Source organism: Ipomoea nil, unplaced genomic scaffold, assembly GCF_001879475.1.
Source record: "Ipomoea nil cultivar Tokyo-kokei standard unplaced genomic scaffold, Asagao_1.1 scaffold1509, whole genome shotgun sequence".
In the NCBI taxonomy this organism is placed as follows: Eukaryota; Viridiplantae; Streptophyta; class Magnoliopsida; order Solanales; family Convolvulaceae; genus Ipomoea; species Ipomoea nil.
Window position 1 is genome coordinate 433751 of NW_017617937.1, and position 69648 is coordinate 503398.

Consider the following 69648-nt stretch of genomic DNA (forward strand, 5'->3'; position numbering starts at 1 on the left):
AAATAATTTTTTGTTTAAAATTATTTTAAAAATTATTTTTAAAATTCGTAACCTACATGGCAGATAAACATGTCATTTTAGACTTAATTGCATAAATTTGTGTAGTTTAGGGACCTAATTACATCTTTTTTGAGTTTGATAGTCTAATTGTAGTTTGGTGTGCAATTCAATGACCTATTTGACTCTTAATAGTGGACCACAGTTCACGCAATAATGATTGTCGCTCATTGTTGAGTGTTATAAGTAAGGTTAAACCTTAATCTCAAGACTTTTATATTGCATGTCTTATTACTCGTATAACTAACCTTGTAAAGGAGGAAGGTAAGTACCGGAATATGATTGCTAATGTTGGAGACTTATATAAAGGATAAAAGCACTTGTTCTTTCTTACTATTATTACATATATAGTAATTAAATACTTTTTATCCAAATTAAACTTTCTTCTTTATAAATTTCAGATCACGTTAACTTCCAACTTAATGCACTCAAATGAATAATTGGTCGATGTAAATTAATATATATATATATATATATATATATATATATATAAGGCTCGGTCAAACTTATACAAATGAGAACGAGCTAGATTTAGGAGTTGGGTTTGTATAATTAGAATTCATCATTTTATTTTTAAAATTTAATTAAAATGCGATATTTTTATAAGCGTGACAAAATTTTTCTTAAAATGTTAGGTATAATGTCCCCATTACCCATACTCCCATTCTTGGTCGTCGGTCAATGATAATTGGATTCTTCAAAACAAGCTAATACAGGAGGCAACTAAATCCTTTTCGTACTTTATTCTATTTTCTAATGTAGAAATTTTAGCATTTTATCCATTTTCCAATATATATAGAATTGATGAGATTAATGTCTTTTGTTTTATTTATAAAATTCAAATTTAATATGTTATTATAAATGAAGTAGTGGAAGTGTGGAACTCCTATTTCAAGAAAAGTCATTACTTGTTCGGAGGGCTTAGTTTACTTAGTTCATTAGACAATATTTGAAAAAAAATAACAAGGTTCAAATTTCAACAGTGACAATGTGTAAATTATGTCTAAAATGAACATATCACTTGTACACATTGATATTTGGTCCTGATGAGTCATTGAATCAATCAACGTTATTTATATTCTCAAATGCTTTGTGTTTCTTGATACTCCCCACGGAATTGTTTACATGAGAGGGCATTAAGGGTGTTGCTATTTGCATCACCCTTTGACAAAAAATGATTATAAAGTATCTTGAAATTGTAAAAAGGTGAACACTTTTAATAATTACATAGGTGGTGTAAATAGTCAAATAAAAATTTATTTTGCTATTTGCACCACATTAACCAAATCTCATTTATGAGATATAATTAATAATATTTTAATTCAAAACTTAATTAATTAAAATATTAATTTTTTTTAAAAAAAAATAGATGAACCCAGTCACTGTTTTGTTTTTGTTTTTATTTTTTGTTTTTTGTTTTTTTGTTTTTGTTTTTTTTTATTTGTTTTAATGCCTAATTATTTATGCAATATTTTTTTAAGTTTCAATAAATATTTTTTTTAAGTTTCTATTTACACTACATCTTTTTTTTTTTGTTCAATACATATATATATATTTTTTAAGTTACTAATTTTAATACATTTTTTTAAGTTTCTAATTTCAATACATATTTTTTTAAAACAATTAGTCAATATTGATGTTTGTGAGATGAAATTACTGATAATTTGGGCAGCAGAGAATACAAATTGGACTCATATGACTCTATATATATGTGGGGTGTGTGATATGTATATATATCACACAATCTATAAGCCATGGATGATTGGATAGAATATTTTTTTAGTTACAATAATCAGAATCAAAGCCAGTTACTTAGTTACAATGATCAAAATCAAAGTCAAGGACATTATGAGGTATTTTAAGTTATTATTTGAATTTGAATTGTTAATGAATTGTTATTTATTTCTATGGGTGTTGCTATTTGTATTTTAAGTCAGTTTGTTCTTGCTTGCTAGGTAATTAGGATTCATTTAAATTAGATATAATTTCTCAATTGACTAAATAACAATCTCTTTGTTCCATGTCAAGAGAGAAAATTATAGTATTAATCAATTTAGTGAATATAGTTGTAAATTAATTTAATTTGTTGTGAATATAGTTGTAAATTAAGCAATTTATTGTATTTACAGTATAAACAAATAGACAGAATTGAATTGTTAATGAATTGTTATTTATTTCTATGGGTGTTGCTATTTGTATTTTAAGCCACTTTTTTCTTGCTTGCTAGGTAATTAGGATTCATTTAAATTGGATATAATTTCTCAGTTGACTAAATAACAATCTCTTTGATCCATTTCAAGAGAGAAAATTATAGTATAAAGAGCAATGAATTTGGAATTTTATTTATTGAGTGACTGGTGAATCTATCTATATACTGAATTAATTTAATTTGTTGTGAATATAGTTGTAAATTAATCAATTTATTGTATTTACAGTATAAAAAGATAGGTAAAAAATCAATTTATTGAGTAATATTGAGTACATAGAGCAATATATACTACAAAGAGTACACAATTGTAGGAAACTATTCTACAAAGACGGAAGGACAACCATAAATACAAAATTCAAAATAGAAAGAGTATAGGAACGCATGCAGTAGACTTATTTTATGATTAGAAGCCTTGACCTCCACTTATTTTATGATTAGAATTTTAACTACCTCAAAATTGTTAGAACTCTAATCCACATATCTTTATAAATTGTTACAGTATTTACAGTATAAAAAGATAAGTAGAAAATCAATTTATATTTCAAAGTCTCAATAGAATTCTAACCCACATATCTTTATAGAATTTTAACTACATCAAAATTGTTAGAACTATAACCCACATATATCTTTATAAAATTGTTACGGTATTTACAGTATAAAAAGATAGGTAGAAAATTAATTTATATTTATTCATTTCAAATATCACTAGTAATCATTTTATATTTCAATTTATAGTTAAATCAATTTAAAATAATGTATACAAAAAATTTGAGTTATAAAAAATATTAGAATAACAAAATTAATTATTATTTCTCTTTATTTAAAATTAAAACATAAACAAAAATAAGTATTGAAAATATAAACTTAAAAAAAGATGTATTGAACAAAAAAAAGATGTATTGAAAAAAGAAACTTTAAAAAAATATGTATTGAAAATAAAAACTTAAAAAAAATATTGCACAAAATAATTAGGCATTAAAACATAATAATAATAACAACAACAACAACAACAACAACAACAACAACAACAACAACAACAACAACAATAATAATAATAATAATAATAATAATAATAATAATAATAATAATAATAATAATAATAATAATAATAATAATAACGAGATTGATTATTAAATAAAAAAAAATAAAGATTAATGTTTGACTACATTTAATGAGGTGGTGCAAATAGCACTTTTTTATTTACACCACCTATAAAGCTATTACACCTATTAAATAGGGGGTGTACATAGCAAAATGAGTGGTGCAAATAGAATTTCCCGGCATTAATGAGGCAAATGAAGCCTTGGCAAAATAAAGTAGGATAAACTAACTAGAATAATAAAGTGGCGTACATAAATCAATTTATTTAATAAGAATAATAAAGAGGCGTACATACCTTTCATCAACAACATTAAACTCATTGATTTTTTTAATTTACATTTGTTCTTGAGAAAATTTGTTTTGAGAGTTCGTCAATAAAAATTGTTGTCAATAGATTATTATAATAAATAATTCAAAATATATTGTTACAATAGATATTGTTATAATGATATAATAAAATTAAGTTACAAATTTTTTTAGAAGCTTTCATACATTGATAAAATTTTAAGAATGATGTGTGTAAACTTGTACAATTTGAGCTAGTGGGATGTAACATTGTCAATTCTTTGAAAAATTGTCCTATCGTTTTAGAGTCCATGTGTAATTGTATTTCTGATCAACAACTTTGTAATTAGGTCGCATGTGTAATTGTATTTCTGATCAACAATTTTGTAATTAGGTTGCAGGTGTAATTGTATTTCTGATCAACAACTTTGTAATTAGGTTATGCAGGTCTGACAATGATGTAAGAACAATTTTGTCCGATAAAAAAAATAATAGTGTAATATTTGTAAAGTAATGTACAATTGTACCGTTATAAAAAGACATACAAAAAAATATTAATACCATAATGACATAAATCATTCCAATAATACACAAAGCATAATTGAAATATTGAGTTTTGTTCTAAATAATCAAACGAAGATTAATTAAACGGAAAAAAAAAAAAAAAAAAAAAAAACTTAACATAATTTTTTTTTTTTAATGCAAGAAAATTATTTTCAAAGTTCATGATTTATAATCTTAACTTTGAATGTTTTGTACTTAGTCGGGCTAATTATTTGACCAAAGTTTATGTTAAATTTTATATTGTATTTATTTTTTTAATACTCCGTATATTTTAACATATTCGTAGTATATATTTAACAACTACGCCAACTCTGATTGGAATGAGGTTCGAACTTAAGACATTTCTTATAAAAACTAATGAGTAAGTTAAGAATAATAAATAGTTAACGGAATATTCCGTTACTAAAGTTTATACTAAGGGAATCCAGGGTTATTTAAGGGAAGAAAATAATATAATAGAGGGTAAATAAGGAAAATCATTAAAAAAATACTAAAATTAAAATAATATGAACCATTCATTTACAGAAACAATTACACCGACATTTTTTTGTTCCAGTTATGGGCCTAACATTATTGACACTTAGTAGATTTGTATATTTGTATTTGTATGTATGTATTTGTAGTTTTGCAGATGTAGATAATAATTGCCTAATAATTATTATAGTATTAAGGTTCGTTGAATTTATTTTTATAATAATTATAATTAAATTATTTTTCATTTTTTCCATATTTATTTTAGTAATAATATAATTACATAAATCATATTGCATATCGATTTTATTGGACAATTATTTATTCGAATTCAAGCGATGATAACATTATAAAACATAATTCATCCAACACATTTCATCAATTGCACTACATAATATTCGTTGTTATAATTATATAATTGTATATCAGTTCAAATTTTTATAAAATATTATAACAAATCATTTTCTTACAATGCACGGGTGAAAATACTAGTACCAGTTAATTAATAATAACATATTCAATTGATCATACATACATCTGTATGTTACATTCTTTAGACCAGAACAGGGAACATCAGCTGAAAGCTATGAATCATGGAAGGGATCCAAGAACCTGAGAGTAGAAATTCCAGTTGGAGCTAGTTTCATCAATGGCCTTCTGCCCAAATGGATGCTCTTCAACATACCCCCTCACATCCTCAGCATCTGCTAAACATTCTAAATACACTCGAAGATCACCTCCGGGACCCAATGCTTTATCGTTCTTGTTCATCAACTTGAAGGTCTCAGGAAAGATTGAACTATGAACCTAAGCACCAAAAACAATTAAAGTCACATCATATCATATCCATAATGTATTTTTTCAAACGATTTAATTTAATTTGTACTCACAGGATTGAGTAAGGCCTTGTAAGGAGAATCATCCAAAAGCAATGTGTTTGATTCATTGTAGTATCCTTTGACGAACCATTGTAGATTAGGGAATTCATTCTCCCATATTTTCCTTAACTCCTTCAAAACCAAGGGTTTATGCTTGTTCTCAGGAGTTTTGAAGCCTGTCTGGGTACAATTGGACATATTCTGCAGATTTCATCAATAGACAACGTAATAAGAATCAAATCCCATATTGGATTCTTTTTAGGTGACTAATAAACTCGTTGTCAGCACTCGAGAGTAACCGGCAAATAATCATATAGAAGTAAATCAGAAGGCCAATAGACTACTCTGATCAATTGAAAATTAAATTTGAAATTTTATAATTATCAAATCAACTGTCTGACCAATTTGGCCGAGTTGTCTTTATTGGATTCTTTGCGTGCACTGAATGTATAAAAGATTCTGAATCTTACCCAGCAAAACAACAGCTTTTTCTTCTGATCTCCCAGTAGATAATCAACAATTGGGTCAAGATTTTTCCTGCACATATATATGTTAATGTTGTTGTAATGACAGAACCAAGAATTGAAGTTTGAACAAGTATTGAGATTACTTGAGTCTGGAAGACCAGATGCCGACATCAAACTTGTCGAAGCAAAAACGCAGAAAATCGTCGCAGAAGGGCCGCTTAATGACTGCAATTAAATTCGGAGAATTAAGGTATAATAAGATCAGTACAACGTTCAAGAGCGAGAATTAAGGAAATTTAAAAAGCTTGGTCGTTGTCTCACTTGTTCCTCCTGAAAAGCTGGCACCGCCAGGGACGCGGCGCCTGACTACGTCTCCAAGGAGGCCATTGACGTCCAGTATAATGAGTTTCCGCCGCGAAGAACCGCCGTCCACGGCGGCGACATCTGCAACTCCTCCACTGCTACTGCCGGAATCGACAACTGGGCTTATCTCGAGTAACGCCAGAGACGCTCCCACCCGATCAATTTCGCTCTGCACGTCTTTCTCCGGCGTCAGTTCGTCGGAAAATTTGGATCTTGCATCGACGGCAATGTTTGCTGACTCCATGCCGATGACCGAGACTTACTTGCTGAACAGAGGCTAAAGATTAAGTGAATAAATACAAAAACAGAGATGGGGGTACGACGACTATACGAGATTACGAGGTTGTCGTAGAGGGAGAAATTATTACAGTACATTGGTATTTCTGGGGAAGTGGAAGATGGGCAAATTATTGTGTTTTTTTTGGTCGACGGGTAAATTATTGGGTGGATTATAATTTTTTTTTTTTTAAAGTATACTTTAAAGTTCTATTGTGAGTTAATTCTAGGATGTTAAATGACAAAAACGAAACGATAGTCTGAGACTAAATTTGAAAATGTCACAAAAAACAAGTGACCTCTTATGGAATTAACTCTTCTATTGTACTCCCAAATCTTATTTTCTCAAATTTATTCCTGTGGTGGGTTCTGATAGGTCATTTTTTCACGTGAGTTCATGTAAAAGTGTTTACATAAATATTTTAAGTGTGGAAGTAAAAATTGAGAATAAAGAATATGAGTACATGTAATATTTTCTATTTTTAATATACTAAAAGTATATTATTTGTGTATTCAATGTATATTATATAAACAATATATTTTCAATTCTCAAATAATGTATTTTTCTTTAAATATAATATACAATTTTAATATATTAAAAATATATTATTTATGTATAAAATATATATTATTCAATAGTATAATTCACATAGTTATGTGGACCAATAATAATTGTGGAAGAGACGGCTGGGCTGCTGTGGCTGTTATGGGCGGCAGTTAAAGGCGAGAGAAATTAGTATTGGGTTGGGCAAAGGACGGTACAACTTTAGTATGGGCTGGCCAATTAATAAGTAAGTTCCCAATAGTAGTACATACTAATATTAATCAAAGCATCACCAACAATGATTTTGTTTTTTTGGAAAAACCAATAATGATTTTTGGATGATTTTGTTTTTTTGATGGGGAGTGAGAAGCTGATTTGGAGGGGGAAGAAGGGGTCCCGCAAATTATGCCTGGGAAAATGGTGAACACGGGTCCAAACGGTATCGTTTTTACAGAAAAAAATTAGTTAATGTGCTGTTAACGGCGTGTGTTTCTTTTAGATTATGAATTTTCTGTTATGAGATTATGAATGTACTCATAATCTCATAAAAGAAAATTCATAATTTTCTAACTACACATTCATAAATCCATGCCTGCACATTCATAATTTATGAATGTTGAAGAAACTTGTGCGAATAGGAAGTGAAACCGCAAAATGTGAAAATGAAGAAGAAAAGTCGCGCAGTTAATTTAAAAAAAAAAAAAAAGATAATAGTGCACCGTTACCGTTGGGACCGTGTTCACCATCCATGGTGAACACAGTTCCATGGCATAACGATTGAAGGGGTCCACACAGCTGTGTGATCAACCACGGTCTAAAACAACGTCGTTGAATTTTATTAATTAGAATAATGTACATTATATGTTAAAATAATAAAATATATAGGGTAAGATAATGTATATTATGTGTTAAAATAATGAAATTTATAGGGTAAGATAATATACATAATGTGTTAGATTAATGTACATTTATGTGTTAAAATAATATACTTTATGTGTTAGAGTATTGTATATTGCAGCGGATTGCATGAAAAAAAAAAAATTGTGGAAAACGACGTTATTTTTGGAGCATGGTCCATACAACTGTGTGGACCGTAATTATTGAGAAAGAAGGGAAGTTAGAAAAAAAATTGAATTTGCAATAATTTGAGTTTTTTTCTGAATTTCAAGAGGAAAGAGAAAAAATAAAAAAGATAAGAGGCATGATGCACGTGTGGTGCACCAAGTGCGCCCAATAGCGAGCATGTGCATTGCACACGCCTTCTGGTGCATAAAAACTTTTTTTCTTGACAACTTTGTTTTTTTTGTTTTGTTTTTTTTTTTTTTTTTGTCTTTCCATTTTCTCTCTTCTCTTTGCTCTTTGTTTGGCGAAAATTCTTGGCAAAAACCTTGAATTGATGGGTTTGCTCTCATCAATTCATGTAGCAACGTTCTTGTAAGAGCTACTTTCATAAATGAGTTTTACCAAAACTCAATTAAAATAGTCGAATTCAATAGTGTATTGACAAGAACTGAACTCTTGATCATAATTAAACTCATGACTTTCAAGTATAAAAATTATATTTCAGTCACTCAATCATTCCTTTCGGGTCAGTGGTTGGTTGTCTTAAACGGGAAGAAAGGTCAGGTGGAAACCGATAGATGAGTGATAAGGAAACTGAAAATTTAAAAGCCTTCTTGCCTGCCCTGCTTCAATTCAATGGAAATACACAAATGAAAGCACTCATCAACAGCGCTAGTATGCACTTGCAGCCCACTTCCCTCTAGTCAACATGTGACAATGATTACCACTCTTATTTCTCATCAAAAATTTGTGGTCCAGTCCATTTGATCGATGATTTTGTGTTAATTTGTTTATTCAACAATGAACCAAAAGAGTTTGGACCACTTCTCAACATTTGCAAATGGCATGAACCCCAATCATTTTATACGGGAGATTTGATTAGATGGATGGATTAAATTAAATGTGACCAAAATAAATTAAAAGGTTTGGTAAAAACAATACTCCGTATTACACACTAAATGTGGAAATAATTCAATAGTAATATGATCAAATGTGATTTTTTTAAAAATAGGATTAGCACAACACGAGATCTTTTATTTCATGAAACAGGGTTAATACACGGATGCTTAATTTCTTTCATAATGATTGGTTGCTGACACATGTTCATCTTGCATTACTCGATCTACTTTTGATGGACTCTCGACCGGATGGAGTTCATCCCATCTTGACAACAAAGAATAATATTGGAGTAGCTTAACAACGATATTTGTAGTTTTAATTTCTTGGCTTAATTTTTTAAAGTTACAATTACGTACATAAACATGTCGATTTAGTGCATTAAGACCCAACTACTTGTTAGTGACCTGTAATAACAGGTCACTAGATTGTCCAGCGATGTTCTGGTGGTAAAAATCGACGACGACGACCAACACGTCGCCAGGGAAAGGTTGGTCGCCTTCTCCGGCGACGGCAGATGGCGACCAAACTAGTCGCCATCTCCAAGGGACCAGTTTTGGTCGCCTCCTCCGTCATGGAGATGGCGACCAGGTTTGGTCGCCTTCTTCGTCACGGAAATGGCGACCAACCCTTCTCCAGCGACTTGCAAGTCGGCGTCGTCAGTTTTCACCACCAGAATATGGCCAGAAAACCTAGTGACGTAAATCGACATGTTTATGTACCTAATGACAACTTTCAAAAGTTCAGGAACTAAATTGAGTTCTCAGGTAAAAATTGGGGTGTATTTGACCATTTTCCCTTTTTAAAAAAAAATGTGTACACATAAATTTCACATTCGTCCTTGTTATCTTTGATTTATGTGAAAGCCCCCAACGGCTACTCAAAAATGCATGAAGTATGCTTTGTGACCTTAACCAACAAAGGACCACAAGAAAATAAATCAACTAAAGTTGTTTATAGTTAACTGATTCAAACTTAGAAGACTAAATACGAATTTTATTGTTACCAAACCAACTACTAGACCAACTCGGTTAGTTGTCTAGCAACACCCCCCCCCCCCCCCGCCCCCCTTGTTATCTTTTATATATATTTCAAATTTTATTGCACATTATGTACGACTTTCGGTGATTTAATTTCAAAATCATATTAAGTTTTAAAAAAGTAAATAGTTCACATACCTTTATTGGCATGCCAATGTTGGATCCTTATGTTACTTGTTTGCTTTATTTAAGGGGTAATATGGAGGCTAAAGCTACCATATTAATATACTAAAGTTAGAAGATCAAGTGAGAAGTCTTCAAAGGCTGTCAATGACGTATACAATATCTCTTTTTTGTACTAAAATTGCAGAAAAACAATCAATATATGATCATAGGATCGGATGCCGTGCATATGATGATAACATAATGTTGATTAATGATTGTAGTTTCTGTTATTCCACATGCTTGCTAGCTAGCTAGGAAGATGAGGTTAATGCGTTCTCCATTTTTGTAGTATCGTAAAAGATGAGGCCACCAGGTGTCATGATTCAGAAGCTTTGTTAGTGGTGGGAAAATTGCTTTGAGAATCAATTTTGATATGATCTTGTTTTATGTACCATTAGCTATTGGGTTAGGATTGGTTTGATTTGAATAAGGGGACAAAAGAGTTTTGAAGAAATCTTATGTAATCACATATGTTTAGAGTGATGGAGTTCAAGGCAGAGTCTCTAGCTTGCAAGGAGATTCTTTCTTGGCTCAAAGATCACGACGTTTCGTCTGTGGAGCTCCTCACAAATTGTTCTAATCTCCAGCATATTTTATCGTCTCACCATTTTGATCTTTTGTTTTATGTTGGTTTTACTATTGATGATTGCCGGACTATTATGTCGTCGTTTAGTCGTTCTTTTGTTAGTTTAGTTCCTAGAACTGATAATTGAGGTGTTCATATTCTTGCTTCTGCAACTTTTTCGCAGTCTTGTACTATGTATTGGGACTCTATTCCCCTGACTCTATTGCTGGTTTGCTATAATATTTTCTACCGTTGGGTTGGCTTTCAAAAAAATTAAAAAAAAAAAAGTGTTTAGAGAGTGATGGAATTATAGTGCAGGTTAATACCTCTAATTATCTAAAATAAGGGTTTAAATGATTAGAGATTAAAAGATTAATACTTTAAACCAGTTGAATTGATTGACGTGAGTGGTTGTGTACTCTCATCTCTTAAAGAGAGATCAGAAATTCAAACCTCTTCTCGGCAAATTATGTTGTGCATCCATATGCACCATGCATGGTGCATACGGATGCAAAAACGACATCGTTTTAATAAAACGCGCGTCTCCCCTTAAAAAAAAAAATCAGGTTTGATTCTCATCAACAACATATGAACTAAAATTCCATAATCGATGAACTATAATTCCATAATCTAATCTATGAACTAAAAATTCCAGAATGAATGAACTAAAATTCCATAATCTATAAACTAAAATTTCAGAATCGATGAACTACAATTCCATAATCGATGAACTATAATTCCATAATCAATGAACTATAATTCCATAATCTATGAACTAAAATTTCAGAATGAATGAACAATATAATGTTGTTGCTGGGAATCGAACCTGAATTTTTTTTAAAGGGGAAACGCGCGTTTTTTAATAAAACGACGTCGTTTTGGCATCCGTATGCACCATGCATGGTGCATACGGATGCACAGCATAACGATTGCCTCTTCTCGTATGAAAATATCAATTTGACCAACATTTTAATTTGCTCCTTAATTGGGTCAGGCTGAGATAAGGCTGCCTACATAATATCGACCTCTTTCTTGTATCTCGGCCCTCGACCATCCCAAGATTAACATAGGCAAATTATGCTCTGGATCCGTGTCCACATGCCCAAAACGACATCGTTTTTAAAAAAAAACGCGTCATTTAGTTAAAAAAAAAAAAAAATTCGCGCGTGTTTTGCCGTTAACGGCGTTATTTTTTTTTTTGATTATGAATGTACAGTTATGCCGTTATGAATGTACAGTTATGCCGTTATGAATGTACAGTTATGCAATTATGAAATTATGAACACAGAGCTCTAACATTATGAACTTACAATTATGAACATATATAGTGATAAAATTATGACCATGGAGCTTTAAAATTGTGAATATAGAGCTTCGAAGATTATGAATGTACAGTTATAGAGTTATGAATCTACAGTTATGGAGTTATGAATCTACAGTTATGAGATTATGAATCTACAGTTATGAAATTATGAATGTACAGTTATTGATCGAATTATGAACAAAGAGCTCTAACATTATGAACTTACAATTATGAACATATAGTGATAAAATTATGAACATAGAGCTCTAAAATTGTGAACATAGAGCTTCGAAAATTATGAATGTACAATTATGGAGTTATGAATGTACAATTATGACGTTATGAATGTACAGTTATAGAGTTATGAATGTACAGTTATAGAGTTATGAACGTACAGTTATGAAGTTATGAATGTATAGTTATTAACATATAGTAATAAAATTATGAACATATACTTCTATAACAAATTGATCTGAAATTAAAAAAAAAAAAAAAAAAAAAAAAAAAAAAAAAAAAAAAAGAGATAACAGTGCCTAACGGCACTGTTACCCGTGTCCAGCAAGCATGCTGGACACGTGTCCAAGGCATAACGATTGATTAACATACATGCCAATATGTTTTTTTTTTTTTAAAGATAACAAAGTTGACCAAACACCCCATTGTGAATTTATTGAGACAGCTGCACGCAGTTGGGGAAGTGAAACTTGAAATATAGGATGGAAGAGAATTTTGGGAAGCATTTAAGTATGGAAACCCAAAACTACCAGTCTCCAACCTATTTCAGAAATCAGAAAGATGAAATAATAATCAGTCGGTCCTGCATTTCCATCTTCATCTATATATGTGCAACAACGTAACGTTAACCCACCTATTCAATGCTCAATTAAAGCCTACACACCCCGTACATACGTAGAATTTGTCAATGTACCATACCTCCAACTTAACCAGGAAAATGTTACCCAGTATTTAATTGGTCAAGATTGTTACGTTGTACAAGGTTACAAGTTTAATTTCCTATGCAATTGTTTATTGACCTCTTTAATTTGAGCCGGTCAGCTATGGAAAGTTAAGTATAGACCCTTAGATAGTAGCTGTGAATTATTCTCGTTACTTAAAAAATATTATTTAATTTGTACTCTTGAAGATATATACATTCACCGTGTTATTTAATTTGTACTCTTGAAGATATATATATTCACTGTGTTATCATTCCGATTTGGATGTAGGAAAAAATGGCGTAGTTCTTGGTGATGGCGAAGTCGTGCATAAATGACGGTTGTGGCATGGAAAAAATTGGCACGTCGGGTTGTTTGGTGCCGTCGGAGTTTTGGTCGGAGTAGAATGACCATATTGACATTATTATTAAACAAAAGTAAGTCAGTTAACATTTTTCGGTTACATTTAGTCGGGAATTTAGTCGAAATGATTACAATTGATAAATATTGAATAATCAAAGTACTAAATTAACAGTTTTAAAAGTTATGAATTGAAATTAACAATACATCAATAGTCACAGGACTAAAATTCAAATTTTTTTCAAAAAGAATATTTTAAAAATGGTGGGGCCAAGTTGAACGCGTCAAAATGCATATTTACTTTCCCTTCCAACGATTTTCTGCGGATTTCTACACTCACGTCATTCTCGTTCTCAACCCACTTGCCAATTTCTCTCGTTTCATAAGACGTCGGTTTTGAGACTACCATTTTAGCCATGAACAAGATCAGTATATCCGTGGGGCAATTTCGAGTCGAATTATTCATCAATTAACACAATAATCACAAGATATTTAAGTTAACTTAGTGCGTAAATCTTTATTAACTACACTACAAAGCCAAATTCATCTAAAATAGCTTTCAAATAGTAACTGCAAACTTTCTCATAAATGGAAAAAAATTATATTAAGGATACCTCCAGTCAAAATGCTTTAGAATACAAATTTTACCATAAAGTTAGGAGTCCAAATCTCAATCCTCTTGAGCTGATTTACTTTCTTGTAGTTATTTGTCAGGTTAATTATAAACAATCTAAACTGATTTACTTTCTTGTAATCATTTGTCGGGTCAATTATGGACAAAACCAAACATACTTCTTCAGGGTCATTGTGGACGTTGCAGGTTATATAGAAAAAAAAAAAAAAAAAATCCCCTCTCAAAAGAGGTTGTAATATCAAGTTTTAGTTGAGGTGATATGGACTCTTTGTACTTGATTGAGAAAGTAGTTATGAACAGATTTTGTAGTTACTGGTATTCAAAAAAAAACATGAAAATATGTCACATCAAAGAGTATAATTGATATAGTGAAATTTTGGAGTCCCATAGTAGAACTCAGGCTCTGTAAATCATCGCGATTACTGCTGATACTGCTGCTCCCATGGAAATTACATTGGTCCGAGCACGTATAAATACCGTTACATACGCATTGCGGTTGCATGTGAAGGTTGAGCAGATAGAATGGGGCATTGTTTCTCGCGGGGCGAGGCGGCGAAGCGCCGGCCGCTGAAACGAACTGCGAGCCGTCCACCGGCGGCCGGGGGAGGGAGAAACCCGTCGTATAGAAATCGGTCGTTGTCCAGGAAGAGAGACGTCGTGTTTCAGGAACATGAGCTCGCGGCCGCCATTCTCTTCCACCAGAAGTTGCAGAACGGTGACGCCAGCGGCGACGATGCCGGCTCCGATCGTGCCGCATTGGCTCTGTCTCATCGGCTTTCGAAATCGAAGAGGAGTCATCAGACGTTTCCTCGGAGTTCGAGCTCAACGGCTCGCTCCCTTGATCCTCTGCTTCCGCCTCATCAGCTCAGTAACGAGGTGGTACCATCTCCGTCTTAATTTTGTGTTTCCTGTTTGAATTAAAGTAAATGCTAATTATTTCATAGCCTTAATTGCTAATTTTGAAGATGATCATCCATTTTTACGTTCTCATCTGTTAAAACGAATTGATCAATCGAGTATTCATTTCCAATCTAGTAGAAGAGTTATCTCATATATATCTGTATTCTCCCCTATTCAGCAGGATGTAAATATTGATGATTTGGAGACCAACCATTTTGTTCTCGTTCATGGTGGAGGTTTTGGGGCTTGGTGCTGGTATAAAACCATTTCACTTCTACAAGAAGCTGGGTTTAGAGCTACAGCACTAGACTTAACTGGTTCAGGAATTCATTCTTTTGACACAAATTGCGTAACCAGTATGTCGCAGTATGTCAAGCCACTTACTGATTTTCTCCAACAACTAGCTGATGGAGAGAAGGTTATTTTTTATCACTAATTTATAATCCTCTTCTCAAGTTTTCACAATTCTTCCTTCTCATCTATTCTTTGATGTTGCAAATTTAGTAAGTGGCAGTTGAAGGATTAAGAAACCTTGATGGCATGGTTATATGGCTTTGTTTTGATCTGATTTAGTTGTATATAGTGGAACATTAAAAATCCTTTTCCTTGTGTATAGATTTCATCCTCAGTTCCTCACAATATCATCAATAGCCTGACATATGGACTTTTACCATATTTTGAATGGCCAGTGTTTCAGCATTTAATGGCTGAGGATTTATCAATGATGTTCACTCCCATGTATCATGGGGCCTATAGTGAAGATAAAAGAGATACCCTAAAGCCAAAATCATATATGTTACAGTCTGGTTATACTATTGTGACTCATCCTTTTCTATATGCTTTCTTCTTGAACACAGGTGATTCTGGTTGGACATGATTTTGGTGGTGCTTGTATATCATATGCAATGGAGCTTTTCTCTTCTAAAGTCTCGAGAGCGGTTTTCATTGCTGCTGCTATGTTGAGCAGTGGACAGAGTACCCTTGATATGTTCTCCCAAAATGTATGTTTTTTTTTTGCTTAATTATTATAGGAAGCATGTTCTTTTCTGAAATCTGAGTAAATGCATGCTGTCATCTGGAAGTGCAGTCAGTTCATTTCTTCTTTCGTTGCTTCATTGAGTTGTGTGTATATTTGTCTGATGTCTTTGCCTTGGAAGGGATCTTTGTTATAATCTGAGCCACTTTTATATTCACCATTGCAGACAAATTCTAATGATCTAATAAGGCAGGCTCAAATATTCATTTATGCTAATTGCAATAATAATTCACCAACTGCCATCAACTTGGACAAATCACTCTTGAAGGACTTGCTATTTAACCAAAGTCCTGCTAAGGTATGTTCTCTTGTTTTAGCTGCTTTTTGTACGTCTTCTTGATGCCTTAGCCACTTTCAGAAGCATGATATGGACATATGGTTGCAGTGTTGGACTTAATTCCCAATCCCAAAAAGAAAAACAAAAAATCTATTATGCTTATAAGTTTGCGAGTATGCAAAGGGTAAACCCCACCCAGGTTGCCCATAGCAAACCAAGAAGGCAATCATGCCACTCTCGCTAGGAGTTGAACTTGAAGTCAATAGTCTAACCAATTTGGTTGGGGGTAAAAAGGGTTCTGGCATCCTATAGTGTTGGAATTTTGGCAGAAAATGGTATTACCTTTTATGTGTAATTTGGCATGTTTAGATCTTGTTCTACAAGAATGTGAAGGTGTTGTTGATGGGAATTGTAAGAGATTCAGGCAATTGATTGTTCATACAAATTCCTTCACCAGCTACATCTACCTGATATTAAATGTTCATTTCTTGAGTTGGTAATTCCTCCTTGCTTCCCTGTGCCTGCAGGATATTGCTTTGGCATCTGTGTCAATGCGACCAATTCCCTTTTCCCCAATACTGGAGAAGCTTACCCTATCAGATGACAAGTACGGCTTAATCAAACGCTTCTATGTTGAAACTCCAGAGGATAATGCTATCCCCATTGCTTTACAGCAAAGCATGATTGACCAAAATCCTCCACAAAAAGTTTATCATCTCAAAGGTGCAGACCACTCGCCATTCTTCTCCAAGCCTCAATCCCTCCACAAAATATTGGTAGAAATCTCAAGAATCCCTTCAAAAACATCATGACAGAGGAAAAGGTACATTTGATTTTCCATTTCCACCGGCCTAAAGCTCCCAGAAAATACCCTTCAACCGATACCATACAATCAAATTGATATATTGCCAACTTGCTAAAGTGGGAATTTTTATTTTTTTTTTCTAAATTATCTTTTAGTGGGAGTGGCTGGCCAATCGTGCAATACTATGTGGGCCAACAAAAGTTTGCTAATTTCATTTTGAGCATGAGATTAGTAAAGTAGGATAGCAACCATGCTTTATTGGTACAAAGATTGCAATGTTGTAACCCCTCATAATGTGCCTTTTGCAATGATTAAACTCTTTGACACTTAATTGAGAAGTAATTACGGCTTATCAAGTTCATTGTAATGGTTGCTACTTGCTTTTGCTAAAAAATATTTAAAAGTTGATTGCAAATTTGCAACTGATTTTTAAATACTGCATTGATATTTAGATTCAACTCGAGTCACGTTTGCCAGAGGCGGACCCACAGTGGGGGCAGTGGGGTCAGCTGCCCCCACTCACCCCACCCCCACCTCTTATATAACCTTTGTATGTATATGTGTATATATAATAGAAGTTTTAGTATAAGTATTAAAAAATAGAGAAATGATAACAGAATGTGACTTAGCCTAGTTGGCAGAGCGCATGGTTGGCTTAAAGGTAGGCTAGGGTTTGAATCTGTGGCTGGACGTCTGGTTTGTTTTCAATTTTTTTGACATTTTCACCATTAACACTATCTTTTCACATTATTTCACATTTTCAATATTATTAATAGTGCATATTGCTTCAACACAATAATATAATCTTCATTGATATTAATAATGAGATGAGATGTGTAATTTATAATGGATCTTTTATTCAAATTATTTTATCAAATTGATTATATTCATATTTTGTTATGAATATTTTTATAATGTTTTGATGTGTTTTATAATTTTCCTATATCCAACATTATTTATGGTTATACTTTTTAAGTGTTTCATTTTTTTTTTCTAATTATCAATTTTCCTTTAATATTTTGCCCCCGCTGAAAAAAATTCCTGGGTCCGCCACTGACGTTTGAAACTCTTTTTTGATAAAAAATGTAGTTTAGAGACCTTAACACTTGTAATCTTGTATGAGTTGGTTTATGTATTACCCTCTAATTTTTATTTGGGAAAATGACACTTTTTACCCCTGAGTTATATACTTATAGCACTTTTCTCCCCTCAATTATTTAGGTAAGCACATTAGTCCCCTCAATTATTCTAAAAGTGGTGATTTTCCCCCCTGATATATTAAATTGACATTTCTACCCTTAAAGTAAACATTTTATTTATTTTACTTCTCCAACAAATTATTACGTATACGTAGGGATGACCACGGTTCGGTTTGAACTGAACCGGACACTAAAGCAATCGAATTAAAAGTTTCCAGTTATGATTCAGATCTAGAACCCAATATTTAGATTTCAATTTATTAAAATTATGTATCAAAAAAATTAGCACTTGAACCATGAACCGGCGGTTCCGGATCCGGTTCGCGATTTTGAACCGTCTTTATTTTAAAATAATCTAAATTCAACAATAAATGTATTTTATTTTTTCAGTTCGGAACATGAACCGTCCGTTCCGGTTCACGATTTTAATAAACTCTAAATATCGGGTTTCGATTCTAAATTGTAATTGAAATATTTCGGTTTGGTTGCTATAGTGTTTGTTTGGTTTGAACCAAATTATGGTCATAATTTGTTGGAGAAAAAAAATAAATGAAATATTTATTTTAAGGGTAAATATGTCCATTTAACATTTCAGGGGGAAAAACAACCACTTCAATAATTCAGGGAAAAAAAATGCTATAAGTATATAACTCAGGAGGAAAAAGTGTCATTTTCTATTTTTATTTTTAAAAAAATTGTACTACGTAGTATTTATTTAATATTCTTTTTAGAAAAAATGAAAATTTAAATTGGCGTAAATTATAAGCTGATTCTTCTCAAACAGGCTCCAAATGCCGAAGCCTCTTGTGAGCCTCACGTTTACGTATTCCAGCTAGACAAAAAGCAAATCCAAAGATGTCGGCTGCCTTTGCATTGTATATCACAGTAGACTACAGTATTCTTTACTTGCCCCGATACAATATAATAATTCGAAAATTACACATAACAATACATGCCATCCGCTTGGTTCTTCTATGGAAAACATGTACTCCATATAACATTTTTGTTTTCAAAAATATATAAAGACATCTCTCAAGAGTACTATCAATTCTATTACAATGTAATATCTATTAAATATTTTTTTCAATCATGTGATATTTCATCATGAAAAGTCACAAAAGTGTCAATTGAGCAAAAAGTGTGAAAGTGTTAACATCTCACACATACATTAATTTTTTTTTGAATGCACATCCCTACATTAAATTAGTCAAAGAAGAAATTTTGCTCTCACGGACTTAACACACTGGTTCAATAGACAATATGAAAATTTATGCCTAATGTAAACAGATCCCTTGTAGGCGCTGCCTGGATAATAACAAATATTAAGTATATAATAACATTTGAAAATTTAGTGTTGTAATGTGTAATATCCACGCATTGGATGAGTTGGCATCCCTAATGTCACGCGAAAATTGGCCCTAAGGCTGCGTTTGGATATGGAAATGAAAGGGAAGGCGGTAACAGCAAAATATGGCTTCATTACATTACATGTGTTTCGAAACGGTGAAACTGTGATCTCTGCTCCTTTATAACTCCCCTCACTCTCCACTCTCCACCAAAATAATCAGACTTTGGGACTTCTTACCATACCAACGAAAGGTACCCATTCGAAATCTCATGGCGCCGCTATAATCATCTTCAGTTTCAACACTTTCTCTAACTTCTCATCTTAGCGAATTTAATTTTGTTGTTGTTGTTGTTGTTACCTGCTGTTTTCCGTTTCGTTTTTGCGCATTAATGTTAGGTTTTCGTTTGTTATGTTGAGGATCTTGTATAGATTTAGATCAGTGCTGCCATAACTGTTAATCGGCCTGAGCTTTAGTTCAAATTTGAGATTTTAGCTGTTTTCCGCTGCCGATCGTGGAGTGTTTTCGATCCGCTTTATTCTGTAGTAAAAAATTTAGATCTTCTCACTGCGCCGAAACTTAATTAGATCTGGTTTCCATGGGTTGAGACAGGATGGATTGTTTATGGAATTGGAAATGGTGGATGAGTAGTGATGCTACTTGTTTGAAGGGTATTTAAGATATAGGTAGACTGTTCATTGAGTGAGAAATGAAATAATTTTAGTTAATCATTACTGTTTGTTAATCATAAGAGGGCCTGGACCAGATTGATTCTTCACTGTTGTACTTGTTAATCATTTTCATTGGATCATAGTGATCATACACCCAATTGTTTTGAGATGTTTGGTTTTGAGGTTGGTGGCCAAGAGTGCATGGCTTATAGTGAGGGTGTTGTTGAGGTGGGAGGTGCAAGGTTAGGATATGGAAATTACACTTGTGATACATACTTAACTTGCCTGCTTGATTCTTCAGTTTGTTGTTTTGCTTGAATTACCTAGATTTGATGATCGTATTTTTAAATAAATTTGCAGTACTCAGGTTCGTGTTGATAATTCGAGAGTAGAGGATGGGTCGTGGAGTTAGTGCTGGTGGTGGGCAGAGTTCTTTGGGCTACCTGTTTGGAGGTGGAGAGGCACCTAGCAATCCACCAGCTGTTCAGAACCCGGAAAAGGTTCCCAATAATGCACCTGCTCCAAAGCCCGTTGCTGCACCCCCTGCGGATAACACTAAGCAAGCTCCTGCAGGAATCCTCAGCAGCAACGCAAACAACTATGTTCGTGCAGATGGTCAGAACTGTGGCAACTTTCTTACGGTACGAGACTGATGATATAATATGAAAACAACCTATTAGGCTACTACTCTCCCTTAGGATCAAGTTTGATGAATTTTAGTATATTTACAGTTCCATTGTGGGGTTTGACACGTAATCACACTTGTTTTCCTAATGCAATCTAGGGATGTACAAACCAGTCTTAAGTCTGAACTGAACCAATCAATCTGTCTTTTGGGCTAGAAACCAAAAACTGTTTGGGTTTTGGATGAAATTCACTAATCTAATCCAAGTGGAAATGAACTTAATAGAAAACCTAAAGATTGAAACCAAATGGACAGGTATGGCTCTTGGTTTGGATTGTTTCGATCCAACTGTTAGATATCAGCCTAGAAAATGCTTTCATATAAATTGTTCGTATTGAACATCTTTCTTCCGTGCAAGATGTATAATTGATCTTCCCTATGATTTCAGGAAAGGCGCTCGACCAAGGTTCAAGCTGCACCTGGCGGTGGCTCTTCACTAGGTTATCTATTTGGTGGTGGAAGCAATTGATGCCCTCAAGCTGCGCTGCAGCTTTCCAGAATATAAATGTCCTAAATATCTGAACTTAAGAGTAAATTTGATATTGTTCATTTGGAGTTGTATTTGATACATTTTGTCATTGCCTAAAAACTGTGAGAAGATTAGAAATGCTATCCAAAATGTATTTGATACATTGTCATTGATGGAACATGTTCCTTCTTGGCATTCTATGCAAATCTGCTTGGAATCTTTTGCAATTGTCCAATTTTTCTTGTCTAAGTAAAAAGGAGACCTTAAAATTTTCTCAAAGTTTGAATTAACAGTGTATATATATATATATATATATATATACATATATATATATATATATATATATATATATATCAGGATGAAAGAAATGTTATATACAACCAACAAGGGACATCCCCTGGCATGGATAATGTGGATACTTATTTTGGTGTTTTGAGTTGGATCAAGAGAACTACCACACTAGTGCCAGACCAACACAATCAAAAGACAAAATGAGAAAATAATGTTGTCTGATGGCCTGGTGGGGACTACAAAACCAAAATGTGGAGCCTTTTTTTTTTTTATCATTTAGGGTGTGTTTGGTTCGCACATGGAAATCAGAATGGGTATCAAATATTTGGTAATAGTAATGAGTTTTGGTGAAAGTATTTTGTATGTTTGGTAGTAGGGTGGAATGAGAATTATTAGGCTAAGGATGAATAATGGGATGAAATCCTTATAAAATAAGGGAATGAATTTTTTCATTAATGGGGTATTCCAAACCTATAATAGTGTAAAAATCAGTCAATCAAACAATAACAATCACTTTCATACTCATACCTGAGTGCTAAACCTGCCAGCCAAACACAACCTTAGGTCTTTTTTGTAACATAGTTAACTTATTAGTCAAATTTGACTTTATTTAACCACACTATTAGTTGTTTAATTCGATTAAACATTTAATATAAGTGTTTGATTAATTAATTCTTTGTAATAACTTTGTTTCAAAATATTAGAATTCAAAAAATTGTTTAAAAGTAGTTTTTTGATAAGATTTCTAAAAAAGTCATTTTATATGTAATCAGCCAACAATTGATTTATCAAACATCTTTCTACAATCATGCTATCAACTAATCAAACTCACTAATCCAATCAGCTTACAACTATTTACCAAACACATCCTTAATGATTAAGCAACTCTGTAATGGCACTTAGGGCATCCCCAATAGGGGTTCTTTCCCTAATTTTGGAACAATAAAATCTGCATGTTTAATTTTGTAACAAATGGGAAGCAAAGAAACACACCACATTTTTCTCCTGCAAAAAAAAATAAATTTGTCAGACTTTTAAAAAAAAAGAAAAAGAAAATAGAAGGGTGAGACGCGCAGGTGCGTCTCACCCTTCAGCCTGGCTGGCGCGTGTGTTACACGCGCCAGCCAAGGCGTTTCAGAGTGGCCGCCAACTGGCGGCCACTCTAAAATTAATTGATATAAATTGGTTTTTGGATTGGGGCCGTTGCCAATTATTTATTTATTTTTTTTAAAATTTTTATTGTTATGATTTTTATATATTAATTATTATATGATTTTTGCTATAAACATGATTTTTACATATGATTTTTGTAATTAATAATTATGATTTTATTTGCTATAAATAACACATTTTTCACAATTTTTAACACTTTTTATTTGCAATTTTTACGTATGCTAATTTACATATTATTTTTACGTATCATTTATGTTTATCTCTAAAATTATAAATTTATAAATGAAATAAATAAAGAAATAATTAAAATATGGAGATAAAATGGTGGGTCCACAAAAAGTTGTGAAAAACTTATAACTAATGGGAAGAAGAGATTTTGTGATTGAGTGAGATAGTGGATGATGAGTTGGATGTTGGGGCCCACAAAAATTATGAGTAAAATCCCCAACTATTGAGGATGCCCTTATAAACTAATCATATGTGAGGATCCCTGCTACAGTGCTACAACCTTCCTGTTTGTGTCAACAACATTCCATTGTAGATTGTTCAAACCTAAAATGAAATCCACAAATACACTCAAGACTACTTGCTATGCAAACCTTAAAATGGAACCCACAAACATGCTCACAGACCTCACAAACACTCCAAGTTTCAAGACACTTAAAGAGTCCCAAAACAAAGGAAAAGAAACAATTTAGAGAAGACAACCTAGATAGAGTCGATAGTGCTCAAAAAAAAAAAAAAATTACAGGAATTGACTTATTGACCACAAGGTTCCAAATTCAACTCTCTGTAAGAGCTGGTTTGAACTTTTACCCAAAGCACACCTTAAGTAACGGCAAAACTTTTCCGTAAATCAAAGAACAACAATGTACCTGTCATTTTGCTCGAAACAAATGGGGGATGGTCCAAGAATTAAGTCATTTTACCCAAAATCCAAAATCCAAAAAATATAAGGGAGAAAAGAAATGGAACTGGCAAAATCCCTATTGTTGGTGAATGCACACTAATAATTGGAATGTAAACCCCCTTCCAGTCCATACAAAAATGCCAGTACCAAAACACCCTTTCAAGATAACCAAAAATCTCTTGTTCAAGAGCACACCAGTCAAAATACATACCCAGTTCTTTCTGCTAACATGGTTCAAATCATAACAGCCAACTTAACTCTTGCATTATGTTGTTATAGTGTTATCCACCCTGGTCTATGCACACACACAAACTATCTTCTACCACTCATATCCTCAGGAATAGTACAAGTGCCACAATGCTAATTCTAATAAGCCACATCCATTGCTTCTTGGTGTATAACTGCTACTAAAGAACCTCCAAATGACACCTTTACTTCTCACAATACTGATTGCATCAAAAGGCAAAATCCAATGGCAGATGCATACATTGAAATCCAGTAACCCACAAATTAATCATTCCTACCTCACAGCAAAGTGCTGGGAGCATAAATAATAAAACCCCTCACAAAATCACATACTGCAGAATACCACTATCAATCACCCAACACCAACACAATAGCAGACAGAAATTCAGGAAATTGGAATGAAAGGAACAGCCACAAAATTTGCAACAAATTAATGAAACCAAAAATGGATTACTGAATACCAATTAAGAAGCAAACATCATATTGAATCTCAAGTCTTACAGGTTAATAATCACTGTAATGGCAATAGTAATGACTCAAAACTAAAAACCAAGTTCCGAAACTCAACAAAAATGACAGGGAAATGAACAAGCTTTCTAAGGCTTTGGCATCGAGTAAGTGGACAGTATCCTCAAAACCCGAGCTTGGTACGGCGCCAATGGCGACGCTTGGCGTTGTAGCGGATCGTATTGTCGGTGCGCATACGGATCCAGTAGGGGATTGGCCTGTTCTGCCTCTGCTTCTTCGCCAGCTTCTTCTTTATCATGAATGTCTTGTGCGACGGCTGCAAATTTCAAAGCGCCCAATCTAAGTATGCATCACAATCATCGCAACATAAACTAAATTCAAGAATTTAAGAGAGAAAGATTCACAGACCATTTTCGCTTCTGCTTGAAAACTCTGCGATTAGGGCTCTGAGAAGTGGCGGAAACACAAACCCTAGTCGCGATGATTATATATATAGGCGTATGACTTTTTTCTCACAAATGTACGTTATTTTACTATAATACCCTTCTAGTTTTTTTGTTTTTTTTTTTTGAGAAATTGTTCAAATAGACCCTTAAACTTTCTTCAGAAGGGCAATTAAGTCCTTGAACTTTATAAAAATGCAATTACACACTCAAACTTGTCATTTTGAGGCATATAACCTTAATAGCCGGTTATTCACCTAGAATAACCAGTCATTCAAGATTCCGGCAACACTCCAACAAGTACAAAAATTTAAAAAAAAAACCAGATGCTGACCGAAGAAGACAACCAGATCTGGTCGCCTTCTCCAATGGAGAAGACGAGAAGGCGACCATTACTGGTCGACTACTCCATTGGAGTTGGTGACCTCTGGGAGAAGACAACTGGAGAAATAGTCTCCGGGAATTTATTTATTTATTTATTTTGAACGGCGGTGAACGGTAATTAGCGACGGTCAACGTCAATAATTTACCGGTAATCTGTTGGTTACCGATAAATTGGACTTATTTGACTCATTTTCACAAGTTTGAGTGTGTAATTGCACTTTTGTAAAGTTCAAGGGGCTAATTGCCCTTTTGAAGAAAGTCCAAGGGTCTATTTGACCATTTTCTCTCTTTTTTTTCTTCTTCTTTTTTTTTTTTTTTAGATTGTTACTTCACTCTCAAATTCTACTATCAAGTTGCTCCCTCTTTAGGAGAGATTATGGATTCGTGTCTCAGTGGAGGCGATATTGGCTCTTTGTGCTTCATTTGGTTAATAAAGTAATTGTGAGCAGATACTACATTGTAATAGTCATAGTATTAAAAAAAAATTAAAAAATTTATACTATCAACTTTTACTCTCACACTCATACTTTTGATGTAAATACTTATGGTACGACCCACATAATGAAAATGTTTAATCATAACCCACCATGTAAGGGAGTAGAAATTTAGAGAATGTATATTAAAACTTTTTTTTTTCTTTTTTAATGCAAGACTAATCTTAAGTTCCCAAAGAGTTGGTAAATTGTGAATAGTCCAGATAGCCTCTCAGTCAGTTCATGTCGTTTACTCTATTGTTGGAGTGCTGACTTTAGGTCATGTATGTCGACGTCGACCACTTGAGCTAATCTCGCGAGAAAAATGAAAAGCTTGTTTACAAAAGTTATTTTTTCAAATTGAAAACTGGCAAATTGTTCTCTATTTTTCTAGAATTTAGAGAATCCACTTAATTCATTCTCCAAATTTGGAGAAATTGAAAAATACACTAGATCCACTCCTTTCAAGGAAAAAAAAAAAAAACTAGATCTACCCTTCAATCCTTGGCACGCAACAACATTTCTAACCATTTTTTTCATAGAGAATTGAAAAAAACTAGGAATTTTTTTTTTTAAATGCTACTGGCTCTATTACAATGTAGTATCTGTTCATATACTTTCTCAACCTACTGAAACGCAAAGAGGCAATAACGCCTCCACTGAGGTTCAAACTCATAATTTTCCAAATGAAAGTCTAACCCGGGTACCATTAGACCACATAGTCCTAGTAAACTAGAAAAAATTTGGATGAATGAAAAACATATATATGAAGTAAACAACCCGGCTTGGGTGCATTTTCATTATGTTTTTCAACCTTGTGGAGAAACCTCGAAGGCTAATAACTGATCAACTCAAACTGAGAAGGTTAATAGGCCGTTCTGGTTGAGAGTTGAACTTGTAATTTTGTAGTTACCAAATCAAAAGTCTAACCAACTTGGATAGAGTTGCCCCTGAAATATATAAAAGCGCAGCACACAGTGACGTTTAAAGCTAACGTTTGTAACACAAATGATATGTAACGCAGTTCGGGCAATCAACCCTAATCTGCGAGGCACTTCTCAATTTGAGAACTTGCCTAAATCCACTAAAAGCTCAATATTTAAAGTACACTGTTAGGAACCTGAGATTACACAATAGAATGATCTTTCCTACCAAACTATTGAAACCTAAACACATGTACTACTTTCTAGGGGAATTTAGTATCATATTCTCAAATACTCTCGTACCTCACAATTAGATCTTGAAAGCTTGAGTTCTACAAGAAAGGACAACCCCTATTTATAGTAGCTATTCCTAACAGATTCGTGAATAATAAAGTTATTCCTAATCAGACTAGAACTAAAAACTTCAATAACAATTCCCTTTAGAACTAGTACTCTTCAATAACTACTCTTAGGCTTGGTATTCCTTTATAGATCCGGAATTCCTTTTGCACATAACTTTGACAAAACACTTTGAGTCAACAATCTCCCCCTTTGTCAAATTTTTGGCAAAAACCTTGATCTCATAGTGGCTTGATTTCCTATTCTTCTCCCCCTTAATTGATTCCACATATCTCTGAGTGCTGTCTTGAATCTTTGTTTATGACTTCATCATTATTTTCTTGTTTTCTTGACAGCCACAAAAAGAAAACTTCGTTGAACATGATCCGGTCGAAGGTGGCTATTAGAGTCTAGATTGAAGGCCAGGATGGACAAAATACACAGCCTTGAGATTTTGCCAAACGGAGGCCGGATTGGAGTCGAAAAGTGAGCGCAGAGCTGAGATTCTGAGGAAAATCTCATTATTCTCTACGTCGGTGTGGAAGTACAGCACCGCGTACGGTCTGTTCTCGAGGTCCGGGAAAATCTTCTCCCGAAGGAAATTATTCACGATTTCAGCAAGGAGAGGCAATTTCTTGGACATCTTGCAACTGTACTTGAGAGGTAGGGACCAGGTCCATGACGATCTTTGAGGGGTCATCATCCTCAATGCGAGCTGGGTTCGAGAAAACACCTGTGTTGGAGAGCTTTGATGTGGAGCCTCTTCTAGGTAATTTTGATCTTTGCCTGATGACGTGTTTTCACCATTGATGTTTCCTTGTGAAGATCTGTGATCTCTGGGGGACGATGATCATGAAGACTACGAGGACCATTTTTTTTTTTTTTAAATTTTCGATTAATAACATCTTGGGCCATGGCATTGGGCCGGATTTGGGTCTGTTTATGAATGACATTTGGAGATAGGGCCCAAGCTCTACACTTCTTTCACATGTGACACATCCCAATTTCAGACCTTAATATTGCATATTTGTTACTGTCTAGTGCCTTATTAATGTTTTTTGCATTCAAACTTAGATATGTGGCAGTAGACTCCTCTAATCTTTGTTCCTTGATTGAGATCTCCTATGATATTTTCCAAAGGATGATTTTTTTGATTTTTTAAGACAGTAGAATGACTTTTATCCTTTTCTTCATTTGGTTCTGTTTCTGTTCTGCAATTCTGCATATCATTAGTCAGGGGTGTTGGAACAGTTGTTTCAACAACTCTTGGACTTTCGTCATCATCAGTGGTTATTGATGGAGTTACATCATCAATGATCACACTGTTTGATGAATAGCCGCTGGATGCTCCTTGGTCATGAAAATTTATGTGTCCCTTACGTTGGTGCCATAATTGTGTTTGACTGATGGTTGTCTGTAAACAAGATAGATCACTATCCCATGTGTAGCATTTGTTTGTGGACCTTTTTCCCATCATGACACACTCGTGATTCTGATTAAACACATTGCAACTGTCTCTAGAGAATTCTACTTTGAGTTCATCTTCACAAAGCTGACTTATGCTGATTAGATTTGCTTTTAGGCTTTGTACTAAAAGGACTTTTGGCAATTTAGGCAGCCCATGGACATTCAAGGTACCATTTGCAATAATTTGTCCTTTTCCACCGTCTCCAAAAGTGACATGCCCTTCGTTTTTGTACTGAATGTTCTCAAGATTTTCTGAATTTCCAGTCATATGCTTTGAACATCCGCTGTCAAAGTACCATATATCTTGCTCTTTGTTTGTTTTGGAAGTATATGCAACATTTTGGTCTTTTCTTACCCAGATTTTCTTACTATTATTTCTGTTATGTGATGGCCATGCTCTGTTGTTTTGCCTGTAGTAAAAGTCATTTTGTCTTTTGTAGCAGTGAGCTTTGATGTGTCCTAGTTTGTGGCAATAGTAGTACCTTATTCTTCTTCGGTGTCGGAAGTGCTGTTGTGACACTTCCTGTGTCTCGGTTTGATGATTCTCACTAGTGTCTGTGCTTGGAGTCCTGGGTCTTTCGGTAAGCTCCTTGATTTCTTGTTGTAGTTTAGCTTCTTTGTTTTTGAAGTCTAATAGTTCGTTTTGAGCTTCTTTGTATTGTTTCTCTATTCGTTCTTTTTCATTCTTCAAATAGTGATTATCTTCCATGAGTTCCAAATTTTTCTTGATGATTTGTTCCCACTTGGCATTTAGTTGAGTGTATGCCTCTAGTAACTCTTGCATGTCAATGCTATTGTTGCTTTCATGACTAGCGGTGAAGGCTACGAAATTTGTGTTGCTGTCATCTTCTTCACTATCTGAGTCATCGCTTAGGGTTGATATATATGTTTTATTTTTCTTTTTCAAGTATGTGGCACATTCTGATTGGATGTGTCCAAAACCTTTGCATTCATAGCACTGTATTCCTTCTGTATTTGAACTGTCTCTTCTTTTTTAGACAGAATGATTTTGTCCAGTTGAGAAGTCCCCTTGATTGATTGAAGCACTTTTGTTTCTAAATTTGTTGAATTGTTTGAGAACTCTGTTGAAATTCTTTGTTAGGAGAGCGATTGATTGTTCTATGGTTTCAGTATCAATTTTTGGACTTCCTTTCTGCTTTGATTGGAACGCAATTCCTTTGTCATTATTTTTCCCTTTTTGCAGTATCTCAAGCTCATATGTTTGAAGATTTCCCATTAGATCACTCAGTTTGTAGGAGTTTAGATCTTTGTTTTCTTGAATAGCGGTGACTTTCATTTGGAATCTTCCGGGTAGTGAGCGTAGTACCTTTTTGACGATCCTATGTTCGGGTATAGGTTCGCCTAAGTTGAATGCATCTCCGGATATACTTAAAACTCTGGCACTGAATTGGGTGATGCTTTCTTCCTCTTCCATTTTCAGGTTTTCAAATTCAGTTTGTATCATCTGAAGCTTAGATTGTCTTACAGTTGTGTTTCCCTCATGATGATCGCACAATATACTCCACGCAATTTTGGCTATGCGAGTTGATGCAATTAGTTTAAAAGTGTCTTCGCTTACTGCTCCATATATTGCATTCATAGCCTTTGAGTTAAAGTTATATTCAGTTTTCTCTTCTTCGCTCCAATCAATTCTAGGTTTTGCATTTCCTTTGTCATCGACTGGAGTTTTCCATTCGTTTTCTATTGCATTCCAGACGCCTTCTCCTTGTGCTAGAATGTATATCTGCATTCGAGCTTTCCAGTAGGAGAAGTTTGTGCCAATAAGGGCAGGTGGCCTAGTGCTTGACAGGCCTTCTCTGGGAAACTCCATTAGGATCCTGCTAATAACTTAAGCAGTTTGGCTCTGATACCAATTGAAATATATAAAAGCGCAGCACACAGTGACGTTTAAAGCTAACGTTTGTAACACAAATGATATGTAACGCAGTTCGGGCAATCAACCCTAATCTGCGAGGCACTTCTCAATTTGAGAACTTGCCTAAATCCACTAAAAGCTCAATATTTAAAGTACACTGTTAGGAACCTGAGATTACACAATAGAATGATCTTTCCTACCAAACTATTGAAACCTAAACACATGTACTACTTTCTAGGGGAATTTAGTATCCTATTCTCAAATACTCTCGTACCTCACAATTAGATCTTGAAAGCTTGAGTTCTACAAGAAAGGACAACCCCTATTTATAGTAGCTATTCCTAACAGATTCGTGAATAATAAAGTTATTCCTAATCAGACTAGAACTAAAAACTTCAATAACAATTCCCTTTAGAACTAGTACTCTTCAATAACTACTCTTAGGCTTGGTATTCCTTTATAGATCCGGAATTCCTTTTGCACATAACTTTGACAAAACACTTTGAGTCAACAGCCCCTAATAATGTTCCTTCTTAGCTTGCGTTTTTATGAAATGTTCTGTGATCTGCTGAATGATGTTTATCGGAATTCATTTAACTGTCCATGATCTTAATTATAACGCTATGATGGTTCAATAATTCTGAGTAATTTCTCTTGAATGTGAACTTTTCCAGGGTAATGATGCCAACATTGTTAGAATTAACTACTCAAGCTAAGGTAGCAAGATAACTGGAGATGACCTTTGGTTTTAGGATTTTTTGGGGTCTACGGAGGTCCAACACAACCCGTTAGATTGGAAGAGTCACCGGAAAATGAAATAGAGATGACTTTTAAGGAGAAGATGGCTAAAAAAGCAAGTTATTTTGTTTATAATTTCTGAGTCTTTTCTTTGATCTCTCGGCTAAAAACTTGGTCCTTTACATTGGAGGATGGTAACTCTTTATAGGCGACTACCTTCTGCCAATTTAAATACAGTTTTAATATGCAATAAGGGGAAATAAAAGGCTAAGAGCCCTTGGGTCGTCGTTACTGGGCTTTCCCAACAGCTGGATCGACCCCTATTAATGGCGAGCACTGAAGCGGCAACGGTCACCTGCTGAGTCGACTCCTGTTAGTGCCGACTCCTTGGACTCGGTTCCCCACTCGTTCGAGCTCTATACATAGTCTGCTCAAGGCCCACAATGTAGATATTTTTATCCTTTTGGGCCCATTGCAGCAAGTCCATTCTTTGGTCCACTCTTTCTTGGGCCTCTAGCCCATTGGGTCCGTACCCCATCAGGCCATCAATGACAGTCAAGGAAGGCCGGGTTTAATGGTTCAATACTGATGATCAGGTATATATTGTTCTTTAGATATTTTTGTTGCAGTTCTGTTTTCACTTGATAGAGCCAAGACAGGACTGGGCACATGCCACACTTAATTTCTCTTCACTTTCAAACCCCACTTGTGTTATTCTTTAAATTGGTGGTGCTAAAATGCAAACACGCAAGTATACTTATGGACCTAGCAAGCTAAGGGATGGCTTCATGGAATCCAAACCATAATATCAATTGTTAACATAATATACATAAACTCTTAGGATGCATAATACATTGTGCACTCTGGTGCACAATATAATTTGCTTCATAATATAGTGTAAAATATTATGCGGCCCTCACAGGTTTAGCATGGGACAAACTTGGACTATGTATTATGCAGCCCGCGGGTTTCACGACCAGCTCGCAAAAACCTGCCAAAAAAATCCGTTGTGAGACGGACTGGCCCGCATTGACACCTATAGTGAGACTTATCTCACATATGGCCTTTAATTTGCACTATTGGAGTATGGTTGGGGATATTTGAGATGAGTATTTATGATGGACTTAGACGTGAGTGGAAAAAACAAGGTGCACAACTGCAGCACATGCAGATTTTTCTTCAATATAATTTCGATCTCTTTCACAGCCTTGTCTGCTTCCTTCAATGTTTGTTCATCAGTTCCATCAAAATGGGCCATCACACCTTCAATAATTCTCCCACAAATTGCAAATTTAATACAAGTATCTACCCAACTTAGTCTTTTTAATTGGATAATACCAGGCACCATCCTTCTTTCTTTCCTTTTTTTTATAACCCAGATTTTTCGACTTTGCCTAACTATATTCTGAACCCCAATGCTCCTTAAGTACAAATTTAAAGCTAAGGCGGGGATTTCAAGTTCCCACACTGCATGTGCACAAGATCGAGGTCTGGTCTCTATTCGGCTCGAGTTTTAGGTGAAATTTTCACTATAATTAATTGATCAAAGTTTCTCAATAACTCTTATAATTTTAGTAAAATTTGAACCCTTATCTAGTCAATAAATATAAGACCACCACTTGAGCTCGGCCCGGAGACCACCCTTCCTTCATTTCTTGAAAGGAGCCTGGGAACTAAAAGTAGAAGAAGACAAAGTCAGCCAGCTGTAAACCTTTAATATACTCTGTATAATATGAGTACTATCCCAGGTTCCTGTCTGATCATTCATTCCAGAAGACGATGACTGGAAGTCAGAGAAGCTGCTCCTTCATGCCTTCTCTTCTACTGTTTCTGATATCGCTGCTTCTTCTACACGGCGGCGCAGCTTCTTCCGTCGAGGCCACAACGGCGGCGTCCTCGTGCAGCAACGGCACGAAGGCCGGAGATTGCGTGTCGGTGGCGAATCGCCGCGTAGAAGATGAAGATGAAGCCCCCGCCGGCGCCGGCGGACAATTCATGGATAGTGTACGACAGTTGCCTCACTTGACCGATAAAGTTCAAAAACCACCTCCGGTTTGTCATACTAAGATATATGCAGGTCACTGTTACGTGCCAGCCAATCCACAGAGTCGAGGCTGTCATGCTTACGATCGCTGCCGGTAGATCTGATCATATGGTCGGAAGTTGAACTCCGGGCACACAGCTTTGTTACTGAATTAGTTACAAGACTTTTGATCATAGTCAATAATTTGTATTATTGTAATAATGTAATAATTATTATTATTATGATGTTTTTCTACCTGTCCTTTGAATTATCCCCTTATTTAATGTGTTGCCGGAAATTGGAAAGTGATCGAAAAACGAAGATTTGTTAATATAAACTCCCGTTTCGATTTTTTTTTTTTTAAATTTGTGAAACTTTAGTTCAATCATTATTGCATGGATCATGGTTCACACAATTGTGTGGATCATAAATAAAAAGTACATTTTTAATATACTAAGGGTACATTATTTTATATAATATAACTTCAATACAAAAATAATATATTCTTAGTATATTAAAAATGTACATGATATTCATGATCTACACAATTGTGTAGACCATGGTCCGTGCAATAATTTGCCCAGTTAGAACGACAACAATTATTGGTGATTGAAAGTAATTTTGATGACTTATTGGGCCGATTTTTTATTTTTCTTTTAAAACCATAATTGTAAAAAAAATAAAAATAAAAAAGAACCACGGTGGAGTCGTACGAGGAGACATATATGCTTCTACGAGAAACACAAACGATGGTTTCCACTTTCTACCATAATACAATGGCTTTGTTTGGAAAATGCCATTTGGGAATAGCTTTTAGTTTATTGATGATCAACTTCAATTGTTTAGTCAAATAACTAGATTTTATGTTCTATAGTACATTTTTTAGATCAATTTTTGGATTTAAAATCATTATTTTTCAAAATGTTGCTCTAACGAGGATTTCAATTCATTTGTTTGCTAAAATAATTATGAAATATTATTATCCCGAAGAATTTACCCAATTATACTAGAAAAAACACAATTGATGATCTAGCTTTTAGAATGATTGTTGATTGTTGATGATATGGAGTTCGTGAAAAAGATGTGATTCTTTTTATTAATATTGAAAACTTTTTAAGTGTTTAATAATTATAAAATTGACATTGTGTTCTTTTTATTACAACCATCATATGAACGTAATATACAATTGAGATTATTCGTTACTTTTTTACGAGAAGACTATGCTGTCATCATATATATAGAGAGAATTACATTTGTGTGAGACCGTCTCACAATGATCTTAGTCTGTGAGATGAGTCAAATTTATGATATTTATTTGTTTTTATAATATAAATCATAATACTTAATTATTACAAAAAACAAAATAAAAAAATCAAGTTGAAATAAATAAGTTGTTACTAGCAATTATTATGTAGTGTGATAATATCTCATTTATTATTTTAAATGGGTGATTATATATTTATATGCGAAGGGTTACTTATATATATATATATATATATATATATATATATATATATATATATATATATATATAATAATAATAATAATAATAATAATAATAAAGTTCATATGCGGTGGGGTCTTTCCGTGCGGCGGTGCGGCGGAATTTCAGAATACACCAACAGTGTTAACAATATGCACCAACAGTGTAAGAAAAACACACCACAATGAAATGCAATAAAACATCACAAAATACACAACAGACTAAAAAAAAATACACCATATAACTCACCACCTCCAATGGTGTATTTCCGAATAGTGTATGGTGTTTTTACTCACACCTAATGGTGTGTGTTTGGTGATGCGGGGCTCTGTTTACTCTGTTTTTTGTGGTATATTTTCCTAACGTTGATGATGCATATTTGTTGAACTATTGGTGATGCCGCACCGTAAGAGATCGTCGCACCGTAAGACACCGCCGCACCTGAACTCGCCTATATATATATATATATATATATATATATATATATATATATATATATATATATATATATATATATATATATATATCACATGCGGATATTGTGCCCAGCTGAAAGATGTGGTTGGATGATAGCATTGATCTCGCTAAAAATGATCGTCTAGATTGAACACAGATTAAAAACAAAATGCGGTGACAATTTGATTTTTTTTTGCGTTTAGGTCAAACTTAAGGTGCATGATTTTCCTTCTTAAGGTGCGTCAATTTTTCAGTTGAGAACTTAAGGTGCGTTTTTTTGTTAAAACTTAAGGGGTGTCGGTCTAAAACTTTAGGTACGTCTTCCCATAGCTTAAGATGTGTCCTTGTGCTTAAAGTATGTCAGTTCTTTAGTTGAAAACTTAAGCGCGTTTTTTGTTGAAACTTAAGGTGCTTTGGTCTAAAATTTTAGGTGCGCCATGTTTAACACTAAAGGTGTGCCATATTAACACTTAACGTGCGTCGTCCTACAACTTAAGGTGCGTCTTTGTAACACATAAGATGCGCCATTTTTTACATTTTGCTTCTTTAACCGAGGGCGCGTCTTTTTTGTTTTTTTTTTTTTTTTTTTTGTTTTTTTTTTTAAAAAAAAAATCATTAATTTGAGCCGTTGATCTGGATTTGATCAACGTCTCAGATCGTGTCTTTTTTAAAAAAATAAAAAAGAAAATTCATTGATTTAAGCCGTTGATTCGTACCGGGCCGACTTGTACCATACTCAGACTTCCGGGCTGGTCCAATTAAGGAGTAAAGTGCTGACCATATTGGTTTTTCCATACGAGAGGAGTTCGAACTCCCAACCTCTCGGCAAATTATACTGTGCACCAGCCCAAAACGACGTCGTTTTGGACCTTTTCACATGTCAATTGTTAACTCCTTAAAAAAAAATTCATGTTCGGATGTATAGAATTGTATAATAGAATATACATAATTTTATACCTGAAAACATAAAATTTTATACCTGAAAACACAGAATTTTATAACTGAAAATTCCCATGTTTCGAATGTACAGAATTATATAATAGAATGTACAGAATTTTATACTTGGAAACACAGAATTTTATACCTGAAGATACATGATTTTATAATTGAAAATTCTCATGTTTCGAATGTACGGAATTATATAATAAAATGTACAAAAATGTATACCTGAAAATACAGAACTTATCAAAACGACATCGTTTTTTGAGGCGCGGAGCCCACATTATTATGTACACCCTCATACACGTTATAACGATATCGACCTCTCCTAAAGAATGAGAGTGCACAGACATACACTGGCCAGCCAAGATGGTTTAAAGTTTCCATACTCAAATTTACTCCAAACTTTTAAATATCTAATATAGACAACTTTTTACTCAACATACAATATAAAAAGAGTTCTACTACATGTACTCTAAAATTCTCATGTCATAAAGCTGGTATTCACAGTGTATCCGACGACTTCCAAGTCAACTCTATCTTCTCTTTAAAGCCTAATTACCAGAGAAGGTTGCAGCCAGCCGGCTACCGTACACATATTAACACTTCACCGTTGATAGCCGCCATGCTAGCCTTTGCTCTCCGTCTCTCCTTCCCCATCATTATCTTCCACTTCTTGGCTCTCAGATTAGCCGACACCACTGCGGCGGCGGCGCCACTTTATAAAGCAACCGAGTTCTTCCTCCTGAGCTGCGGCGCGCCGTCGAAGAGCACCTCACAAGATGGACGTGATTGGGATACGGATAACCACTACCTGCAATTCATGCCGACGAACACGGCGGAGCTATCTTCTCCGGCCATTGCGGAGCAAGGCCCTTTGGCCTCCCAAGTTCCGTTCACCACCGCGCGTGTCTTCACCTCCGAGCTCACATACTCCTTCCGTGTCTCCCCCGGCCAAAAGTTCCTCCGCCTCTACTTCTACCCTGCCAATTACTCCGCCGCCGCAGGCGGCGGCGGCAGAAGATTCAACAAGACCGATTTTTTCTTCACCGTCACCGCCAACAACTACACCCTGCTCAAAAACTTCAGCGCCTTCCTCACGGTATCCTCGCCGGACCCTTTCGTATTCTCGCCGGATCCTTTTATTAAAAAGGAATTCATCGTTAACGTTGATGATAAACAGCAACTGAACCTTACTTTCTCACCTTCTCCTTATGCCTTTGTGAACGGAATCGAAATTGTGTCCATGCCGTCGGATTTATACTTCAGAGGCGACAATAATAATTATCCGATAATAAGTGCTGTCCATTTTGATAACTCGACAACCATGGAAACTCTATACAGGCTGAACGTTGGGAGCAGGCATCTGGGGCCCAAAGACGACACGGGCATGTTTCGTGAATGGTCTGTCGACGACTACTACGTTGTCGATCTAATGTATCAAACGCCGTTCTTGCCCGTACCGGTTTATTATACTAATCAAACTCCGGCTTACACCGCTCCTGACCTAGTTTACACTTCGGCAAGGGTCATGGACAAAAGTAATAGAAATGGCCTTTTTTGGCTGTTCCCTGTTGATGCTGGGTTTTTCTATCTTTTCAGGTTTTATTTCTGCGAATTTGAGCCTGAATTCACGACTGTGTATCAACGAGTTTTCTCAATAGAGATAAATAAACAGATGGTAGAGGATGATGTTGATGTTATTGATCAGAGCGGCGGCCGTGAAGTTCCGATAATGAAAGACTACGTGGTTTTTGTCCCTGACCCAGATCGTCGCCGGAGCAAACACAATGTTTCTCTCGTGTTGCGTCCCAACATGAAAGACAAACCGGTGTACTTTAGTGCGATCTTGAATGGGTTAGAAATTTTTAAACTCAATGACTCGACGGGGAATCTGGCCGTGCCCAACCCTCCTGAAATTCCGGCCATTCAATCAGGATTAATGCCGGAGAAGAAGGGTAGAAAAGGGTTGGTAGCAATTATTGGAGGATTGGTTGGCGGAGTTGCTGCGTTACTCCTAGTAATAATTCTGATCATTTTCTTGATTTTCCGGCGGCGGAAGAGGATGCCGAACCTAGCTCCAAGTGTCACAAAGTCATCGTGGGTCACCATGGCCAGAGACTCAATTACCACACAAAAGACGGGAGGATCCGACGGCTCCCGTCTGCCGTTAGATCTCTGCAGACATTTCTCCCTAGACGAGCTCAAACGGGCCACCGGTAACTTCAACGACAATTTCGTCATCGGAAGAGGCGGGTTCGGGAAGGTCTACCTAGGCTACATCGACGGCGCCGACAAAACCTCCGTCGCGATCAAACGTTTGAGCCCCGAATCCAGCCAAGGTTTCCGCGAATTCCAAACCGAAATCAAGATGCTATCCAAGCTCCGACACCTCCATCTCGTGTCCTTGATCGGATACTGCGACACCGACAGAGAAATGATCTTAGTCTACGACTACATGGCCCACGGAACGCTGCGCGATCACCTCTACAAGGCCGCCGGGAAGCCGCCGCTCCCGTGGAAACAGCGGCTCAAGATTTGCATCGGCGCCGCAAAAGGCCTTCATTACCTCCACGCCGGCGCGAGACATCCGATCATTCACCGGGACGTCAAGTCCACCAATATTTTACTGGATGAGAAATGGGTGGCTAAGTTATCAGATTTCGGGCTGTCCAAGGTGGGCCCACTAGGTGAAGCCGTAAGCCACGTCAGCACCGCCGTCAAGGGCAGCTTCGGGTACGTTGACCCGGAGTACTACAGACGGCGTCAGGTAACGGAAAAGTCCGATGTTTACTCCTTCGGAGTTGTCTTGTTCGAAGTGTTGTGCGCTAGGGCCGCCGTGATTCCAAATCTGCCGAGAAATAAAGTCAGTCTGGCGGAGTGGGGCCGCCGGAGTTATGAAACGGGGGACGTCAGCGAGATTGTGGACCCGAATTTGAAGGGCCAGATCGCGTCGGAGTGTCTGATCCAGTACGTGGAGATCGCCTGCAATTGCCTGAAGGATCAAGGGATCGATCGGCCGGCGATGAACGATGTGGTGTGGGGCCTTGAGTTTGCGTTGCAGCTCCAAGATGCGGCCGATAAGAGAGGCGGCCTCTCTCCGCCGCGCACGCCGGAGAGGCCGGGCTTTCCTTTGCTTGCAAAGGGCGGCGACGGCGAGGCGGCAAATAAGTCAGACGAGGATTATGGTGGCGCGTTTACTACATCCGAAAACGCTGAAAAATTGTTCAGGACTAAAAGCAGTGCCACTGCTACTTCTACAAGTGATGATAGTTTGAGGGGACAATCTCACACTATTTTTTCAGAGCTCAGTAATCAATTGGGTCGTTAATACATACAGAATACATTGTTCTACTATACTTGGAACAACATTTAGCAGCTATATGTATCAACTAATTTTGATAAACTACATATGTGTGTTATTTTGTATTTTCAGCTTAATGTATATATTTTTAATTTGCAACATTTAGCTTATATATTATTAGCCAAGCATTTTTTTTTTTTTGGTCATTTGAATGTATGTTTTGAGTGTAAAGTGTCATATGTCTTTAATCGACAAAGGATCACAAGAAATAAACCCTTAACTGATCAGCCACTCCCATATTCTCTTCCTCGAACTTGCACTTACTCAAAAGGGTTTGATCTAGCTATATGGTCTTAAACTATAGCCGTAAGAGAATTATTGGTGAATTGAAAAGCTTGGGTGGTGATGTAATTGTTCAATAATAATTCAACTTGAATGTAATATATATAATATTAATTCCAGCAAGGCGGCTTGACAATTCTAATGAATTGATCGGTTTCATTGTTCATGAAATGGATGGTTTTTGTCATGTCGTAATACATTTTTCTTCTGCGTGTTAGTTCGTGCGACTGACAGAACAATTTTGCCAACCTGCATGCTATAAGACAAGGGAAAATAATTCAGAATGAAAGCAAAATCAATGTCGAGGGGGCCATCACCTTCCATACACGCCACCTATATATGTAAGCAATATTCATGATAATGGTTCCAAAGATATTTTTTTCTTTTCGGTTCACAAGTCAATTGGCCGGAAGTGTGTTACTAATACAATTGTAATCAAGACTATGTAGTCTAATGGTATGCGGGTTGGACTTTCATTTAGAAAGTTATGAGTTCGAGTCTTAGTGGAAATGATTTTTTGTGTTTTAGTAGGTTGAGAAAGAAAATACAATTGTAAAGTCATAGTCGTCTTCTCAAGCTTTCTCTAGCACTATTTGCACGCGCTTGGGCTCATAGCTTGCAGTACATATTCAAATTTCTTTCTATTTCTGTCACCTCATAATGGACCCCACAAAAACCCAAAGAAAAACTATAGATGGAAATGCCATAAATGTTTAACATGACAAATCTTAATATCTATAGAACTACGAATTAAGCCTACAAAAACTTAATATATATTGAAAATTTATTTTTAGGTGATATACTATAAATGAATATTTAATACATTAAATTAAAATTGAATTTTTAATATATTAAAAATGAATTAATATGTCAATAGTTCACAATATAACGATTAGGTTGGGCAGGCAAATTATGCCGTGGAACCTTGTCCACCTTGCAAAGTGGATACGGTTCATAATTATTAATATATAGTTCAAAAATTATGAATATATAGTCTATAATTATGAACATATAGTTCTATTATTATGAACATAGAGTTGGAACATAATTATGAACATATAGTTCTATAATTATGAATATAGAGATTCAATAATTGTGAATATGAAGTTCAAAATTTATGAATATATAGCTATATAATTATGAACATAAAGTTCTGTTTCAATAATTATGAATATGAAGTTCAAAAATTATGAATATATAACTTTATAATTATGAACATATAGTTCAGTAATTATGAACATAGGAACTGTGTTCATCTTGCAAGGTGGACACGGTTCCACAGCATAACGATTGGGCTGGGCATGTTTGGGCTTAAAAGGATCAAGGGTTTTTTGGGCCAGAGGAAATTCAATCTTTGAGGTCCAAATAAGCTTGCCGCATCTATGGCCCAAATACTTATCTAAACGAGTTCGCTCTCGCTTATGGCAAACTGGCAATCCAAAGCAAAAAGCTCCGCGGCGGCGCTACGGTGATCAAGAGCTCAGAGTTCGGCGGGAAGAATACTAAGCCTGAGCGGCGGCGAGGCGGTTAGAGAGTTAGCCGAATTTGAATTGAAAGTGAAGAAGGTTTTAGAAGGAGAAGAAGAAGAAGATGAGCAGCGGAGGTGGAAAGAAAGGGCCGCCGAAGCACGCTAACAGATTCGCCTGGAAGCCTAATGCCGGAAAGAAGATAAACGAAACTGAACCGGGAGGGAGGTTTAGGCCTCTCTCAGAGATAACTGGGGTTTGTCTACGCTGTAAGGAGCAGATTGACTGGAAGCGCAAGTACGGCAAGTACAAACCTCTCGCTGAGCCTGCCAAATGGTAATCTACACCTCTTCGCCTTCCTTTCTTCATCTGTGTTGTGTGTATGTTCTGCATATGCATTCCTTTGTATAAATATGTTGTGTGTTCTTAATTTGTACTCCGTATTAGTAAATTTTTTATGAATTGATCTCCTGGAAACAATGGATTTTTAACAGTCAGAAGTGTTCGAAAAGGAACGTTCGTCAAGCTTACCACAATATCTGTACTGGTTAGCTTCTACTCTGATTGCTTTTGAATCTAACAGTCCTTTCAATTTGAATTGTGTTTTTGGTTTTAATGAATGGATGTTGTAATAATAATACTCCCTAGTAATCAATGAACTTGCTCCTATGGGTGTACAGCTTGTGCAAAGGAGCATAATGTATGTGCCAAGTGTTCCTGCCGAGTTGATCGTATCATTGGAAGGTTTCAGTTTTCCCCATGTTTTATATTGAAAACAGTGGTGTTTTGAATTGTTAATTTGTCTTGCTCAATTGCTTATTTGTGTGAAAAATCTTCTTATTGTGGGTGTGTATTCATTGCCTTGTAGAGATTTATCTGAAATAGAGGCCGAGAAGAAGGCCCTTGAAGAGGTTCATGTTTACTCATGATTTTTTTTTAAAAGCTTGTTTACTTTTTGATTTGCCAAATCTACCATTGGCTTGATCTTTTTTATTTACCTTATTTCTTGTGGTTGCTGCATTACCTTGCAACTTGTTTCTAAAAGATTCTTATTTGCATACAGGCAATAAAAAATGCTCGTGAGAGAGATAGGAGAAGTCTACTACGAGCTGTAAGGCACACTAAAACTTCTTTGCTTTTATAAATATGTGTTTTATAGCTGTTTTATCTTGTACTGGGTAGTTTATGCTAGGGTTGAATGGCACAAGAAAAATGACATCTCCGCCCATGGCTTGGAAACATTAAGACCTAGTGACAGCTTGCAACTTCGTGTACAAATTTGATAACATGTGAAAATGAGTGTGTATAATTCTGTATGAGCAGCCCCTGCAAGTGAAGATGGGGATGTATTTGGTGAGTTATTGCCAAAGAAATTGGGGAACATGTTTGACCATAGGTTGAACCAATGCCTGAAAGCTTTGTGTTTATTGACAAATAGAACTACATGAGATAGAGAGAGATAGAGAGAGAAGGAAGGGTTGGGGGTGGAGTCTGCTGTAATTGTATATTGCTCTGTGATTTATCATTGAACTGCTTCAAATATTTCAATTTTGAAGTTCTCATCTAATGTCGATATAACAGATGAACAAAGGAAAATCTCATAGTTCAACAAAATCCCAATCCCAAGATGAGAAGGTTGGTGAACTAGACCTGGGGGGATCTACCCAAGATGATGATGATGCAAATATATCAACCCAAAATGATGAGGAAGTAGTTGAACTTGCCTCATCACTTAAGCAATATGCTAAATTCAATGAGGAGGAGGAAGAAGAAGAAGAAGAAGAAGATGATGATGATGATGAGGAGGAGGAGGAGGAGTTGGATGATCATTCTGATAAAGATGATTATGTTGAGGAAGAGACAGGCAGAGGAAGAGATTGATCACATTATTAGTTGAGATGCATTTCAGGGAATTTTATTGATGTCAAGTATGTCACGTTCCCTTTATGGACGTTGAGTATGTCATATCCCATAGATCACTTGAGCTAGACTAGATGAAGAAGTGAAGAACCATTAAGATTTTTTTTTTTCCTGCCATTTTGCAACATAGAAGCTTGCCAGTTTTGCAGCAGACTGAATGTAAACGAGCTTTCATATATTTAATATATCTATAAGATGTATAATCCACATAATTGATTAGCCCATGTGCTTCAAGACTTTTGTTTATTGAGATACAGTTGATGTATTCATTCTACTTCATCTTTGTTAGTGATTAGCCCATACGACTCTCCAGTTTGTTCTATTCAGCTGGGACCTCAGCCAGTACTAGATTTTTCCTGTTAAGTGTCCTTAGCGAATTTATTTGCAACTATGTTTTGATGATATAATTTTTCTTCATATCCTCTGGGTTTTTTATACTTATTTCAACTATTCATTCAAATTCAAAAGAATAAATATTTAAACCTTGACTTCATCTGCAAGGAAATGAAACTACATGCTGCCCTATCAAGTTAAAGATTCTTGCTTTGCTGTAACTTTCTAAGGTCAACATTGGCTCTTCTTTTCCAAAGTGTTAAATAATTAAACACTCTAAAGAGGAAAGTCAACTTTTCCTCAATTAGACAATGCAAACATGGCACATTGGCATGTGAAATTGTGAATAGAAGAAGTCAAATCTGTGGCACATTGGTTCATTCTCCTACTCTTTCATCTTCTTGAGCAAAAGATTGGGAAGCCAAGAGATTTGTGGTTTGCTCAAGATTTCTGGCCAAAATGACATATTGTGTTGTGCTAGTGGCATTCTTGCTTTCTTGCTTCAGTTTCACTTCAACAGGTATGCCCATATCTCTCTGTCATTGTTCTTGTATTCATTATTGATTAAAGGTTGGCTGAAATTTGAAAGATTTTGATATACTAATTGTAATGTTTGATCAAAGTGTTTGAGATTTTGCAAATTTGAATCCATTCCTTAACACCCTTCTTCTGCAGATGCTTATGATCCATCTGACCCCTACGGAAACATCACAATAAAAACAGATGTTCTCAGCTCGACTCCTGATGGTTATGTTGTAAGCCCCGGCAAGCTTCAGCTGTCCTACATTGATCTGAAATCTGTGATAAATACACACATGGAAGTTTCTAACTAATTGATCATTTTCACACTGGTATTTGCAGGCTGTTGTGACGATTTACAACTTTCAGCAACACAGGCGAATTGAAGCGCCGGGTTGGAATCTGGGATGGACATGGTCGAAGAAAGAGGTGATATGGAGCATGGTGGGCGGTGAAACCATGGTGTCTGAAGAATGTTTTAGGTTCAATAGCTCCAATCCTCCACAATCATGCACAAAGCACCCAAGATTCGTTGACTTATCCCCTAGTGCTCCTTACAATCAGCAGATTGCAGATTGCTGTAAGGGTGGAGTGCTTAGTGCATGGGGGGAAGATGCTGCCAATGCTGTAAGCTCATTCCAAATCACCGTTGGGGCAGCCGGGACCACTAACAGAACCGTGAGGATGCCTAAGAACTACACATTTTTTGCGCCAGGACCTGGTGGTTATACCTGTGGACCAGCCAAAATTGTTAGACAAACAAAGTTGGTTACTCCAGATCTGAGAAGATTGTATCGTGCAATGAGTAAGTAGTTTGATTCCAGTAGATTGATTGATTGAACTTGTAATTATTCTTTGTTGCAAGCTAATTTGATGTTTCCATGGCAGTGACTTGGAACGTGACCTGCATGTATTCAGCATTCCTAGGTTACAAAGATAGTTCGGGGAGTATCGCCTTAGCTCCTGGTCCTGATCCAGGTACTCGGTCTGCTCCAAATCTCGCACCTATAGCTACCGTGACAGATTCACTCAGCCCAGCACCGCTTCCTTCTTCTTTCTCTTCTTGTTCTCCATCTTTCTCCCTTTTATCTTTCTTTCTTGTTTCTGTCTTTCTTTGCTCTTTGCAGTCTGTGATGTGATTTAATTTCTTCTTGGTTTTGGTTCCCTGGAAGCATATTCTTGGACATGCAATATAATAAAAATTACACCTTTTGCTATTCTTGATCAACCCTACAACTGTAATTCTTTAATGAAAACTAGTGTCTGACATTCCAATAAAAAGTTGAAACATTTGTGCCATTTCTGTGGTGTTCAAACTTCAAATTATTACTCAGAATAACAGCATTCCCATTTGCACATGGAGGTGATTATATTACAGATTTGCAATGTGTTCATGTTACATCAAAGTTGCAGGTATACCACACCCAGCTTAGTGCATCTAGGTTGTTGTTGATCATAAACTTCAAAAATTTCTAGTTACAGAGGGGCAAAACATGATCAAAACAATGCACTGAGGTGCAAAAGAATTGAACAGATCAGTGTTGAGAAGAGGGCTAAGTTTTTGTGTGCAGAGTTTGGCAGATATGGATATGTATCGGGTGGTGGCATCAAGCATTCATCACCATTGAAGTAGACCTTCCTGGGAAAACCCCATCCTTGCTTGAAGCTGAAACTGTCTTTATCCTTCTGCATCAGAACCTCAGACTGCACATTCCCAAATCGCCCTGCTTCCATTAGTAAGTCATTGTAGAACTTCATCCCATAGAACATTCCTGTGTCATCTGCAACATCAATCACAAAAGATTAATGTTTTTTCCCTTGTAAACTGACTTTCACTCTGTCAATCTCACTATTTTTTAGGTCAGGTGTCCTGAGCAGGCCCTAACTGCTGTAGGAGGCACCTTTAAGCCTGTACTATACTCAGACTAATCCCCGTTCATGCCAGGCAGGCACAATTAAGGGGTAAAGTGCTTTTAGTTTAGATTTTTAGTTGAAACGGAAAGTGCTTACTGATGGAACCGTAGGGAACGACCGGTTTGTAATCGAAGCTGAAAACTTGAGTGACATTGTTGAGATTAGGGTGTTGAACAACAAGAGTCCAGAGAGAATAGTTCATTCTGTAGTTGAAGTTTGTGATGGCAATCTTGACTCTCCAGTATTCTTGGTAGTTAACCTTCACATGCCAGTGAACTCTGATGGGGCACATGTGTTGTGTGCACTGCAACAATGGTGCATTGTCTTTTCTTGGAGTGTTTATGCCAACCACACTGAGGAGTTTTGAATCACTCCTGTAATCAATCATTCACAAGAAGTTAAATTAGAGTATTTCACATCTAAATGTCTTTTTTTTTTGGTTTTGTTTTGACCACTTTTGGGTGGTCGAAATTAATGAGATTTCGAGCTGTGAAAATTGTGTGTAGCTCAGCTGTGTGCCTTACTTGATGCATTTGTTTTTGTTCTCACAGCCACAAGCACAATGAGGACAAGAAGTGATGGTTTCATTGTAGAAAGTGGAGAGGGAAACACAGCAACTAGGATGTTTTCTGGCTAGAAACTGAGAAAATGTGCATGTCACATTCCATGTCACTGCAGAGAAAAACCAGGTATTAGATTGACAACTTTCAAGAACATATCAAACCATCGAGCATATAAACGTGTAGTCTCACTATTGACCTAACCGGGCAGAAAAGACTTACTAAGGGCCTGTGTTTTTCGACGAAGATCAGGGGTGAAGAATTTAGTTGAAGGCACAATCTTTGCAGGGCCACAAGTGTAGCCAGGTCCAGGGCCAAGCAAGGTGAAGTTCTTGGGGAGTTTGACAGTCTTGTTGGACGTGCCAGCCTGGCCGACGCTGACCTGGAACGCTGACACGGAAGCCTGAGGGTCCTGGCCCCAAGAAGCCAACACCCCACCTTTGCAGCAGTTTGAGAATTGCTGGTTGTAAGGCACACCAGGCAACAAATCCACCACAGTTGGGTTCTTTTTGCAGCAGTGTGGAACACTGCCTTTGAACTTGGAACAATCTCCTTGGTCTGTGGTTTGTGCTCCAACCATTGTCCAAATCACCTCTTTCTTAGCCCATGTCCACCCCAAAGTCCACCCAGGGCTCAAGATGTGCCTAAACATTTGGAAATTGTTCATCGTCACCACCGCCTACAACAATAACATTAAGATCGCCTTCAGTAACACGAGATATAGAGAATCGGAGAACAGAAAACAACGCCTGTTATGGAGAAACAGAAAACCGGAGAACAGAAAACAGGTAGTCTACTTACTACATAGCCATCGGGCGTCCAAGACATGACATCCCATTTAATGGTGATGTTCCCCGTGGGATCCAAGGGATCATAGGCAGCTGCAACAACACAATCAAATCATTAAACACACACGCACGCACACACAAACACACACATACCCGGAACCAAAGACCGCACTTTCTCAGACAAAAACTCACCCGTGTAGGAGAAAAACGCAGCAAAGACGACACAAATCACAACGACATTTCTCATCGTTGCCAAGATGAAGCTCTCTCACCAACTAGTTGTTGGGTGCAAGAGGAGAAAGACAGATAGAAAGAGAGTTGGATGGGTACGTTCATTCTCTTTGACATGGCCTCTCTTTATATATTTCTATCTGATCAGATGTCTGTGTCTTGAAGCAAGGAGTTGTTGAGGAAAAATTCATGGGACAAATATTTGAGTGTAACGTTCCAACGGTCATGGCTGTCAACTGCAATCACAATTTGTTTAAATTTATAAGTTATTTAACTGATTTAAGAAAAGGATTTCTGCCATCATTAGCAAGAAACAGACTACGTTTACTTTCTAGTTTAGTAATAGTGGGGTACGGTGTTTCATCACATCAAGAATTATCATATCAAAAATGTTGTTTTTATCATATGTATGATGTATGATGGGACATAATTTTTATTTTTATTAGCTACTCGTGAACTAGTTAACTTCATCACGAATTAATAACATGTCATATTAGAGATGAAATTTGTAGAGTATGTAAGAGAATGTAATATATTACTATTACGTACTATATATAAGTGCATATTATGATGTTATGATTGTTACTTTAGTTTCATTTTAAATGTACTAAAGATTCATTTCAAAATTCAAACTAAATGCTCGTTGTTTTGTGGTTGTCACTTGCTAATATCTATATTTTTTTAGTGACGAAAGAAACTTGTAGTCATTATTTGAAGGTGTGCATTGAGTAAGTCCTAGTCGACAAAAAATCACAATTAAGGAGATAAATCAGACTAGTTAGCATCTCAAAGTGATTGAGTACAGTTCAACCTAGGTGATCGGTCAGCCTACGAGCATTTGATTTTCCAAGCAAGTCGGCCATATGATGTCTCCCCAAGCTCGTCTTGGAATACCTGGAGGACCTAATTCATTTTGAAAGATCCGAATAATCTAACTGTAATCATTCTAAATATTAGAATGACTTGACTCATCTCAAAAGACTCAATTCATAGCACTCTAGTTATTATTTATTACATTTGAAAGATACAGAATTGAATTGATTAGTAAATAATACACGGGATTGAGATTCGATTTCGAGACAATTCTTATTGGTAGGATAGATCATAGATCATCCAATAATCATAGGATGGGCATGGGTGTCTCAAAGAAGAATTTACAGTACACGTGTTTGTGTGCAGAAGATGAGTTGGGAAGAAGTAAAGGAAGGGAAGTTAAGAAGTTTGGTAGTGAGAGAATGGGGACAAAGCAAGTAGGAAGTCCACTTCTGATAGGAGACAACCTAACCGGCAACATCTGACCAAGGAAGTGATTTGTTGGGCGGGGGAGAATTTCCAAATCTCTGAAATATCATCATTTTTTTAGTATTATGGTCGTTGTGACAGTTTTTTATTACATTTTTGTCAACATTGTATAAGTTACGTTGTTTCCAAATGCATATTTTTCTCTTTAGGAAATTATTGATAGAACACTTTATGGGCCATGATGTTTGGGCTTTCAAAGTTGAATCCAAAACATGTTGGGCTAGGCTCTTGCTGGGCTGGGTCACACCGTAATATGATCCATACAATGTTGCCACGCAAATTATGCTGTGCAACCGAATGAACCATGAGCATGGTGCATACGATGCAAAACGACGTCTTTTTGGTTAAAAAATGCGCGTCCCACTTAAAAAAGAAATCAGGTTTGATTCCCGGCAATAGCATTTTTATATATCCACAAATTCATAACTATATATCCACAGTGAATGAATGAAGTAAAAATTCAAAATGAATGAACTAAATATCCACAATGATTGAACTAAATATCCATAAATTCATAACTATATATCCAGAAATTCATAGCTATATATCCATAAATTCATAACTATATATCCACAGAGAATGAATGAAGTAAATATCTACAATGAATGAAGTAAATATCCACAATAAATGAACTAAATATCCATAAATTCATAACTATATATCCAGAAATTCATAACTATATATCCACAATAATGTTATTGCCGAGAATCGAACCTGAATTTTTTTTTTTTTTAAAGTGGGACGCGCGTTTTTAGTCAAAACGACATCGTTTTGCATCGTATGCACCATGCGCATGGTGCATTCGGTTGCACAGCATAACTATTGATGTTGCCACCAAAAGTCCAAATTTTAAGTCCAACTAAGAAACTGCCACTAGAAAACTTTCAAATAATGGCTAATATAGCTACAAAAGAGGTGGTCACGTGAGTGGAGCATAATTTTTATATCTGCAACGTCTTCCATTATTGTCAACATCTTCAATTGAGTTTGTTGCACCGGGTCTTCCTAGTGTTGTATGTCCTAGTGTATAGTAGCAGTTTATTGCATGCACACTTTCAGATTGTGATTGCGAATTTCTCTCATCACAAAAAAAAAAAAAAAAAAAAAAAAATCATGATTTTTTTTGAACAAATTTGAAATTTCTGACCAAGGGTGATTGGTGATGTCGATCTATATCTCTAGAAGACCATTAGTTTATCCAAAAGACTTATTACTCTAGAGTTTGTTATATATCTAAATAAATTCCAGAGAATTTTACAATATTGATCGACATTTTGTATGAAATGCAAATATATATGTTTTTTGGATAATGTCAAGTCCTATCAACTCATGTCCTTAGTATTTGGTACAATCAATTGATCAAATACACATTAAGAATTCCTATAAATTTAATTTATACAAATAACACTCTCCAGATTATACTTAGCATGCATAATAACTTTAATGTTGTATCAATACCATATTAATAAATTGAAGAGTAGAATGCATTATTGTTTATTCTCAACTAGGTTGTCGTCAACAAAATACGACGAGAAAAACCTTGTTGACCAAGTCACCTAAATTGGATTGTCACCCCCAACCAAGGGGCTGGCACCTGGTTTTACCCCTCCTGGATGCAAAAGAATTTATATATATTCATGCAGCCCACAGAAATGTTAGTTAACCCCATCATGCCTTATCTTGCATGTCAACTAGGATAGCCCAAATTCCAACTTTCAAACTTCCATTTTTTTACTTTTCTAATTTAATTTCTTTATACACACAATATGATTCCAAACACGCAAAGACTTGCCCCCACAATAATTATATATATGTATATGTATGTGCATATACAGCAACATAAAGTTGCGTTGGAGAAACCTAGCTAGCTTGTTCATAGTTTCAAAGCAAAACAATCAAACGTTACGTTGCATCATTATCATGGGACGTTGGATGAAGCCCGAGGTTAGTTTTATTCCTTTCATTGTCCACAATTGTACAAAAACATTTGTGTCCTGGGATGGGTTCTAAACCTAGTTTCGGAATATTGGTTATGTTAGGTTTACATTTTAGGCCGGGTTAGCATGAATAAGATGTATGTAGTGGTTTTTAGGCGGTTCATGAACCGTAGCTAGCTATTCACGGTTTGCCCAAATAAAAACTTGAACCATAACTATAGTCATTGTATAGTTTTGAGACCCGGCTAGGTCTAGTTTTTAATTTACTAAGAAGCTTGCCTTTGCTACCCTCTTGTAACCCTAGTCGACAAATGATCATAAAGAAGTTAACCAGCATAGGTTGTTCATAGCTAACTTATTAAAATCGAAAAAGTCAATAGGCCACTTTCACTAATTAGAGTGAAATTAAACTTTGGCTAGGTCTAGTATGTTTTTGGGTTTTCTTGTATTTTTGTAGAGACTAAGGAAACCTAATCAGTAATCTAGAATGTGCACTAGTTAAACTTGTCTTGAAACTAACCTAGGTTGTCTATAGCTGATCTACTCAAATCAAGAAAGCTTATAGGCGGCCACTCTTACGGGGTAGAACTTGTAACTTTATGATTATTACGTCAAAAGTCTGATCATATTGTGGTTTTCTTGTTTTGGGATGGATAATAATATGAGTGTTGATATGATATGGAAATGAAATTTGTGTGCAGATATATCCTCTTCTGGCTCCGATGGCATTCGTGGTTGGTCTGTGTACTTTCCAGCTAACCAGAAACTTGTTTATGAATCCTGATGTCAGGTATTATTATATTATATTATATATATTTCTTCGTGATACAATGATTATTATACTATTTGTAATTGGGTGATTTGACTCTATCTAGCCAAGCAATCTGGAATTGAAGTAATATATTGGGTGAATTTGCAGGGTGAATAAAGCTCACCGTGCCACGGCGGTGCTGGAGAACCGGGAGGAGGGGGAAAAGTATGCGGAGCATGGGTTCCGTCAATTCCTCCGTACTCGCCCGCCGGAAGTCATGCCGGCGATCAACCGTTTCTTCTCCGACAGAGATTGATCCAATATATACACATCAGCATCTTGTTCCCCCAGTTGCGACCAAATCATATATACAATCATGCGAATTTATTTCCATTTAATTTTTAATTACTGTGATTTGCTTGGAAATTAATGTATTTTTTTTCTAATTAATTGTTCTTATAAATAATGTATTTTCCCTCGTGTTATAATTATTGTTAATAAACAAAACATGAGCTAGGTTAACGATCACGTGAAAGCCACTATAATTCCTATTGCGGAATATTATTTTGAAAGGATAAAATCATCCGTCAAAATATTCACAATGAAGAAAGACTGATGCATGTAGTCACTCACCACAACCTTACTCAGAAACAACTCCTTTAGCAATAATACGGACAACACGATTCACATACCGTTTAACAAACTGGAAATAGATATCAGTAAAAGTACTAACTTTTTCCTGGACTACATCATCAATCAATAATCAAACTTAAAGAAGAATGAAAAGATTAAGTTTTAATTTTAAAGTGAAATAAACTCGTTGGGCATCAGTTTCAACATCAAGATGATTAACAAGACTTAAACATTTTTATCAAACTTAACCCTTCGCGATTACTGAGGGTCTCGGCTTCTTTTTATCCAACTCAACTATAATAATAATAATAATAATAATAATAATAATAATAATAATAATAAAAATAAATTATTATTATTATTATTATTATTATTATTATTATTATTATTATTATTATTATTATTATTATTATTATTTTTCCTTATGTGAAAGATTGAACAACTAAACTTCAATTCTACAATACATAGGTTCATGTCACGCCTACATTATTAGCCATAAGCAAAGGTACAAATGCCATTCGAGCATTATTCGGTGGTAGAACAAACAATACAAGAATGAAAAAAGAAAAGAAAAGAAAAGAAAAATAAAAACTTGTGTGATACGTGAGACAGGTCAGGTTGTAGGTGAATTGTTACTTATTATATAAACTATAATACTTATTACAAAAATTTTAATATCAATTTAAAATAACTCAATTGTTACTTATAATAAATATTGTAATATTTGTATGTGGAATCGTGATAATATTTAGAGTAAAATGATTGTTACTAATGATAAATATTGTATGTAATACTTATAATTAAAATTGTGATCCGTATAAAGTGCAATTCTAATATAAATATTATAATATTTATATGTGAAATGTTATTTATAAAAGAGATTGTAATACTTATTATAAAAATTTAATTAATACCAATTTGAATTAAAAATACAACCCGACTCCACACGAGCTGAGTGTGACTCTACAAAAATTCACTTCCTCACAAACTTGTCGAATCTTGTAACTCCACGTCATTATTCTAAGGAATAAGGTTCAAATAGGCCACTGAACGTAACCTGAAAATGCAATTAGGCCACTGAACGAAAAAAAAAAAGTGCAATTAGGCCACCGAACACTTCAAAAATGTGCAATTCGGCCATTGAACACTCCAAATGTATGCAATTTCACCGAATAGCAGGTTTCCATCAATTTTAGCAGGTTACCTGCTTACGTGGCAGCTAAGTTGGCATTTTTAATAATTTTTAATAAATTTTAATAATAAATTGAAAAATAATAATAATAATAATAATAATAATAATAATAATAATAATAATAATAATAACAATAATAAACGACGGGGTGGCCCACCATCGTTTTTCTTTATTTTTTTAAAAAATTATTATTAAAAATTATTAAAAATCTCAACTCAGCTGCCACGTAAGCAGGTAACCTGCTATCAGGTGAAATTGCATACATTTAGAGTGTTCAGTGACCTAATTGCACGTTTTTTTTTTTCGTTCAGTGACCTAATTACATTTTCAGGTTACGTTCAGTGGCCAATTTGAACCTTATTCCTTATTCTAATCATTTTAATCCAGTTGTTATACTGTGATTAGGATTCACCTTGCAAGGTGAACCCTTGTCCTAAATTGTGTATTTTTAGTATTAAAGTTGTGAACATCTATCTAGAATATAAATTGTGTTTTTAAGTTTTGAAAATATGTAAATACAATATAAAGTCATCACAAATTGTGAATTTTTAAAAAATAAATTATGAACATTTAATATGTAAATTGTGTATCTTTTGGACTCGAGTTCACAGGATAATTTCCCATTTTAATCGCATCCAATCAAGAATTTATTTGCCTATGATTGGGCTGTTGTAATGCCTTAGCTTGCAAGTATTTTTTGGTTTTTGGCCTATAAAAGGCTCCAAACTGATTTGTAGTATGTCCAATATTGAGGTTTTGGGCTTACCACATTAATATTCTAGAATCAAAGTCAACTGGATCGTTTACAATAATAAAAATTAAAAGTAAAAAAATGACAGAAATTACTCACAACGGTTCAAAATGACATTATTTTGACATTAAAAAAAGTCGTGCTTCTCACGCTTATGCGTTAAAACAATGAATTTTTTAAAGTAAAATAATGTATTTTATGAGTTAAAATAATGTATTTTATGTGTGAGAATGAAATTTATAGGGTAAGGTAATGTACTTTATGAGTTAGAATAATGTACTTTATGTGTTAAAATAATATATTTTATGAGTTAGAATAATATACTTTATGTGTTTTTGAACCTTGATCCACACAATTATATGGACCACGGTCTTTTAGGTAAGTTGATAATTATGATACAAATTCTTTGATTTACAAAAAAGTTTACCACTGTTACTCGAATATGCAATATGAATAAATTAATTTAGGTTGGTCATAACTGATCGATTCAAACTGAGAAAGTCAATAAATAAGTACATCGAAAAGTTAAAATTTAAAATATTGTGATTAATAAATCAATTGGACAGCCAATTCTAATAATATTTTAACGCATAGTCAAATAGTCCGTCATCAATAAAATAAGTAATAGCCTTAATTTCATCGTGCAATATCACCAAGCCTAACAAAGTGAATGGTAGTTGAGAATAATGCAAGATTAGGACCACCAAATTAATATATATTTCTTTAATATTCTCAAAACGCTGACTTTCTAATTATTTATTGAGGAAGATCCAACACCACTACTCTACCACAAACCAGGACCAAGTTATGAAAAAGTAATAAATTAAATTGGCAAAAATAATGTATAACTATATCTTAACATAGTTAATTGAACAAATTTATTGTTTAAAATCAATAATAATGAATGTGAATGATATGTTGGATTATAATATATGATACTTTTGTTACTCTTCCTTTCTTTGGTACATTCCAAACAAATATAAAATTTTATTAATTTTATTAAAAAAAAAAAAGGATTTGGCGAGAACATGGTGATGATATTCAAATCTACAATTTACTATTTGAAAAGAGATATAACTTACCACCAAATTATATTGACTTCCGAAGACCCTGTCTTTAGCGGGGCGCGTGGTGCTTGCCAAATTTGTGCTCAATGCCATCCCCGTCTACACCATGCAGACCACGGCGCTCCCAAAAGGCGTTTGTGCTGAAATTGAGAAAAGAACCAGACAGTTCATCTGGGGTAACAGAGGGCCTACGGAGGGAAATAAGATGCACCTTGCCAATTGGGACCTTGTCACAACAAGTAAAACGAATGGAGGGCTGGGTATTCGACGCCTTCACGACATGAATACGGCTTGTATGATGAAGCTGGGGTGAATACGGCTTGACTTCATTTTTGTTATTCTTTTTATCATATTGCAGATTTGCAGGGTCCATTTCGAAACTTTTTTCAGATTTCTCTGTGTTTGGTTATTCAAAGAAAATAAAGTCACAAAAAGTATTCATTCTGGTTAACAAAAAAAATTGTCGAATTTGACAGAAAATGTTTTCTTAAATTTTTAATATGAAGATAATTTTTGGATTATTTATTTTCCCATCTTTCTCTGATCTCTTATATCTATTCAAGCTAGTTTTTAGATAATTATTACTATTACCACCACACCCCACTACCACAACCACCACCACCACAGTGGCATGCTATTTACAATTGTAACTTATAAGTTGTTGGGGGTTAAAGGTATACGTATACCTAAAACAATTACAAAATATATAAACGTTTCATATAATTTCCTAGTTTCACACTTGTACTTCTCATTAATCTCATATGTTTATCAAGGATATTATATTAAGGGCTGAAAATTAAGATTAGAGAAAACAAATTACATTCTTGTAATTATTATGGTGCATTTAAAATTGTTTGATAATACACCGCAGATAATTGACAATGCACTTAGGATCTATGATAGCACACTCATCAAGTGTGTGCACTATTAATTATATGAGGTTTCATTATCAAGCGTTTCCTAATGCACCATAATAATTACAGAAATACCACCGCATTTTTTTTCTTCTTATTTTCTAGCCGTTAATTTAATTAGATGGATGTATAAGATTAATTCACACTTTTTAGAAGTTATTTACTCTTATATAATGACTAATATATATTTGATTTCTTTCGAAATGAGATTTGTATTTCTCTAAAATTTATTCCATGAACCAATTGTCGAACCATTTTAGGTTTCATAGTCATAATTAGTGACCTCAATGAGTAAATGGCTTGTGGTCCACTAGTATCTGGTTGCTCCTTTATGTGGGAGGTCTAGGTTTTGAACCTCAGTGTAGGCCTAGATTGTATAGATATCCCCTTCCATTATTCCTTACTTGAGCAGTACCACCAAAAATTACTTATATTAATTAAGAACCTAAACAGGTTCACTCTAATTTGGAAAAGGTTAATTAAGAACCTAAACTCGAACCACTACTATAAATACGTGCATATGTATAAAGTATATATTAGTGTTCAATTAATTATTAATCAAATGTTGAATGAAGGATAATAAGAAAACCAACAACGAGGACCAGACTGAAAATTAACCGCTCGAGCTAACGCATGATCAAGCTTATTCGCTGATCTAGGAACAAAACAAGAATAAGTAATATAAAGTACAAAATGTCCAAAATAATAATAATAATAATAATAATAATATTATTATTATTATTGTTATTATTATTATTATTATTGTTTAGATTATTATTATTATTATTATTATTATTATTATTATTATTATTATTATTATTATTATTATTATTATTATTATTATTATTATTATTATATTAATGACCAAATTCAAATTTTGCTTTTGAAATTTTATGTAACTCGATGTAAATAAATCCTAAAATTGCAAAACAAAAGCAATAAAATAGATAAGAGAGTTTTTGAGAGCACATATTTGATTGAGGTTGTACTACTAATTAACGTTCTCCGTTGAGAGTAAAAGAAGAAGACACACTATAATCGAAAGAGAGATGTCAAACATCAATTTTAGGTTTAAAAAGAGAGCGAAAATTTTGTTTCAATTTTTTTTTTACTTCTTAAAATCCATGGAATTGAAATACCAAGGGGACATGAGATTCTAATTCCTTGAAAATGAGGGAATTTTAATTCCGCGAAATTACAATTCCCCCCAACCAAACGAATGAATTTGTTTGCCTTCATAATTATTTGAGAATGAGATGAGAATGAAATTGTAATTCCTTCCAACCAAACGCCCGCTAAATAGTATCACCATTTGATATATAAATATTACAATGGCCCTGTTTGGTAAAATGGCTGTTAGCTGATAGCTGTTTGCTGTTAGCTGATTGTGTTAATTAGATGGTATAAATAGTTGATAACATTAGCTGATTGCAGAAAAGTGTTTGGTAAATTAGCTGTTAGCTAATAGCTGTTTGGTATAATTTCTTTTCTCAAAAAGCTAGTTGAAAAAGTTGCTTGAAGTAACTTTTTGAATTTTAGCCTTTTGGAGTTGCAAAAAGCTAATTAACCAAACATTTATATTGATATTTTAACTAAATCAAACAATTAATAGTGATCAAATAAGTCAAAATTGGCCTATAGGCCAATTTTTTACCAAATAGGACCAATATCTATTATAAGTAATAGTACGTTTCTTTATTTCAAATTGTTACTAATTTTTTATTTTTTTGCAATAAATATTATGATTTTTATCATAAATAAAAAGTAATTATTATAAAGCTAACTTGTCTTAATGCATGATTACTCACATCTAATGTGATTTATTTCTCACGTATAGTTTACACTATGCTATTACATAGAAACGTTGTGCACTACAAGAGAAAGAAGGCATCTACGAAGGTGTCTTGTTCGTCACCAAGTGTCGAGACAAGAAGAGGCGTCTTCAAGAATGGGATTAAGGCACCCATAGCTCCTTATTTGTTTAAAATTTTTTAATGAGGTTTTATTATTATTATTATTATTTTTTTGTCAGGTCCCTAGTTTGTACTATACAGATTAATTCCATTCACATCAAATTGATCCAATTAAGGGACAAAGTGCTAACAAGGGTTCAAACTCCTGACTTTTTTTAAAGAACGGTAATGCACAACCATTCAGATCAACTAAACTGTTTTAATTCAAAACCTTAATTAATGTTTTAAAATTATTTATGGACATACTAACTCTTATACATAAAGGTATATATAATGCCTGCTCCATATGGGAATAAATCAAAATTGTTTTGTTAATAAATGATTCTTCCCAAAAGGTTTTGTTAATAAATGATAGTCATATATAGATTTAGATGATCTAAAGATTAAAAAATAAATAAAAATAAGAAAAAAAAAGAGCTGAGTAAATGTTATAAATATATATATATAACTTTGAAAATTTAACTCGTTATCTTTCTTATAATTTTTGAATCATTCTTCCAAAAGGCTGAACCCCAACCCTATAATTTTTGAATCATTGATTTTGTATATGAATGACTTAGATTAGTCCACACTTCTACATAAGCCTACTTAAAAAAAAAAAAAAAAAAAAGAAGAAAGAAGTAAAAATCTTATCCCGCAGAAACCCAGGTCATATTCTTGTCATTTTCATTACTACCCCAACTTCCCGTCCTCTTTGTTTTCTCAGTTGCTTGAAACACCTATATATATACAGTACAGACAGTCCACAACACATTCTCTTTCTTGTTTTAGTTTCCTCAAACCTCATATCATAGTCCATTCATTATGGGTTTTCACGAAATTCTTGATTTATTGCTCATCGTTTCTGTCTTATCCTTCAACGTTGTAACCTCTGCTTGCTCCGGCGAAAATTGCCAGGTAATATATATTCCTCTTCATTTTTTTTCTCTAATTTATTTAGCCATGATATATATTTACAGATTAATACATATATATGTACGAAGCTAAGCTTTGTTTGTTGATAATTTGCTTTTTGTTTTCTTGTTTTTGAGGTTCTTGATGAGGAATGCTCAGACTGTGGAGCAGGGATGCACTGCCTGTCATGTCCGCTGGGATTTTCAGGTCCAAAATGTGTTAGATCCACAGCCACAGACCAGTTCAAGCTATTGGTACGTTAAATATAGTGATTTTGTCACGTTTATTTGTGGTTTTTGACTTTTAAATTTAAAAGTTAAAGAATTAATCAATTTAAAAGTTTAAGATCAAATATAGCAAAATTACTGTACTTGAAGGACTTCAGATGATATTAAATCATTTTCTAGAAAAAAAGAAGAATTTTTAAATTTTATTGAGAATAGTGTGTGTTGTTTGGCAGAACAACTCTCTACCGTTCAACAAATATGCGTTTTTGACTACCCATAACGCATTCTCCATTACTGGTTGGTCATCTCGTACTGGTGTTCCCAATGTTGCCCCTAAAAACCAAGAAGATTCTGTCACCCAACAGCTCAATGTATGTATGGGTTTGTTTGCTTTTACTTCAATTCTCTAATTTTCAGTTTTTTAATGTATTGTGGAATTTGATGTTAGAATGGAGTTCGGGGATTAATGTTGGACGTGTACGATTTCCGAGGAGATGTGTGGTTGTGCCATTCGTTTGGAGGCAAATGTCATGACTTTACAGCTTTTGTATGTCAGAGAACTCAAACACGTATTTCTGCACGATTATGTTTGATTAAAAGATGTGTTTTGTTTGAGTTAAAACTTTTAAACATGTTTATCTGTTTGGTGATAATAAGGAGCCTGCAGGGGACACGTTGAAAGAAATCGAAGCTTTCTTATCAACGAATCCATCAGAAATCGTAACAATAATCTTGGAAGACTACGTTAATGCCCCGAAAGGGTTGACCAAGGTTTTCACGGATGCCGGGTTGATGAAATATTGGTTTCCTGTGTCAAATATGCCCAAAAATGGTGGAGATTGGCCTCTTGTTAGTGATATGGTTGCTAAAAACCAGAGGCTTTTGGTGTTCACTTCGGTCAAATCCAAGGAAGAGAGTGAAGGCATTGCATACCAGTGGAATTACATGGTGGAAAACCAATGTACGTTTCAAAAGTTTAAGCTGATAGTGAGACTGTACATTTATTATTTATATGACGGTTTTTCTGTAATCTGAAGATGGGGATGGTGGAATGAAGAGAGGAGATTGCCCAAACCGGGGAGAATCACCACCACTTACTGATACTACCAAATCACTGGTTTTGGTGAACTTCTTTGGTTCGGTTCCATTGGAGCCAATGGCCTGTGTGCAAAACTCGGGGCCCCTGATTGACATGGTGGGCACATGCTATCTTGCTGCGGGTAATCGTTGGGCTAATTTCTTAGCTGTTGATTTTTACAAGGTAGTAAAATCGCTTGTACGAATATATACCATACATGATTGAACCGAGCGATTATTTGGATCATTGTTAAAGGGGAGTTAATAACAAGTTATGTTGTTGCAGAGAAGTGAAGGAGGAGGAACATTTGAAGCTGTTGACAGGCTGAATGGGGGGCTGTTATGTGGGAAAGATGATGTGCATTCTTGTGTGGTAAGCCATATGGGCTAGATTAATTTTTCAATGAGTACATATATGTCTTAAAATAATGTATATAGTTTACACCGAACCTAAAAATGATGTGAGTTTTTACTGTACTATAAGAAAAATTGGCTATTTCTAACTATTAAAGTGGTTAGAAACTTCCAAACTTTTCAACTTTTTTAACTGTACCAACCACAATTGGAAAGTGATTGAAACAACAAAGCTATGTTTTTGTTTTTTTTTTTTTGTTTTTTTTTTAATTACTCTCGTGGTCAGAAATCTTAACATCTCCAATAATATACCTTCAATTAGAAAATTTAAAAAATGGTACGTGTTAGATAGTTCTTCAAATGTGTAGTTAAGAAAATTGTTTCATGTGCTCTCAAAAGGGATCGAGTGGATAGATCAAAGCATGATTCTCGTATTGTAAGTTTGATTCTTGTTAATACTCTATTGGTCAAATCCGTTGAAAATTTTTTTTTTAGAACGATTTACATATCTTGTGTGGTTTAAGAGTTATTACACAAGAATAAAATTCATACAATGCATGCTGTCAAATAGTGATAATGAGTTTTCCTCATTTAAAAAAAATGTGTCACGTTTATAAATGCAGGGAGGATCTAAATAAGGAGGCTGCAGAAGGTGGAATACAAGAACAGTGTAAGACATTCTACTGCGTCATCATTAACGATTATTGGCGTCAATAATCATTAGATTATGCGACTTCAAATTACAAATTTGTCGCCAAATGACAACATAATTCAGGGTAGCTATAAGCATAGGCGAGGAGGATGTAGTAAAGTTTATAAATGACTATTGACTTATTGAGCAACATGTTTAAGTCAATTACAATGTCACACTAAAAGTGTGAAGCGGTTTAATAATTTTTTTTTTTTTTATCTATTGATCAAGTAGCACTACTGGAAATTTTGAAATTTCCGACCACCCGAAAGTGATCTTAAATCAAGTTGAAAGTCTTGTTCCGACCACTTTTGGTATCCGGAAAAACCTTTGTTGCTATTTCGACCACTTTTTGGATTTTTTGGTATCAACTTAATTTAAGATCATTTTCAGGTGGTCGGAAATTTCAGAATTTCCAGTAGTATAGGAGGATTGAGTCATTGAAGTATGAAATTTTTTTTGAAAAAAAAAAAAAAAAGTATGAGGTTGGGAGAACAATCAACTCATTAGAGTAACCTCAACCACTCAAATTCAAAATGAGGGATTTTTTTTTAACCAATGCTAAGGGAAAAAGAAAAAAAATTAGGTGGCTGCGGCCTGCGAGTAGGGCATGTGCATTGCACGCAACCTTTGACGTGGTTAATGCAAATTAACTTTCATCTCTTGATCTCATCTGTCCTCGCTTATCTATATAAGCTTACTTGTAGAAAAAAAAAAAAAAAAAAAATCCTTGTTGGCATTGCTCTTATCACTTCATTACTAGTAATTTGCCAAATTTTGATGTGCGATGGAATTGACATTTGATTAGGTATTACCAATTTTATGTGAAAGTTTGAAGGGATTGCTCGATCATTATATTGTAGATCATGGTTCACTTTGTAAAATAGGTCACTAATATATATAAGTTGATTTTTAATTTGCAACATATTCATTTTTTGACTCTATGTTCATTTTTAATGTATTAACTAAAAATATTTTATTTTTTTTGAAAAAACTATAACTTTATTAAAGCAATTGTTCAATACAGAAAGGTAATGAAGTAATCCAACAATAAGAACCAGTTTGAGAATGGACAGCCTTAACTAATGCATGGGCAAACTTGTTTACTGATTTAGGAAGAATGAACATTAATTTTTTTTTTTTTTGAAAATATTTAGTTAGTACATTAAATATTCTATATTGTAATGTTGACATGTTTCACAATAATAATTTGCCGCATTTGTCTAGAAATTGTCACAATTTGGGCCGTGTTTATAAAGCCCTTTGTAGTTTGGGCCTGGAAGTCTTAATGGGTTTGACCCTTCACTTATCGGACCATCCAATAATGGATAAATTATGTTGTGAACTCGGGTCCAAAATGACGTCATTTTGCTTCAAAATGACATTGTTTGAATTTTTTTTTTTAAAAAATTACTTCCTCCCTTATTGTTAACTTGTCGTTTGTCTTCGGAATTCGTTCCTCTATATTTACAATTTTTGAACTCTATATCACGATTTTTCAACTCTATATTCACACTTTTTCAACTCTATATTCACACAAAAAATATCATTGGCTGAAGAAACAGTGTCACTAATGACACCGTTATTCAAGACGCGCGTTTTGGACCTGGGTCCACCATCATGTCATAACAATTGATAATAATACGTTTTCTATATGAATACTTGATAGTAAGTTAATTAATACTATATTTAAAATAGAAACTTACCTTTTTGTATTAAAATCATCACATGATATTCATTCTTTGGTATGATAGTCTTAAATTTTTATTTTTTTTTGTTTTTTTTTTGTTATAAGTAAATTAGTTGACTCCACTAAGAGTTAACATTCATTTCTTGATGTGTGTGTGTTTTTTTTTAAATAATTTTTCATGGGCTCCATTAGTTGGATTGCATATTAATGGCCTGGCACTGAGATTCAAACCCATGATCTTTAGTCTGGCTTTGATACCAAATTGAAACATGTGCTCCATCTTAACTAAAAACTTAACCTGATAGTTGGATTGCACATTAATTGCTATATGCTCACACATTAATGGCTATATGCTCACAGGGCTACTCTTGATTTGACCAACTTCATCATGAGTTAATAAAAAACAATACATAATCGATTAATCTAGTTGTTTGAAACAGTTGGTAAGTGAAATGTACGTCAATGCACCTATCGTTTAACTCTCCTTTATTACAGATTAATATCTATTCAAACATACTACATCCCATATGAGAGAGGTCACTACATGTCATCTGAGCACATGGTGCTTGACCAATATATGTGTTTAGTTAATCGGCTTTTTGTAACTTCAAAATGCTAAAATTCAAAAAGCTAATCTAAGTAACTTTTTCAATTAATTTTTGTGAAAAGAAATTATATCAAACATCTTTCAGCTAACAACTAATTTACCAAACACCTTTCTACAATCAGCTAATGTTATCAACTAGTAATATCCTCTAACAGCTATTAGTTAACAAACATTTACCAAACATGGCCAAAATCAGATACTCGTCTCAACTAAATAGTAAAAACACAATGAAGGTCTTCAAATACCATACTAGACACAAGTCAATAAAGACACTTATTTACACCATACAATATATATATATGATCAAGATTCAAGAATCATTTCTCATAGGTTGCATTCATCATAGTTTGATCTTGGAAGAAGTGGATGTCATGAATATAAACAGCTAAGCATTATTAACCCATGATTACGATCGATCATGTTGTTGGTCCAGACAGAAACGTCAACTTTTCCGAGTTGTAATAAGTTGTTTGTCCGATGTTCTAGAAGCACAATGACCAGTTTCCTCAACATCGAACAACAATATAATAAATTAATTAATCAAAGAAAAAATTTACCGTGGTGTATCTCAATTCAATTAAAAAATAAAATTATGTGCTAATAAAGTGATCATGTGTTCGATTCCTAATAAAGATAGTATTAACTCTCTCACTCACGTGCGCTGACCGTAGAGATTCAAACATTGAATTATAACACTATATAAATTTTAATTAATGCTGGAACTGCATATTTAATTGTATATTATTATATGCTCAACAACACAATTGCATGCAAAATTAACTTACATAAGTCAAATAAACGTAAACTTGGATTATCCACATTACTCATTTCTGCAAGAATAATGTTTGTATCTCCTCAAGTTTTCCACATCCCATCATCCATAGTTAAAATACTGAATGCCGCATGCAAAAAAGGATAATGATGTTAGGATCATACCTTATGCAAAATAATCACTTAAATAGTAAGTTTTAGATCAAGCCATTTCCAAACACATAGGTGCGTAGCTCGTCTTTTAGATCGTCATATAGTCTAAATATATTTTAAAAAAAAAAAAGTACTCTTTAAATAATTGTGTTTACTTCAATTCTCTGTTTTCTATTTTTCAATTCTGGCATATGCTGCACTAGATGAGCGGACCCCTTTCCCACCACGCACGCACCAACTGAACCTCTCAAGAACGGTATCATAGGCACACAAGTCAATACCCGAGTTCCACTATAAAAGCTAAGTCAAGAATAAAAATTTGACACTAGCTAACTTAAGTAACCCTTTACAATCTCTTGTAAAATCAATCATATCATAAGCTCAAGAAAAATGTAAGAGCATATTCATGACTTGGGGACCATAGCTACCGAGGGATAAAATTGATTTCTCCATATATAAAAGTAAATAATATAGGGTGTTTGCAGGGAATAAATGAATAAGTATATGGTACAAAGATATCACGTAAAAATTATAACGGTAAAAAAATACGAGTACGGAGATCCACAAGCAATCATGGCCATGAAGTGAAATGGAGAGAAAAATAAGTAGAAGAAAGATTATTTGGACTATTATTTCATTAGCTACTATTCTCAAATACCTAATTTAGATATCCATCATAAATTTATGAACTAGGTTAATTTGCTTTAGATTCTCTACCTTAAAAACTCAAAGTCTGAACTAATTCTGTCTTATTTGATCACTATTAGGCATTAGCTATTTGACATGGTTAAATAACCAATATAAGTGTTTGATTAATTAGCTTTTTGTAATAGCTTATTGTTCCAAAATGCTAAAATTCAAAAAGCTGCTCAAAACAACTTTTTGATAAACTTTTGAATTGAGAAAGCAATTTTGCATGTAATCAACTATCAACTGACAACTAATAATTTACTAAACATCTTTCTACCATCAGCGAGTGCTATCAACTAGTCAACCATACTAATCCAATCAGCTAACACAACCAGCCCAATGTGTACTTTAACATCAACTGACATGACACGACACGATACGATATATAATTATTTCACATATAAGCCAGACACTGAACTATAAGGATCATCCAACGAAGGGAAGTTTGAGATTGGAACAAGTTGGGGTGGGAGGCGATTGATAGATTGTCGTGGATGAAAATATATAGATATGCCATGCAGTAGTCTAAGAAGGATGATTGTGAGTTGCAATAATTCCACGAGGGAGTAACATGCACAAATTTTATCTCCACATCAATTGCGCTGTGTGCAACCGTGCATGCATGTACATACATGTGCTGACAAGGACAGAATAGGGAATAAAAATTAAAGAGCCCCGCCCCGCCCCGCCGTTGCCAAGTACGGCGTCTCAATCCCATTGTGGAAAATAAATAAAAAGGATTGAATCCGTACTCCGAGAGTCTCTTCTTAGTGTCTCGATAGATGAGGTAAATTGCAAGACACATCTTAATAGTTTACAAGTTAATTGCTTATAACTTATATGGCCAACAAAGTCATGAGCTTATTCTGATTGATTAATCAATTATCGGTCTGTTGTGTATATCTCATATGTTATAACTAAAAGATGACATGTATGTCACAAATTATATGCCATGGACAATAAATAAAACATAATATAATATATTATTAAAGGCAGTCTACATGGAGCAAAACGGAATAGAGCAACCCAAATCACCACAATAATTTTTTTTTTTTAAACTCATTTTGCTCCCATGTACATAAGCAAACTACCGAACCCCATAAATCTTAACTTCTTTGTTTGTTTTTATTTTTGATCTCTTGCTCTCGTTTTTCTCAACACAGTCAAGACGTGTCCCAATCGAGAGCGATGGAATCCATTGTGGCCAAGCAATCATGGGGATCATATGGTGGAGGATCCCTAGCCGACCTCTTTTCACATTTAAAAAGAAAAAAAAAAAAGAGATGGAGATGATGATGATGATGATGATGATGAGATATGCATTGTGCAAATATGATCCCATTTTTCAAAGATTTGGAAAGAGCAGCACTAGTGTTTGAGAAAGATCACAATTATTAGTAGAAAAAAAAAGATCAAAGATGAGCCAATTGAAGACAAATGCAAATGGGGACCCTTTTCACACATGGGGTGGGGTGCCTTGTTGCCTTCAATTCATATCCTCTCTAGACCTTATTGTGTGCAGTTGTTATTATGTCGAGCTTTTGCCAATGGGACGTTGATTGATTTGGCTAACACTATGGGGGCATTTGGCTAGGATATGGAATTGAAATCAAATATTTAGTGGTCGGATGAGTATTAGTATAAATAATATTTTGCCCGTTTGATAATAAATATTTCTTATTAAAAGTATTAAAAAAAGTTTTTTATATTTTAAAGTTCCACACCAAAAGTAGTGAACCAAATGCTTGCTAAGATTCACTAATTTTAGGACAAGGACTCAATGGTTGTTCAACCTTACAAAGGCACAAATTTTTAGTGTAACATAGAAATAGGTGCATTGTTGGTTCCACCCCGCTGTCAGCCTCAACTACACAATATGTTTTTAATGGAATTTGAATTGGATTTAGCACCGACAGTCTTAACAGCACAATATGCTTTTAATGAGATTCGAACTGGACTCATGCACCTGCCAACTTCAACTGTACAACATGTTCGAATTTGTGACATGCTATTATATCAATTGTAAGAATGATCGAATTACTTACCACTATACCAAAAGCGATAGCTAGTAGTAAAAGACATGCATAATTTTATTTTAATATACTTGCATAACAAGCAAGTCCACGTTTTGATGGCAAGATACTGAATTTTACTCTCCGAACCGTTGCCCAACACTTATAATGTACAACAAACTATCCATTAGGAACTATAGAATATCAGTCTTTATTGCAACCTTTGAGCTCTCATTAAACTTTCATTATTTTCATTTTAGTAGATTGGTTTGTGTTGGGCCAAAATAATTAGCACCAACCTAACTATATAAATTTCATACACCAATATTATATTAAACCAAACATTACAAAAAATTAAACCGTAAATAACTTGAATTAAATCTTATAAACTAAATCAAACACATAAAATGAGACAATAATTCGGAAGTGCTTATATTACACTTCTCGTAGAGGAACCACACAAAAGTTAATATATATATATATATATATTATTCCATTATATTGCTATATGCTGGTTGGAGACACACACTTAGGGACCAATACCTCATCATGCACACACTACCTACATATATAGTAGGATATATTATATATTTATAATCATTTTACATTAAAAAAAAAAAAAAAAAAAAACTAGCTATCATCATCATCATCAATGTAGTACTAGGAGGGGTTGGTCTCAACATGATGCGATTTTGGGCACCCAATCCCAAATACTGTGCTGTTCACATCAAATTAAAGCAAAGCAAAGAAGATTTAAGGATACCTTATCTTATGTATGTACCACATCCTATCCTGGCCATGATGTCTCAGCCAGTTAAAAGACATAGAAAAGTTGAGAATGAAGAAGGTATGTATTCAATTCAATGCAGACTGGACCAGATCAGATGAGGTTTTAATTTGCTGCTTCTCCATAACAAATCATGGAACCTTAATAAATGGGCTAAGACACAGATCGACAGACATAAAGTTTAATTTATGGACAAGGTTACGTTGTACAACATTAAAGTTTAATTTGTTGTTTTCAAATCAAATCAGTGTTTTGCTAGTGTTGGAGCTACTGGTAAGTCTAATATACTAGTGTTTTACCCATATGATGCACTGAAAAAAAATATTTATGTTTTTATGAATTTTAATAAAACATTAAGAAAATGAAAATATGTTAAAATGTACAATATATATAATAATATAGTTGGACTTCCATATATTTGGTCAAGTATCTATTTTCATAGCATATAAAGTTAAAATTAAAATTTTGTATGATAAATGATGGATTTAATTAACCCGGGGTGGACCCGAATCAATAAATCCGGATAAGAATGTTATATATAAATAATATAGAACGATGTAGTAAGGTCGCTGGGGACCGTATATTATATTAATTGCCGTAGGAATTGGCTATTACAGATATTCGATAAGACAAAGTGTGTAATGAATGTATAACGTAGATAGAAATGCCCTTTGTTAGGACAAGGAGGGGGGTTTTTCTACAAGCTAAACCCTCCAACCGCCTCCCCCTAAATCGGGGGTGGTTAGATCTCAACTTTGACCGGGCCCGGGTGGACTGGGTCGGGTCGGGTCCCGAGCTCGGGTAGGACCGAGCTCTCCGACCCGAGCCCCCACGGAGGTCGGCGCGGGTCGGGGCACCTCCATGGTGCCGTAAGTCGGGTGCTTTTGGGCTCTAACGTGATGCTCCGGGTCCGTGTTGCTACCCCGGGTCGGGTCGTGTGTATAATATATCCATTAATAAATAAAGTCTGTAATCATATACATATTTAGATAAAATTAAATAGAAATTTACATTTAAATTAATTTATTTTTAATTGTTTTTTTTTTGGTGCAAGGGAGGGGCTAGGGCACCCGGTATGTTATTCTCCGAGTAGTAGCCCCTCTAGTGTCCACATGAAGGAGCTCTGTTAATAAATCTAGTGATTCATTCATAATTATAGTCCCCCAATTGCTACTTTAATTTGCCTAAGGCCGGCGAGTATGTCCGCGCACTTGTTGTCCTCCCTCTAGACAGGGACGGAGCCAGAAATTAGGTTGAGGGGGGCGAAGAAGTAGGGACAAATTCAGAAAAAAATTTCAAAGGCGAAACATTAAAACAAAAGAGATAATTTTTTTTTAAAAAAAAAATAAATTACCTAAGAAATATAATTGTAAATATTGTTGGATATGGACGAAAAATAAAACACATCGAAACTTTACAAAAATATTCATAACAAAATATGAAACATAATTAATTTGAATTAAAAATACTATAAAAATATGTTGATGCTAAAGGATTCGAACTTTGAAACATAATTAAGTTGAATTAAAAACACTATGTTGATGCTAAAGGATTGGAATTATGAAACATAATTAAGTTGAATTAAAAACACTATAACAATAT

The 69648-nt window shown here is 34.6% G+C and overlaps 9 protein-coding genes and 1 long non-coding RNA gene across 14 annotated transcripts; 7 read left to right on the forward strand and 3 right to left on the reverse strand.

The window, feature by feature from the left end:
- Positions 1-5167: 5167 nt before the first annotated feature.
- On the reverse strand, positions 5168-6784 carry LOC109188790 (uncharacterized FCP1 homology domain-containing protein C1271.03c-like). Of its 2 annotated transcripts, none has more exons than XM_019339414.1 (5): positions 6348-6784; positions 6176-6257; positions 6036-6102; positions 5578-5766; positions 5168-5494 (listed from the first exon to the last, which is right to left on the reverse strand). In XM_019339414.1, exons 1-5 carry the CDS (start codon positions 6637-6639, stop codon positions 5279-5281), a joined length of 846 nt encoding a protein of 281 aa, XP_019194959.1. In that variant the 5' UTR covers positions 6640-6784; the 3' UTR covers positions 5168-5278. The 2 variants fall into 2 exon arrangements, with proteins under 2 accessions (XP_019194959.1, XP_019194960.1); XM_019339415.1 differs by having other exon boundaries at positions 5169-5494; positions 6354-6784.
- Positions 6785-14586: 7802 nt separating this feature from the next.
- LOC109188980 (putative methylesterase 11, chloroplastic) lies at positions 14587-17555 on the forward strand. Of its 2 annotated transcripts, none has more exons than XM_019339654.1 (5): positions 14587-15052; positions 15255-15494; positions 15934-16077; positions 16279-16410; positions 16917-17555. In XM_019339654.1, exons 1-5 carry the CDS (start codon positions 14699-14701, stop codon positions 17199-17201), a joined length of 1155 nt encoding a protein of 384 aa, XP_019195199.1. In that variant the 5' UTR covers positions 14587-14698; the 3' UTR covers positions 17202-17555. The 2 variants fall into 2 exon arrangements, with proteins under 2 accessions (XP_019195199.1, XP_019195200.1); XM_019339655.1 differs by having other exon boundaries at positions 15258-15494.
- A 2330-nt stretch (positions 17556-19885) lies between these two features.
- Positions 19886-21791, forward strand: LOC109188985 (protein SPIRAL1-like 3). 2 transcript variants are annotated; one of them, XM_019339661.1, is made up of 3 exons: positions 19886-19992; positions 20771-21051; positions 21484-21791. In XM_019339661.1, exons 2-3 carry the CDS (start codon positions 20806-20808, stop codon positions 21562-21564), a joined length of 327 nt encoding a protein of 108 aa, XP_019195206.1. In that variant the 5' UTR covers positions 19886-19992; positions 20771-20805; the 3' UTR covers positions 21565-21791. The 2 variants fall into 2 exon arrangements, with proteins under 2 accessions (XP_019195206.1, XP_019195207.1); XM_019339662.1 differs by having other exon boundaries at positions 19896-19992; positions 20778-21051.
- A 2830-nt stretch (positions 21792-24621) lies between these two features.
- On the reverse strand, positions 24622-25140 carry LOC109188986. Its single transcript, XR_002055522.1, has 2 exons — positions 25061-25140; positions 24622-24968 (listed from the first exon to the last, which is right to left on the reverse strand). It is a non-coding gene; the product is annotated as an uncharacterized LOC109188986 (long non-coding RNA).
- Positions 25141-36698: 11558 nt separating this feature from the next.
- LOC109188978 (receptor-like protein kinase FERONIA) lies at positions 36699-39672 on the forward strand. Its single transcript, XM_019339652.1, has one exon. The coding sequence runs from the start codon at positions 36822-36824 to the stop codon at positions 39525-39527; it is 2706 nt and encodes a 901-aa protein (XP_019195197.1). The 5' UTR covers positions 36699-36821; the 3' UTR covers positions 39528-39672.
- A 1567-nt stretch (positions 39673-41239) lies between these two features.
- Positions 41240-43480, forward strand: LOC109188983 (YTH domain-containing protein 1). Its single transcript, XM_019339659.1, has 6 exons — positions 41240-41644; positions 41803-41855; positions 41989-42052; positions 42177-42219; positions 42372-42419; positions 42890-43480. The coding sequence occupies exons 1-6, from the start codon at positions 41433-41435 to the stop codon at positions 43187-43189; spliced, it is 720 nt and encodes a 239-aa protein (XP_019195204.1). The 5' UTR covers positions 41240-41432; the 3' UTR covers positions 43190-43480.
- A 140-nt stretch (positions 43481-43620) lies between these two features.
- On the forward strand, positions 43621-45297 carry LOC109188982 (protein COBRA-like). Of its 2 annotated transcripts, XM_019339657.1 has the most exons (5): positions 43621-43791; positions 43870-44081; positions 44237-44316; positions 44423-44885; positions 44969-45276. In XM_019339657.1, the coding sequence occupies exons 2-5, from the start codon at positions 44021-44023 to the stop codon at positions 45217-45219; spliced, it is 855 nt and encodes a 284-aa protein (XP_019195202.1). In that variant the 5' UTR covers positions 43621-43791; positions 43870-44020; the 3' UTR covers positions 45220-45276. The 2 variants fall into 2 exon arrangements, with proteins under 2 accessions (XP_019195202.1, XP_019195201.1); XM_019339656.1 differs by having other exon boundaries at positions 43621-44081; positions 44969-45297.
- Positions 45298-45388: 91 nt separating this feature from the next.
- LOC109188979 (COBRA-like protein 4) lies at positions 45389-47676 on the reverse strand. The gene is made up of 6 exons (XM_019339653.1): positions 47535-47676; positions 47356-47435; positions 46777-47233; positions 46519-46666; positions 46091-46368; positions 45389-45861 (listed from the first exon to the last, which is right to left on the reverse strand). Exons 1-6 carry the CDS (start codon positions 47587-47589, stop codon positions 45578-45580), a joined length of 1302 nt encoding a protein of 433 aa, XP_019195198.1. The 5' UTR covers positions 47590-47676; the 3' UTR covers positions 45389-45577.
- A 3023-nt stretch (positions 47677-50699) lies between these two features.
- LOC109188984 lies at positions 50700-51989 on the forward strand. Its single transcript, XM_019339660.1, has 3 exons — positions 50700-50819; positions 51514-51602; positions 51732-51989. The coding sequence occupies exons 1-3, from the start codon at positions 50796-50798 to the stop codon at positions 51877-51879; spliced, it is 261 nt and encodes an 86-aa protein (XP_019195205.1). The 5' UTR covers positions 50700-50795; the 3' UTR covers positions 51880-51989.
- A 6817-nt stretch (positions 51990-58806) lies between these two features.
- Positions 58807-61570, forward strand: LOC109188817 (PI-PLC X domain-containing protein At5g67130). Its single transcript, XM_019339454.1, has 8 exons — positions 58807-58990; positions 59125-59241; positions 59448-59585; positions 59663-59761; positions 59872-60175; positions 60252-60475; positions 60578-60664; positions 61269-61570. The coding sequence occupies exons 1-8, from the start codon at positions 58898-58900 to the stop codon at positions 61281-61283; spliced, it is 1077 nt and encodes a 358-aa protein (XP_019194999.1). The 5' UTR covers positions 58807-58897; the 3' UTR covers positions 61284-61570.
- The last annotated feature ends 8078 nt before the right edge of the window (positions 61571-69648 follow it).

Excerpts from the sequence above, each read along its gene's own strand:
- LOC109188790 (XM_019339414.1), bottom strand. The coding sequence starts at position 6,639 with ATGGAGTCAGCAAACATTGCCGTCGATGCAAGATCCAAATTTTCCGAC. Across the intron at positions 5,767-6,035 it reads AAAAGCTGTTGTTTTGCTGG|AATATGTCCAATTGTACCCA; the intron begins GTAAGATTCAGA and ends TGAAATCTGCAG. Across the intron at positions 5,495-5,577 it reads ACAAGGCCTTACTCAATCCT|GTTCATAGTTCAATCTTTCC; the intron begins GTGAGTACAAAT and ends TTTGGTGCTTAG.
- LOC109188980 (XM_019339654.1), top strand. The coding sequence starts at position 14,699 with ATGGGGCATTGTTTCTCGCGGGGCGAGGCGGCGAAGCGCCGGCCGCTG. Across the intron at positions 15,495-15,933 it reads AACTAGCTGATGGAGAGAAG|GTGATTCTGGTTGGACATGA; the intron begins GTTATTTTTTAT and ends TCTTGAACACAG. Across the intron at positions 16,411-16,916 it reads TTAACCAAAGTCCTGCTAAG|GATATTGCTTTGGCATCTGT; the intron begins GTATGTTCTCTT and ends CTGTGCCTGCAG.
- LOC109188985 (XM_019339661.1), top strand. The coding sequence starts at position 20,806 with ATGGGTCGTGGAGTTAGTGCTGGTGGTGGGCAGAGTTCTTTGGGCTAC. Across the intron at positions 21,052-21,483 it reads ACTGTGGCAACTTTCTTACG|GAAAGGCGCTCGACCAAGGT; the intron begins GTACGAGACTGA and ends CTATGATTTCAG.
- LOC109188978 (XM_019339652.1), top strand. The coding sequence starts at position 36,822 with ATGCTAGCCTTTGCTCTCCGTCTCTCCTTCCCCATCATTATCTTCCAC.
- LOC109188983 (XM_019339659.1), top strand. The coding sequence starts at position 41,433 with ATGAGCAGCGGAGGTGGAAAGAAAGGGCCGCCGAAGCACGCTAACAGA. Across the intron at positions 42,220-42,371 it reads AGAAGAAGGCCCTTGAAGAG|GCAATAAAAAATGCTCGTGA; the intron begins GTTCATGTTTAC and ends ATTTGCATACAG. Across the intron at positions 42,420-42,889 it reads GGAGAAGTCTACTACGAGCT|ATGAACAAAGGAAAATCTCA; the intron begins GTAAGGCACACT and ends TCGATATAACAG.
- LOC109188982 (XM_019339656.1), top strand. The coding sequence starts at position 44,021 with ATGACATATTGTGTTGTGCTAGTGGCATTCTTGCTTTCTTGCTTCAGT. Across the intron at positions 44,317-44,422 it reads CGACTCCTGATGGTTATGTT|GCTGTTGTGACGATTTACAA; the intron begins GTAAGCCCCGGC and ends TGGTATTTGCAG. Across the intron at positions 44,886-44,968 it reads AAGATTGTATCGTGCAATGA|TGACTTGGAACGTGACCTGC; the intron begins GTAAGTAGTTTG and ends TTTCCATGGCAG.
- LOC109188979 (XM_019339653.1), bottom strand. The coding sequence starts at position 47,589 with ATGAGAAATGTCGTTGTGATTTGTGTCGTCTTTGCTGCGTTTTTCTCC. Across the intron at positions 47,436-47,534 it reads TGCGTTTTTCTCCTACACGG|CTGCCTATGATCCCTTGGAT; the intron begins GTGAGTTTTTGT and ends GTGTTGTTGCAG. Across the intron at positions 46,667-46,776 it reads TCGAAAAACACAGGCCCTTA|TGACATGGAATGTGACATGC; the intron begins GTAAGTCTTTTC and ends TTTTCTCTGCAG.
- LOC109188984 (XM_019339660.1), top strand. The coding sequence starts at position 50,796 with ATGGGACGTTGGATGAAGCCCGAG. Across the intron at positions 50,820-51,513 it reads GACGTTGGATGAAGCCCGAG|ATATATCCTCTTCTGGCTCC; the intron begins GTTAGTTTTATT and ends ATTTGTGTGCAG. Across the intron at positions 51,603-51,731 it reads TTTATGAATCCTGATGTCAG|GGTGAATAAAGCTCACCGTG; the intron begins GTATTATTATAT and ends GTGAATTTGCAG.
- LOC109188817 (XM_019339454.1), top strand. The coding sequence starts at position 58,898 with ATGGGTTTTCACGAAATTCTTGATTTATTGCTCATCGTTTCTGTCTTA. Across the intron at positions 59,242-59,447 it reads CAGACCAGTTCAAGCTATTG|AACAACTCTCTACCGTTCAA; the intron begins GTACGTTAAATA and ends GTTGTTTGGCAG. Across the intron at positions 59,762-59,871 it reads GTCATGACTTTACAGCTTTT|GAGCCTGCAGGGGACACGTT; the intron begins GTATGTCAGAGA and ends GGTGATAATAAG.